The 72089-nt window shown below is 39.2% G+C and overlaps 2 protein-coding genes across 2 annotated transcripts; one reads left to right on the forward strand and one right to left on the reverse strand.

The window, feature by feature from the left end:
* Window positions 1-24306: 24306 nt before the first annotated feature.
* On the reverse strand, window positions 24307-39171 carry LOC134617401 (toll-like receptor 2). The gene is made up of 12 exons (XM_063462635.1): window positions 39128-39171; window positions 34702-34982; window positions 33687-33843; window positions 33427-33576; window positions 32684-32890; window positions 32467-32589; window positions 32191-32341; window positions 26871-27035; window positions 26583-26762; window positions 26353-26493; window positions 25768-26276; window positions 24307-25202 (listed from the first exon to the last, which is right to left on the reverse strand). The coding sequence occupies exons 2-12, from the start codon at window positions 34979-34981 to the stop codon at window positions 24800-24802; spliced, it is 2466 nt and encodes an 821-aa protein (XP_063318705.1). The 5' UTR covers window position 34982; window positions 39128-39171; the 3' UTR covers window positions 24307-24799.
* Window positions 39172-57709: 18538 nt separating this feature from the next.
* Window positions 57710-59681, forward strand: LOC135932664 (ladderlectin-like). Its single transcript, XM_065470209.1, has 5 exons — window positions 57710-57770; window positions 58161-58270; window positions 58390-58524; window positions 58676-58787; window positions 59659-59681. Exons 1-5 carry the CDS (start codon window positions 57710-57712, stop codon window positions 59679-59681), a joined length of 441 nt encoding a protein of 146 aa, XP_065326281.1.
* Window positions 59682-72089: the final 12408 nt, after the last annotated feature.

Here is a 72089-nt window from a genome sequence, read left to right on the forward strand (position 1 = left end):
ACTTCATGTGTATTTGGATCGTTGCAGCTCTTTGCACATTGTTTTAAAAAGGACAGCTCTGGGTTACAATTACACTTATAATTGTAACTTGACAGTATTTGAGTGTGCCAATACAAAGTACTGAAGCATGCTGTGTGCTATGTGTAATCTTGATTCTGTTTGCTATTCTTCTGCTTCTACTACAGTTCGGCATACGTCTCCCACAGCATTGATAAAACTCAGAAGTCTGGTGTAACTCTTGGTAGCGATTTGTTGTACAGTTTTCACCAAGTTCATAAGGTGTTGTACTTTCTCCTGCCATGAGAATGAAAGTGAAACCCAAGTCTACTCTGACATGCTAGCTTTTGGGCATATTAGATCATGTGAATGCCATTGCAAGTTTAAACGGGTCACAACCGGGATTTGACTTATAATAACTGAATCATGATGAGTAAGTGTTTATCATAGTCGGGGTTCAGGGTTGATGAAAAATTGAGTTTTTGCCTTGAATCTGCAGCTACAGCCTGAATTTCTGACATGCTTTTCCTGTTGTTTCATGCCTCGACATTCACATGTACACTTAAATATTGGGATTTCTCTCATTCTTTCACAAAAATCCCAAATTGTTGGTGTTTCTAGTCAAAGAATATTTCTGGTATAATACATGAATTAGCACACTCCCGGCTGTAAGAAGCTGATGGAGTATTGTCACCCTGCCGAGTGGGCGGGTGGTTTGGACACCCAAGTTTGTGGATAAGAGGCAACATAGGATTTTGAAATGGATACCATAGGTGCATCTACTGAAAATCTCAAGAAAAGTTTGAATCAAACTAAGAAAAGTGTTACCCAGTCCAGTCTAAATAGTTGTGTACAACTGTTTACATTTAATGTACTCTTTTTTTTTTCTATTACGTTTTAATTTATATGAAGCTGAAGTTGATGGTTAATGGTCAGCTTAAGGTAGCAGTAGATGTCAATATGTCAGCTTTGTGTTTTGTGACCATTTAAAGGCCCACTTCCAATCCAGTACCTATTCACATTCATTCTATTACTTTGGAGGGACATTCAGAACTTCATGTTTACATTTTCTTTTTTTTTTAAAGAAAATGGAAAGACTCTGCTCTCATTCACTGCAGATATCTATAAATAAATCGTTTTTGCCAGAGATTGTATAGCCTTAGGTGTTTTTGATATGTGCACAAGCAGCAATCTCCAAGGCTTAAATTAAATCCCACAACTAGGGCTACATCAAGATGTACATGGCTATTTTTGAAAATGCAGATTTTTCTATGCATTTGTGCTTTTCGCCATAAACAGCATTTTGAGTCACTGAAAACTGAGATTTTTAAAAACGCCACACTGTGCGCCACATTATTGTTTACATGAGATAAATTTCTACAATAAAAAAATTCTGTTGCTGTTAATTTTACTATCTGGAGTTTTTACATGCTTACATATACACATGCAGTTATTGTCCCTCCATTTAGAAAGACAGAGGCATCAGAGCGAACTTTGGACGTGGCTTTAGTTTTTGTGAGGGTACAAAGCCTGTTTACTCTTTCCCTCCCGGGCTTCTGGACTTCTGATTGGCCAACATTGCTACACAGTTAGGATTTGGCATGTTCTTGACAGCATTTGACTTCATTTTTAGCGTTTACATGTGGACAGAGATATTTTTTTCAAAAATGCATGTATGGAAGGGATTAAAAAAATTAATTTAAAACAAAAACAGAAAATCTCATTTTTCAAAAATACCGTGTACGTGTGGATGTAGCCTAAGTGCCAAAAGCTGTGACTCCTTTAACCCTTTATTGACCGGCCCTTCAAATTTACCTGTAAAATGGGCCCGCCGGTGGGCCCATGGTCAATAAAGGGTTAATGGCTGCTTAAAGCTGGTGTGATAATTCCAGTCTGTGGGAATAGGAATGTGTAAGGAATGGTTTGGGATTGGGCATCAGTTTCATGTTAACAGTTTGAAGATTGGAAGTTATACGTGCATCAGGTAGAAAGCTTTCCTTTGCCAAATCAGACTGCTTTCTTATCACAACTGCTGCTGATTACTTTAATCTTTCATTTATTAAATACAAAGTCATTAAAAAAGGTGCTTAAGGTTATGTGTCTCTCTTCATTTTAATAAAAATGTGGTTTCCATAGTGTTGTTTGTGTTGGAGCAAAGTCAGCAATAAGCTTGATGTAAAGTACATATAATAATATGGAAAAATGGAGAAGGACAGACACAGGATGTGAGTACAAGCTATGTGCAAACATGAACAACAGAATGATGACTGCAGTTGTATTATCAGCAGTGGCAATAAAAGAGGTTATCTAGAAGTTACAAAGAAAAGCTTCAAGAAATATACAACTTAAAAATAGCATAAAATAACCTCCCAAAAGCATACATTTTAAGTCATACTGACAAAGGCTGACTTTTTCACTGGACAAAATACCGTTAGAATTCCTTCTGGGAATCACTTCCGTTCTTTGTTGAAGTCCTTAGTGAGTCACTCTCGCTACCCGCCCAAATTTTAAATTCAAAAATGTAATCAAACCAATCACACACCTCCTGTCCGGAGCAAAGTTAGTGACGTTCTCAGATTAGGACACGTGTAAGCCATTAACGGTTATTACACTAACATACTGATAACTCAAGTTTTCTCAGACTTCACAGATCCACACTTTGTCAGCTTTTGTAAGCTTAAACACCATGAGGAGAAACTGAAGACCTATTTCTTTTTCTTTTTTTTAATTCTACTTGTTTTCTGAAGAATAAGTTCATCACTAACAGGTACATTAATGTTCACTTCAGAAAGACACTTTATTCTGGACTGCATTCTAACAGCTCTTGAGAATTATGTAGAAAAGTTGTAACTTTGGTTAGGATTTTATTTTCTTTCAGCTTAATTATTAAACAAATGCGTTTACATTATCACCTTTTAATCCAAATAATTCACAGAAATTAAAGTGTCGCTGTTTTTAATGGTGTAAGAGCAGGTTCCAACTACTTTTGTTACACTGGAGAAAAAGCGAGGGGAATAAAAGCAAGTAGGAAAATAATGTTTTTTTTATTTTATTGAAATTATTAATTTAATGGCACAAGCTGTTCAGACTACAAAGAACAAAGCACTTCCTTCAGCCTTTGTTTCGCTTGCAGCAGGCATTCTTCAAGGAGATCGGTTTCAAACAGCTATTTAAGCAGGCTGTCTTAATGTGGCAACACATGCTGACCACAGGAAAGAGCAATCAGACAGACAGCTTTACTTTGAAAATCTCAGTTTTGACTAAATTACCCTACACAGACAAGCTACAAGAATTTCTAATTTGTTACAATATAGATTCAAACCAAACACAACCACAAAATAGTAAAGCATGATGGTGCCAACTTTTAGTTTCCTACAGCAGCAACTGCTCATGTAAAAGGTAAAAAAATGTAGTAGGTGTTTCTAAACAGACTTAAAATGCTGATGAGCAGGCTCCATACTGGTTGGTTAAAAGGCATGACTCTAAAGGGCAAGTACAAGCGCCACATTCTTGAATTTTGGCGGGCAAATTTGTTCCTACTTGTGCGGCCAAGTCTGAGCTTTCTGGTTGTGTGCTCAATGTATGTGAAATCACCATTGTATATTATGCTCAGGCAGAGATTATTAAATAAGTGTGCTAAAAAGGATTAGTTTGAAAGGGAGAGTTTAAACTTTTCAGCATTTTAAAAAATATTAGAATATGTGTCATTGTGGTGTTGGATAATGGCAACAAGCAAACAATGTGTATCAATGGGAATTTTTTTGTGTGGACATTTTTAGACATCAATTATCTATATCATGAGGATTTGAGTAGAAAAACTGAGCCTGCTGGTGTGACACATCGGGTGAAGGCTTCCCCACCTTTTCCCCCAACAAAAACAAGCACATTACATACTCTATGTTTAATTTCAGGAGAAAATGCCTCCCAAACCACAAAAGAAAATGGGGGACATCAAGCGCTTTTTAGCAAGGCAAACTGTAAGTAAAAGGCTAATAAATGTGCTGTGTCCATCCTTGAAACCAAGCACACCATTGTTTTTCCTGTGACATTACCAATAAGTTTGATGTGTCACATGGCCCTCTTCCTATTGAAAAAACAAAAGGTGGCCGACTTCTAAATGGCCACCATGGTCACCACCCATCTTGAGGAGTTTGCCCCCTCACATATACTAATGTGCCACAAACAGGACTTAAATATCACCAACCATTCCCATTTTATTACGGTGTATCCATATAAATGGCCCACCCTGTATATTATATACATTAGGTGAAATTGAGGTGAATGAGGGAGAAAACATATTATCTGACTGACTATAGGCATTATCTCTTTCTAGTTCATAGATCATGACTAACTGAAACCATTAGACTTTGTTTATCTGAACCTTTATCTGAGACTTCCACTATGAAGCAGGATTTGGGATTTGGAGAGGTTTAGCCTGTTTTTAAAGGTACTTTGCTTCCTGTTGATGTTCATTACCATAAATCCTCACCCTGGAGACCTAAACCTGTTACCTATGTAACCGGTGTGTTCCTGTGTTGTGTCTGACAATGAAAGGTAAAAGAAACAAAGACCTCCAAGTCATTAACTTGCCCACTCCAGCTCCTACAATGAAACACAAACAGTAGGGAAGAGGATTAGCTCAACCCACCACAACTTCCAAGCTAGTAAGAATTATCTATTCATGCTAGCAATAACTGTGCCTATTAGTGATGGGTAGATGAGGCCTCGTGAAGCGTTTCAGCACATTTCCCAAACTGTATCGATACTGTGTCTACACAGTGTTGCTGTTTTGCTCCATACTGACACCTGCTGGACCTTAAATATCATTGCAGGCAACTTACTTGAGACTCACAACAGACACTGATTCAATGACCTCGTCATACTTGTATACACTGTAAGGTATTGTACTTTCCTTGGAATCATTTTATATCTTTTACATTGCAAATATTGTAGACATCTTTAAAATATATTGTGAATGACATTAAGTGAAAATTAAAATGAAAGTAATGTGAATGTAATATTACCCATTTAAATGTAATTGACTTTATTATAAAATTCTATTCAGAAAAATAAGTTTATCCAATGTTTTTGCATTCAGTCTATTGCGTTTTTTTTTACACCATTTCCCCAGCTTTGGAAAACACACAGGCACAGATGAAGCTGGGGTACACAAAAACTGTAAAGCCAGGTGGAAACGGTTCTGATAAGATGTATTTCTATTCCCCCAGTACGTTAAAGGATCCTCTGATCTTGGAATGTTTCTCTCCGTCACTCTCCACAATGCTAAGGGGTTGGCAGTCCTTTATAATAAAATTCAGGACTGTCTGGTCCAGAACAATCTTCATACATGCTTGATTTCAAAATAATAAAACACATATTAATAATAAAAAAAATGATGATAAAGCTGTTCAGTGTCAATATAGCCCGACCTGTTTTCATTCTCAGTGTGTTTGTCTCCTCATTTTCATGTTTGGCTCTGTAATGCCTAAACACTGAGGAGGTGCTTTTGTTTGTGTAAGAAATGCAGAACAGAGGCGACATTTAACCTGCATAAAATGAAATAAATAATTTACACTGTAGGGTCACATTGCTGTTTTTCCTGTTCTGATAGATTATACTGAAACAAAGACAGACAAACTATTACCTTATTTGCAGTTAAAAGATAAAAATGATCCCACACAGCAGAAACATTTCTTTTTCTTTCGGGCTCCGTTTTGTTATGGAGAGATGTGGGTTTTTTTTTTTTTTTATCTTTGCAAGAGTAATTTCGTGTTTTTTTTTGGTGGCCACCATTGACTGTAGAAAATGTGTTCTACAGTCAATGGTGGCGACTCATTCCGTTGGCAGATACGGATGCGGTACCTTTTAAACACAGTTTGGCGTGTTGGCAATGAGCGATACAGCAGCTGTATCGATCACGTGACTTTTTCTTAAAGCGACGCACGCGCCGATACAGGCTTCGCTAGGTGAGCTTGATACAAGCGTCGGTGCGTCAGTGTTGCAGGACCCATCACTAGTGCATAACACATACAGTGGGATGCAAAAGTTTGGGCAACCTTGTTAATAGTCATTATTTTCCTGTATAAATCGTTGGTTGTTGCAATAAAAAAATGTCAGTTAAATATATCATATAGGAAACACACACAGAGATATTTGAGAAGTGAAATGAAGTTTATTGGATTTACAGAAAGTGTGCAATAATTGTTTAAACAAAATCAGGCAGGTGCATAAATTTGGGCACTGTTGTCAATTTATTGATTCCAAAATCTTTAGAACTAATTATTGGAACTGAAATTGGCTTGGTAAGCTCAGTGACCCCTGACCTACATACACAGGTGAATCCAATAATGAGAAAGAGTATTTAAGGGGGTCAATTGTAAGTAGGGTTGCCAACTCCCTGAAAAATAAATAAGGGACGCCTCATGGCCAGGCCAGGGCTGGGCGACCCGATTGTCTTCCCCCTTCCCAGTGTGGGGAATTTCTTAGCTCTTTTTTTTGTGTGTGAAATTATTTTTTTAACCGTTTGACAAAGTGCGTCCCTTTTCAGCTCAATACTTTTGTTTCTAAATACGGAACGATTCCTTTTTTCAAGGGACGGTTGGCAACCCTAATTGTAAGTTTCCTCTCAACTCTCAAATGTCCATAAGTTGAATCTGTTCATCTGGACGTAGCATTTTGTGGGAGAAACGTTTCGTCACTCATCCAAGTGACTTCTTCAGTCTCAGCTGACTGCAGGTTTCCCCAATCTTATAAACAGTACATTTGCATAATGACTGAAACCAGCCCACTGAAGGAACAATGGGCTGTGAGGTCAGTTCCTTAATCATAATTATGCAAATTCCCATGACCATTGATCAACAATCACTGACCAAAATCCACTGATCAAAGAACACTGATCAATGGCCATGAGTACCATTCACAGAGAGTTGGGGAATGGCTGCAATCACAGCATTGTAAGATGGCGAAAGATGTACCCTTAGGCCCCCTCCTCGATTCAGAGATGGTCTTTCCCTCTTCACGTAAATGGCCTCCTTGACTCCGCGCTCAAACAAGCGTTCCTCCCTGTCCAGGATGTGTACATCCTCATCATTGAAAGAGTGTCCACTGGCCTGTAGGTGTAAATAGACTGCAGAGTCCTGGCCTGATGAGGTTGCTCTTCTGTGTTGTACCATCCGCTTCGCTAGAGGTTGTTTGGTTTCCCCGATGTATAAATCCTGGCAAACTCTCAAATGACCTGAAGACAAAGATTGTTCACCATTATAGTTTAGGGGAAGGATACAGAAAGCTGTCTCAGAGATTTAAGCTGTCTGTTTCCACAGTTAGGAACATATTGAGAAAATGTAAGACCACAGGCTCAGTTCAAGTTAAGGCTCGAAGTGGCTGACCAAGAAAAATCTTGGATAGACAGAAGCGACGAATGGTGAGAACAGTTAGAGTCACACAGACCAGCACCAAAGACCTACAACATCATCTTGCAGCAGATGGAGTCACTGTGCATCGTTTAACCATTCGGTGCACTTTACACAAGGAGATGCTGTATGCGAGAGTGATGCAGAGGAAGCCTTTTCTCTGCCCACAGCACAAACAGAGCCGCTTGAGGTATGCTAAAGCACGTTTGGACAAGCCAGCTTCATTCTGGAATAAGGTGCTGTGGACTGATGAAGCTAAAATTGAGTTATTTGGGCATAACAAGGGGCGTTATGCATGGAGGAAAAGGAACACAGCATCCCAAGAAAAACACCTGCTACCTACAGTAAAATATGGTGGTGGTTCCATCATGCTGTGGGGCTGTGTGGCCAGTGCAGGGACTGGGAATCTTGTCAAAGTTGAGGGACACATGGATTCCACTCAGGATCAGCAGATTCTAGAGACCAATGTCCAGGAATCAGTGACAAAGCTGAAGCTGCGCCGGGGCTGGCTCTTTCAACAAGACAACGACCTGAAACACTGCTCAAAATCCACTAAGGCATTCATGCAGAGGAACAAGTACAACGTTCTGGAACGGCCATCTCAGTCCCCAGACCTGAATATTATTGAAAACCTGTGGTGTGAGTTAAAGAGAGCTGTACATGCTCGGAAGCCATCAAACCTGAATGAACTAGAGATGTTTTGTAAAGAGGAATGGTCCAAAATACCTTCAACCACAATCCAGACTCTCATTGGAACCTACAGGAAGCATTTAGAGGCTGTAATTTCTGCAAAAGGCGGATCTACTAAATATTGATTTCATTTCTTTCTTTGTGGTGCCCAAATTTATGCACCTGCCTGATTTTGTTTAAACAATTATTGCACACTTTCTGTAAATCCAATAATCTTCATTTCACTTCTCAAATATCACTGTGTGTGTCTCCTATATGATATATTTAACTGACATTTTTTATTGTAAAAACCAACGATTTATAGTAAAATAATGACTACTAATAAGGTTGCCCAAACTTTTGCATCCCACTGTATGTGGCACACACGTACTACACATTTACAGCATCTAGCAAAGACAGGCACAATGATAACAAACTAAAAGCACAATCAGAAACATCAGGGTGGCTAAATATACATTATATGTGTGTTGTACAGTGTTGGGAAATAAATGACACCAACCTCTCCCACAGGGGAATTGTAGAAAAGTATTTATAGGGTTGCACCAAAGAAGAAGAAGAAAAATGAGGAGGGGCTCTAACTGATAATGAACACAACTACAGGCTTGAAGGTACTAAAAGTCAGGTATAAAAGGAATGGTTTGGGGTCTAGAACATATTTTGGTAATTATAACAATATGTAATTTATGACCCAGTTACAACTATGGCACAATCAATTCTCTTGAAAACAGCATCACCTTTCCTGTGGATAGTAAGAGGCTGTAAAGGGTCCCCCCCCCCCGTCCTGTCCAACAGTATAGCAATCAGAATTGTTCTCTGAAAACCAAAAAATGCCAAACTGATTTATTTTCACCAAAGACATTTGCTATAATGGTCCAATTTTATTAGAACTTTAAAGGGAGTTTTCATTTTGAGTTATATCAACCACAACAGAGGGTCTGAAGTTTTGACATACTGGTAGTACACAGCATCAACAAAAGAAATAAATTTTCAGAGGAATTTTATTCATAACCTTCTTTTACTCCTGCTTGATGTAAACAGTTCCACTGTCCTCTTTGACCTTTTTCTATAAGAGAGAGCACTAAAAACACCAGATAAAAAAATCTTCAAGAATATAATTTCAACAATTAAAAAGGCCACAGAGAGATCAAGGCTTTCTGATGTCATCCATTACGATACTTCATTTTCCCAACCTGAAATTGTCCATGTTGCGCCTTAATCCGGCTATTAAGGTCTGAACTCTACATTAAATATCTAAGAAACACTTGAAATCAGTGGACTACCCAGCTTTATTTATAATCAGATCTACTCATGTATTAATAACAGAGTAATGATGAGCCAGTTAACTTGAATACACACTAAAACGACCCTGTCTGTATTTCTGATTGGTCGTATCTCTCCAGTGCTGATAGTATCATGTGTACACGCTTATGGCTAGATTGAGAAATCCTGTTTTGATTCATTGAATCTCATGTAATTACTTAGCTAACCCAACCTCACTGTTGATGTTAGGCTAAATGAAGCCAGATAACCTGAGGAAGCTGAACTTGCTTCATAATAAAGTTTCAGGCTTCAGATTTTGAAAGATTTGAACACAATCATGTATGCTTTGCATTTTCTGTAATTATTAATCATTCACTGTTATGTAAAATCACACTACAATGCATCACTCTGCTGCATAAAGCTAGCTGAGCATGCCTGCTTGCCTAGCGCTGCTCAGTCACCTGACAATATAGTACATTAAAACACAAGAAGGGAGGGGGAGGAGCAAACTGCGCCTGCTCCCTGCTGTGACACATCAAAGCAGCGGCACTTACACAGACAGCCAGGTTGCCTCTTTGATGAAACCGCAGCAGTGCATACAGGCGAGAAACAGAAACGAAAGTATCAATCTCATTACAGTGGTACTGATTAAAATCAATACAAACTTCAAATATCAAGTGATATTGTTGATATTTAGATTGATCTGCCCACCACTGCAATCCACAGAAATTAACGTCACAATCACACTCCCGCAATCGGTTGGATATGACAGTCATTGCTCTAAAGTAGGAGTTATTGTGGCGCAATTCAGCCAGGACAGGTTTTTTTATAAACTATAGTTTTAAATGAAACTGTTTAATTATTAAATAGAAACATGTTAACAAGCCACAAAAATGTATGTCACACTCACACTCCCGCCATAGGTTCATGCTGAGCAGACTTGTCTCTGTGATTCAATTGGGTTGAATTTGACAGATATGGGCGGGGCTATTTGCGGATTTGTTCCCGGTGAAGAGGCGCCAGTATTGACTGCTCTGACTCACTCTAACGTCGAATCGGTCAGCGGACTGAGCGTTCCAGGGGTCTAAACTCGCCCAGCTCCTCTCATTCCCCACGAGGAATTCCTTCCTCACACGCAAACTCCATGCCAAACTCCCAACACTCACGCTCAGGTGGTCCAAGGCTCAGGATTCAGAACGGGTCCGGGAAATCTGTTACATGGGGGATTAACTGCAGGTACGTTGGCAAAAGGCGGGAGCCCAACATGAGCTCCGCACAGGCAGAGTGATGAGAGAGAAAGAGAGAGAGAAAAACGCACGCACGCACACACACACAGAGGCAGAGACACAGAGAGAGAGGCAGAGAGAAAGCGCGATCGCAGGGACCATGACAACGTGCTAAAATCTGGTAATTTTCATCCATCCATCTTCATCCGCTTATCCGAGGCCGGGTCACGGGGGCAGCAGCCTAAGCAGAGAAGCCCAGACCTCCCTCTCCCCAGCCACCTCCTCCAGCTTATCCGGGGGAACACCAAGGCGTTCCCAGGCCAACCGGGAGATATAATCTCTCCAGCGTGTCCTGGGTCTGCCCCGGGGCCTCCTCCCGGTGGGACATGCCCGGAACACCTCACCCAGGAGGCGCCCAGGAGGCATCCTTGTCAGATGCCCGAACCACCTCAACTGGCTCCTTTCGATGTGGAGGAGCAGCGGCTCTACTCTGAGCCCCTCTCGGATGGCCGAACTTCTCACCCTATCTCTAAGGGAGAGGCCAGCCACCCTTCGGAGGAAGCTCATTTCTGCCGCTTGTATCCGCGATCTCGTTCTTTCGGTCACTACCCACAGCTCGTGGCCATAGGTGAGGGTAGGGACGTAGATCGACCGGTAAATTGAGAGCTTCGCTTTTACACTCAGCTCCCTCTTCACCACGACGGACCGGTGCAGCGTCCGCGTCACTGCAGCCGCAGCACCAATCCGTCTGTCGATCTCCGGCTCCCTTCTCCCATCACTCGCGAACAAGACCCCGAGATACTTGAACTCCTCCACTTGGGGCAGGAACTCATCCCCGACCCGGAGTGGGCACTCCACCCTTTTCCGGCTGAGAACCATGGCCTCAGATTTGGAGGTGCTGATCCTTATTCCCGCTGCTTCACACTCGGCTGCGAACCGTTCCAGTGCGATCTGGAGGCCTTCACCCGATGAAGCCAACAGAACCACATCATCCGCAAAAAGCAGAGATGAGATTCTGAGGCCACCGAAGTGAAAGCCCTCCGCCACTTGGCTGCGCCTAGAAATCCTGTCCATAAAAATTATGAACAGAACCGGTGACAAAGGGCAGCCCTGGCGGAGCCCATCACCCACCGGAAACGAGTCCGACTTATTGCTGGCAATGCGAACCAAAGTCTTGCAACGGTTGTATAGGGATCAAATGGCCCGTAGCAATGGGCCAGACACCCCATACTCCCGCAACACCTCCCACAGGACACCCCGAGGGACACGGTCGAATGCCTTCTCCAAGTCCACAAAACACATGTAGACTGGTTGGGCAAACTCCCATGCACCCTCAAGTATCCTTGAGAGGATAAAGAGCTGGTCCAGTGTTCCGCGACCAGGACAAAAATCACATTGTTTCTCCTTCAAGTATCTTGGTGTCCACATCTCCTCAGACCTGACATGGTCTGCCCACATTCAAGTCCAGACCAAAAAGGCTAGGCACCGCCTGTACCACCTACGACAACTTCTGCAATCCGGTAGAAGGTTCCGCATAATCCGGGCAAGGACAGAAAGACTCAAGAGGAGCTTCTATCCCCAAGCCATCCGGGCCCTAAACACACACTCACATCATCTATAATTGACTGAGACAGGACTCTCTTCCAGACACTCTAAACCCAGGCACAATGTATATTTCAAATTCCTTTAATTTTAAATATGTTTATATTGTCTATTCTGTAAAATAGTCAGATTGTCTATTCTTATTTAATTCACTTAATGTACAGAATTCACCTGCTTGCTGCTACTACTGCTCATTCACCTAATGTATATACTATATATATATATAATGTTCTTCCTCTACCCCCCCCGAGGAGCGTGTCAGGTTGCATTTCACTGTGTGTTATACTTGTATAACTATGCATGTGACAAATAAAGAACCTTGAACCTTGAACCTGTAATCGGCGGTAGGACTAACAGACGAACTCTCCTTTCCAGCATATTGGCATACTTTCCCCAGGATGCTGAGGAGTGTGATCCCCCTGTAGTTGGAACAACCTCTAGTCCCCCTTCTTAAAAATGGGGACCATCACCCCGGTCTGCCAGTCCAGGGGTACCGCCCTGATCTCCACACAACATTACAAAGGCATGTCAGCCAGGACAGCCCTACAACATCCAGAGCCTTCAGGACCTTAGGGTGGACCTCACCCAAACCAGGGGCTCTGCCACCAAGGAGTTGTTTAACTGCTACAGTAACTTCATCCTTTGAGATTGGTGGGTCATCCCCCTCATCCCCAGGCTCTGCTTTCTCCACGGAAAATTTGCCAGTGGGATTAAGGAGCTCCTCGAAGTATTCCGTCCACTGCATGGCAATTTACTCAGTCCAAGTCAGCAGTGCCCCACCGGAATTATACACAGTAAAGGGAGAGCACCACATTAAAAAGAGCAGAGAGACATAAGAAAAGACAAACTCTACCTGATCTAAATAAAGAATTTATATAGCAGAATATGGAAGATAAGAAAAACTAGATTGTTTTTCATATTCATTTCTCTATAATAAGTAGTTGCTGACATTCTAATCTTCTGCAATTCACCAGGGATGCTGCAGTAACCCTTTCTCTCTACAGCCTTGCAGCACACATATGATATGTGTTTTGTGCGTCATCGTGCATATAATTCGTAATTATCATTTTGAATGTTATATTAATACTGCTGCTGTATATTGTTTACAGCTCTCAAGATCACACAGAGAGCAAAACCAGGACCCCTCACAACCAGAACAGCGTATCCAGTATGACATTGTCATCCTCATTGATTCCAATGGAAACTTCATAAATGAGAAGAGACTCTTCCCCAATCACAAAGTGGTTATTCTTCCTTGCCCAAACACTAATACAGTCTTCAAATATCTGTCAGTGAAGAGTTTGGGAAACCCGAGCCACATCATCATCCACACTGGCTGCAGTCAAGTGAGGAGAGAGCAGGACAGTCTGTCAGAATCTCTTAAAGGAGTCATAAAGAAAGCTTCCAACACTTTCCCCGAGAGCAGAGTGGTCATATCAGCACTACTTCCAATGAAATTTGTGCACTGTGACACCATCAACAAGATCAACAGACAAACAGAAAAAGCATGTGAAAGCTTGTGCAATGTCCACTTTGCCAACCACCCTGACCTAGATGTAAATTGTCTTTATGATAACATCCATCTGTCGAAAGACAAAGTCCGCATTTTTGCCCGGACACTAAAAGACGTGGCTCTCGACAGATACCCATCCACATACCCAAGAATTGCACCAGGAGGAAGCAGCTCAACATATATTCAACAACAATAAACATATAAATTTAATTGTAGTTGTTCCCAAAACCTAGTTTTAGTTTGCTATAACAACCTTGGTACAGAGTTATTCAAACCAACTTTGTCATCACAAGACAAAGTTGGAAGTCACTTGGATGAATGATAAAACATTTCTCCTACAAATATTTTCATTATCATTATTAAAATTGACCCCCGTGATCCTGAAAAGGATGGATGATCCTAAGACCAAGTTTTAGTTTGCTACTGTATACCAGCTTTGGTAGAGAGTCATTCAAACCAACTTTGTAATAATAAGAAATTTACATAGTGAACTTCTCAGTTTGTGAATAAATCAATTTTATTTTTGAGGGACAGCAAACATGATTTAGTTTTGTTCTATAATTACATTTATCTGCTTAAAATCTTGCTTTATTGCCTTACCATTTAATACGCTATAATCTGAAAATGCTATTAACCTGATTGTGATGTATTTAAGCTAGTGATTGGATGTTATAGATTGTGTACTGACCCATGAGCTGACACAGGAGACACTTCAATGACAAAAAACAACAACAAAACACAAATAAGTTTTTCATTATCAAAAGAAAATCCAACAATAACAAACTTCAGGAGAAAAAAAACAGATGCCTGCCGAAATCTTAAAAAGGGGAGCATGACAGACATCACAAAAACAACAACAGAGACCTGCCGAGGCTGTAAACACACAGATAAGACACGAGGGATGAAATCTAGGTGACTAATTATCAGCAGCTGGAATGACAGACATGAAGTAAAAGTACATCACAGAAAACGAAACTATAGACTAAAATAGGAAACAACCTTAGAAGAACAACCCGAGTATGTGAAACATAATAATAAACCAGAATAAAAGACTCAAGGAAGAGATTAAACTTTATACCAAGCACATCCCAGAGCTTAAAAGTAACAGAAGGAAAGACCAACACAAGAAGCCAAATCTTATAAACAAACACTAACTGACCCAAAGAAAGAAGAATCAAGAAACACACCTAAAAGTAAACAAACAACATACCAAAATGTACGCTGATGCTCTTCAAATACAACTTTTCTTTGATGACCTTGAAACAACAAATCCTTTGGGTTCAAAGACAAAACTACATATGCTAGGAGCTGTGTATTTTACCTTGATAAATTTGCCACCACAGTGGCATTCCTTACTTGTAAATATTAACGTGTCTTTTGTGCAACTCAGTCGACATGGATTTGACAAGATTTTGCAACCACTTCTTAAAGACTTTTTTGAAAATTCTGGTCTAACAGTGGATTTAAAAGGTCATAGCCATCAAATATTGGGTATGATTTGTGTGTTAACAGCAGATAATTTTGCAATTCATTCACTTTGTGGCTACCTTAAAAGTTTCTCTGCAAACAAATTCTGTCAGTTTTGCATGATTGACAAAGTGGATCCACAGCTGATATATGATGAAGATAAACTTGAGTTGTGCAGCAAAGACAGTTATCAGGAACATGTCAGCCTAAACGAACCGAGCAAAACTAGTGTGAAAGAGGACTTGTGTCTGAATAACCTTCAGTATTTTCATGTAACAGAAAACATAAGTGTTGATATCACATATGATATACGTGAAGTCTTGATGCATGCTCAATCATCTACCTAAGTAAATCCCCAAAGCTTCATCTGCACGTGGTCTTTTCAGTGGGAGGAACTCATTCAAGTGACTTCTTCAGTCACTCCAATATACTTGAAGGTGTAGCCCATTTAGAGGTTAAATTAATGCTTTGCTATTTCATTTATGAGGAGAATCTGATAACTTTGGAATGGCTAAATAACAGGATTTCCAGTTTTCACTATGGATATGGAAATATTACAAACGAACCAAGTGTTATAATTTTACTGGTCTTGCCTTTTTTATTGGGAGATTGTGTAGACCGAAAATGTGTACATTGGCATTTATTGATTTCACTGAGGGAGATATGCAGTATTTTTTTACTTCATTTCTTCCTTTGTGTCACTGTAATGCACATTCAGTTTCATTTTAAGCATTAATTCACTATAACTATTGTTGGTATGCTGAAAGACCTGCTGAAGGTGTGTGCAACAAAACATTCTTGGGTAAGTACAGGAAAACCTGCAAAACGAGTTGGGATTAGCGTCATAGCTCCACTGTTGCACAACAGGAAAAGTCAGTACAAACATTTAGAAAGGTGGGACGAAAAAAACGTGAAATAATCCACCACCACAACCTGAAAGTCAGTCAAGCTGTGTCAACCGAGGTTGCCTTGTCCTGTCTGATCTCCTCGAGTGAAGCTGAGGTACGATGCTTATGTTCTTTCTTTATTGAGGAATAATTGGAGAACAATTATCTACATGTCTTCAAAAAAGTTTTCTAAAAATAGAACAAAAATGCTTTCTGCAACACAGAATAAACACTCCAGCTATATTTTTCTTTGAGTTTTTCTCTTTAATAATTCTGTCAGCTTCTTTTTTTTTCATTCAACACAAATTATAAATTGTGTTTTGTATTACTGTGGGCCAAGTTGAACCATATTCTCTTCTATTACATATCTGTCTATGTCAGGAAGGCAAGTGTGCTAGCATTGTTATAATATTCAAAATCAACCTAGGAAAGAGCTGATTCAGTTTAAGTCTGAAGAGGAAGATGGGGTTTTTTGGACCATGACCTATAACTCCTCATGTATATTTTATATGTTAAAATGTGTTGTGTTTGTGCTTGAGATTATCTACAGCTTTCCTCTTAACACTTTTTTCCCTTTCAGAATAAATCTCAAAAGAGGAAAGCACCAAGATGGCGGTAAGTGGCTGAAGTGGCTGATGTTAAATCATGTATTAGTAGCTTCTTAGGGTTTTTGCTGAGTGTTTTGAAGTTAAGTAAGCAACTGTATGACACCTTTCAATACAAAGATCACAAAGTGATACCTCAAAAAACGAAACAAAACAAACAAAAACAGCAAAAAGAATACTGTTTAATAAATGTGAGTCTAAAAAGATTTAGTTTTTATTTGTTTCTTAAAAGAGCCAACCACTGAGTCCACAGATCTCAAACGGACACATCTGCAGAGTTTGTGGCAAAAGCCTCGTATGATAGGAAATAAATCCAAACTGTTAGCTCATTTCCTGAATTCCAGCTCTGAAAAAGATAAAAACAGCTTGTGTCTACACAGGAGGAATAATAGCAATTGTTTAAACAAAATAGATACTGAGGATTATCACAGAATTATTCAGCTCCTGCTAACCAAAAGGCTGTGATTAAACAGCATAATGCTGCCAGATAGGTGCTGAAGTTTGCATAGTAGCAACATGTAGTATATCACAGTACTATAAATCAAGTGGTAGGTGGCGTTAAGTAACGTACCTGACCACATTTGCTGTAAAAAGACATTAAATTAAATAAATTAAAATTAAAACATATAAAGAGTAAATTAAATTTATGATCTCATATTTCCACGAAGAAACTATTCAATTCAGTTTCTAACGGAAAAACAAAACTCCAGAAGTAGACCTATGGCAGCCATCACTGGAATCGGTGAAAGATGAGGGAAGGGATGAAAATGGAGAGATAGGACAAAAGGCAAACCACGCCTGACCTAAATAAAGAACTAAATTGCTTTTCCATATTCAATCTTTCATTGGAAATCTTTGTGATCATGCTAATCCTCTGCAATCCAACAGGGGGTGCTGCAGCAACCCTTACTTAATACAGCCTTGTGGCACACACATATACTGTGTGTGTCATCCTGTATATAATTACTAATTATCAGTCTGCATGTTGTATTAATGTTGTATATTGTTTATAAGAGCGGTGAAGACACAGCTGCCCCTCCATTTAATGGCAATGCTGACCAGACCGATGAGGAAGACTCAAGTGAAGAAGAAACAGAGGAACAAACTGTAGAAGCTTTACAAGAACAGCTTCGTGAAAAAGATAGAGAGATCCAGGTGTTGAGAGAGATGCTCTTAAGGTCACATATAGATCAAAACCATGACCCCTCACAGCCAGAAGAGAGGGCCCAGAATGACATCGTCATCCTCATTGACTCCAATGGAAAATTTATACGTGAGAAGAAACTTTTCCCCAGAGACAAAGTGGCTAAATTTGATTGTCCAAACACTCAAAAAGCCACTGAACTTCTGTCAGAGGAGCATCTGGGAACTCCAACTCACATCATCATCCACACTGGCTCCAGTCAGCTGAGGCAAGAGCAGGACAGACTGTCAGAATCTCTCACAGGAGTCATAGAGAAAGCTTCCAACACTTTCCCCGAGAGCAGAGTGGTCATGTCGGCCCTACTTCCAATGAAAAACATGCACTGTGACACCATCAACAAGATCAACAGCAGACTAGAAAAAGAGTGTGAGGAGTTGCCTAATGTCCACTTCGCCAAACACCCTACCATAAACATAAATTGTCTTTATGATAAAGTCCATCTGTTGAAAGACAAAGTCCGCATTTTTGCCCGGACACTAAAAGATGTGGCTCTAGAAAGATACCCATCCACATACCTAAAAACTGCAACAGGAGGAAGCAGCTCAACATATATTCAAAAACAATAAACATGTAATTTTAATTTTAGTTGTTCCCTTGTTGTAGTTTGCTATAACAACCTCGGTACAGAGTTTAAACCAACTTTGTCATCACAAGAAATTTTAAAAGTGAACTTCTCAGTTTGTGAGTCTGTCTGTGAAAAAATAAATTGTATTTTTATTCGATATTTAAATAAATCTGCTTAAAATCTTGTTGGTTTTTTTTGTCTTACCATAGCTGTTTAATACGCTACGCTCAAAAAATTATGTTAATCTGATTGTGATGTAATGTCACATAACTTTGCCGACAAGTGGTCAACAGTAATGTTGTAATGTTCTTCATAATATGGATATGACATAATATTCAGTACATACTTTAAGTTTACTCTTCAGGTATCCACCATTTTTTTTCTGGCAAAATTATCTACACCAATCGCCGCACTATGAATTGTGGGATAGGTTGGTCCACGAAGGATACACCTGACCTATCCTTCAAATTCTGGGAAATGAAGGACGGTTTTTCGGCCGCTTTTGGAGCAGCCTTCGAATTAGGACTGTCACGGTCGCAGTGGCAGCCTGTGTGGAGAGTATGTGGAGGACTCAGGTGCAGACACAGGCGTGGACACGAAATAGCGATGCAGGGTGATTTATTTACAGAAGACAGAACACAATGTGGGAATGGCACAACAGAACTAAGGATAAACTAAACTGGGAAAACTAAGCTATAGAATGGAGAGGAAATCGGAGCAATGCAGAGTACGCAGGGTGACACAGAGGATGAACACAGACGACGCAACACAGACTGCATGAAACACAGAGACTAAATACACATGAGGGATAATCAGGGGAAGTGGCCACACATGGGAACACAGCTGACACACATGAACCTAACGACAGGACAGGACAAGTGAAACTGAATACACTGACATAGAATACAGACTTTCAAAGTAAAACAGGAAACATGGAGATTAGACATGACATGAACTAAACATAACCACGCAGACATGACACATGAACCAGGGAGACTTAACACAAGGGTAATATAATAACAAATGAGCTGGAATAACTTAATGAACTTAAACAAACAATAAACCTCAAAATAAACTACAACTCAAAACACTGGGTCGCACGACCCAGGACCATGACAAGGACAGCCTTTGTCGCGTCACTGTGACATAGTCGGCCTTCAAATGCGGCCTTTTTAAAAATCAATAAAAGAAGCAAAGCATTTAAAGAGCAAAGAGAGGAAGCGTCCACACTCACAAAAGGGGGAGGACGCTTTTGTGAGTATATCCCTAATCCTCTTCCGTAGAAAATAGATTTAGGCCTTTATAGGTTTTTATTTTATTGTAACTTTTTCTTTCTTACAAATACTTTATTGTGATGTTTTGTAAAGCATCTTGGCTAACACACCTAAGTTGAAAGATTTACAGCTCCAAAAGATTTAACTTTAAGTTTTTCTGGATGAAATATTACATGATATTACATTACACATGTAAAATGATGTGTAATGTGATTATTAACTTAAATAGAACAAATGGCAAATGGCCTGTATTTGTATAGCACTTTACTAGTCCCAGAGGACCCCAAAGCGCTTTACACATCCAGTCATCCACCCATTCACACACTGGTGATGGCAAGCTACATTGTAGTCACAGCCACCCTGGGGCGCACTGACAGAGGCGAGGCTGCCGGACACTGGCACCACCGGGCCCTCTGACCACCACCAGTAGGCAACGGGTGAAGTGTCTTGCCCAAGGACACAACGACCGAGACCGTCCAAGCCGGGGCTCGAACCGGCAACCTTCGGATTACAAGGCGACCGCCCAACTCTTGAGCCACGATTGCCCATGGTAAACATATATGTTAAAGATCCAATGTTTTTATCTTCATTGTTGTAATCTCATATAAGAGAAAACAAAACAATACAATACTTGACCTAAAATTAACAGAGTGCAATAGTAAAAATAAAAGAAATGTAATAAATGTTCAAAATTATTAAAGTATTTCACTCATGTTATTTGAGTCACTGAGACATCTCTTCACCATATATTTGTGGCCTTTTGCTGTTATTTTGACCTTAAAACAGAATACTGCTAGCCCTACTTCAGCAGGATGAAATGATTACCATTTAAATATTGTGACAATTAAGGATAGGAATCAAGACCCGGTTCCTAGTAAACCAATTCCTTGGAATCATTAGTCTGCCTGCCTATCCATCCTGCTTATCGGTTCTTGCACTCTCTCTATGATCAGCTAATTTATGTTTGTATGTCAGAGGAGTTTACAGTGTGGACATTGGCATTACTTTTATTTTTATAGCATTCAATGATGAGAGCACGATGGTAAATTGGAGACTTCTCCAGGAGAGAAACAACAGCATTATACCGTTAACACAACTTTGGCTCGTCCCAAGCACCTGCACAGACAGCATGCTACCTCTAAGCTAGCAAGAACCCAGAGTGACGTTAAAGCTGAGTAAATGCTGACCCACTCTCAGGACCATGCTAAAGTGAGGTGTCATTTGCGGTGAAGCCAGCTGCTGCTGAACTTCAACAGGTAAAAAAAAAACAACTCTGTTTCTACCTGTTGATGTTTCTAAAATAGAATGATTGAGGCAATCACTTTAAGACTCTTTGTTCTGGTTTTCCCTTCTTAAGCCGCGTGCTCTTTGCGCTGTGCTTGGTGTGTTTGTGTGTGCAACTTGGGAGGACCGATACTGGTTTGAGACAAATCTCACAATCGGGCTGGTAACTTTACGATGCTGTTTTGTTTTTTGTTATGGAAAAAGAAAGGGGGGTTGGACAGATCTATATTTAATTTAAATGAGGATTTACTTAAGTCATCAAGAGTTCACTGTTTTATGACCAAAATTACATTTAACCAACATGAGTTTATTCAAAATTTATTTGCAAGTCCAGTTTGGGTAATGAAATTAAAGATAACACAAGGGAATAAAATAGTGCACATTTATGAACATCTTCACCTATAGATTTACTTTAAGCTTCATTTCTGACAGATTATGATTAATCATATAAACTATTGTAAGTTGGAGATGTGAACTTACTTCCAATTATTTATGTTGTAAACTATTAATATAAATCAGGTCACTTTAACCTTGGTGAACTGAGGTAACATTTTTTCTTATTGGATGAAGTGGCCTAATCTGAGCTTTGATCATTTGTTGAATGATTTGACAAGCAGTTGGGCACTATTAGTTTTAGTTTGAAAACTAGTTTGGAATAGCCTTGTCATAAATTTTAAGTGAGCAATTTTATAAGACTTAACCATTGAATTAACACAGGCTCTACTTGGTCTGTCTTTTGCACCTTATACAGGTGTCTGATTGCATAGACTTTGGATCCATGGCAGGTGGTGTCTTGACTCAGTTTTTCTTTTTGACCCAAACATATATGTTTTTCTGTCCTCAGGGAAGAGTTCTGACAAAAGCTACACCAGAAAATCATGGAGGGTTTGGATGATTGCAGCCTTTCGGTTCTAAATGGTAGGCCAAGCATATGCATATTTATGCAAATTAATGTCTAAATGAATTTTGTGTTGCACACACTGACAGTGATTGTACATAGAATCAGTTTTATGTTGTCAGATCAATAATATATTTAATTACATTTAAATGTATTTGACAAAATGACAATTTGGAATTGTTTCCTTTTTTGAACAGTGAAATGTATACATTTAAAGAAATGTACAACTTTTACATTTCTGAAAGTTACTGACTTTTATTTACAGCTGCCAACATAGATGAGGTCTTGCTCCACACCCTCAGTAAGGGACCTGCTTCCAGGGCCTGAAAATTTTATGAGGAGGAAACAGTTGTGGGCTCAAGTTCACAAAGAGGCAAGTTTTGCCGCTTTTGATTTAAAAACACCTAGCACAACACATTTTGTTTAGGACTCCTGTAATATAACTGTTTTTGTTTTCTTATTTAGGAAGAAACTAAAGAAAAGGCGTCTCATGGATATCTCACCATGTGACCAGGGAGAAGATTATGATGCAGATTCAAGTGTTGGATCAAACAGGCTTTTGCCACCAGGAGCAGTTCTGGTGACAACAGTTGTAAGTGAAAGATTATAATTATGGCAATAATATTGAATATTGAACTGAAAGTTGATTTAGTTCTTTCTGTCATGTTCTGTTTAAACATAGCCCTGTTCAGGGCACAACCAACTCTCTTCCCATCATGAGCTGCACTACCCAAGAATATGGGACATGCCAGTGAAGCACTGATTCAAGCCCTTCAGATCTGTGTTTCTTCATATTTGTTATCAAATAATGCCCCTAAAGCATTCACTTTAACAGTTTATTTGGCATATGGCCTTTCTATCCATGCCAAGTCCTCCAACAATGTAGTTTATATTTAAAAAAAAAAAACAAAAAACAAGTGTGCAGAAATCTGAAATGGTACAAACACTGATACATCAAAAATTTCAATAAAAATAATAAAGAAAATCATAAAGAAATTAAAAACAAAATGGAAATAATTACATATTTAACTATCATGGGTGCAGTATCTTTGTCATTTCCTAAAGTGTGTAAAGACATAATGCTAACGGTGAGGAGGCAGAATTTATTACATTTTTCAATGGCATGAATATTAGGGATTTTCTACACAGTATTTGTCAATCTAAAGAAAAATAACATTAATATGGTCTGTAGCGCATCTGATCTATGGTTGTCATCATTCATATATCACCCCACGGGTGCACTCCAAAGGGATCATGAAGTCTAAGTCTAATACATACTTTTAAGTATTTGAACTACCCTGATAGCTTTGGAGTTTCTATGTACATTGTACAATTTTGTCTTTGTTTTTCTTTTGCCAACAGAAGATCCAGCGCCAGCCCTCTTCTGCTCTTTGAAGGGTCCCGCTGTCTTATTGCAGTTGGAACCACTCCCATCACCACATTTGCCACAGATGACCTTGGAGAAGGTTTGCTGTATCTTATGGCATACTACTACAACCTGGATCTTACCTATCCTAAATGTGTGGCAACGCTTCTGTCTGTCATTCAGACTGAAGTGTTAAAGGACAAAATCCATGAGCAAGATACCACAGGCTCATACAAAAAAGTCATGGCAGGCTGTAGAAATTTTTATTGAAACGTAGAGCTGTTTGAGCAAGATGTAACTTAGGTCTGTGTTGGAAGGTTTGGACCTGATAGCTTTGAAGTTGCAATTTACACTTGAATTCTTTTTTTTTATTCTTATTAATGTAATACAGTGCTTTTTTCTTTAAACACATCTGTTCTGCAAATTCTGTTTAAAATTGCAAATGCGCTTTTTATTACATTTTATATGTTGAGTAGCTAACTGGTTTAGCACTTCTAAAAGGAACACAAAATAACAATGTTACACTTACAATGTGTCTTTAAATTTTTGTGTACTATGATTGACTGAAATATTTGTTACTGTTTGGAGAGTTTGTTTCCAATAAAGGTCATGTACACAGTATACTTTGCCTGCTTTCATTTGGCTTTATTTTTCTTATTTTGAGAATTCTTATCAAGTGTAATTATCTTACTGCACTGGCAGATTATTTCACTAAATTCAAGAAGATTTAGACTACAATCTCTTATTTTTTAACTTATTGTAAGATGGGTAATTTTTGCAGTGTATCTTTAAAATGATTTAAAGTACTAGGTTTTTGATTATTTGCCTTGATTTGTTCCTTAGAATAAGTGTTTTATGCCTATTTTCAGATTTAATTTCTTCAACATTTTGCTTAGAACAAGTGGTCAAAGCTTATTTTAGGTTTCAATTGCCTTGATTGGTTGCCTGGAATAAGTGTGTAAGGCTTATTTTAAGATTTAACTATTGTATTTGTTGCCTAGAATAAGTGGTTAAAGCTTATTTTAAGTTTCAATGTTCTGATTTGTTGCCTGGAATAAGTGTAAAAAACTTATTTTTAGCTTTGTTTAAATCTAGATATTGTTCTTATTTCAAGAAGTCTTAATAAGAAAAAACACTTACCCCACTGGCAGATAATGTCACTTGTTTTAAGCAAATCTTCACCAAAAATAAGTGTATTTAGGTAAAAAATAAGTGTATAAGTATTAAGGAGGTGGGTTTTTGCAGTGTGGGATTGCTAAATTGTTATCAATCCCCATCCCTAGTGACAATGATGTCCTAGTTGGTGGAGGAGGCGCCCTCCTTGGACTGACAGCAACTGATAACAACTACAACCCCGTCCTTTTTGCTTTTCTCCAAAGCACAGGAATAAATTTGGGGTTTGGGGCTAGGGTTGTGATTTTCAGTAATGATGATTTGGATATCAGTGAATTAAAATGCTACAGCTTTACTTTGACTTTATTATTCCTCTCTTGTATCCCTTATTGTCCAACTCAGTTCTTTTTCTTCTCATTCTTTATCATAATCTGCTCTTTTAGTTATCGTTTCCTCTCAAAGCATTACGCAGACTCCTCCAGAACTCCTCCCTCTTCTCTTCCTCCTGTGGCCACTCTAGGTAGGTGGTGGAACTCATCAGTTTGCGCAGTTTGTAGAAGCGTTTGGGGACGTCATCCTTGGACAACGGCTCTAGTAGGATCAAAATGGCTGCCTCACCAGTGGCATGACCATCAAAAAGCCAGAAGTGAGAGAAGTCAAGCTCATAGCGGCACCAGTCAGACTGCACAAAATTCTCGGAGAGGATGAAGACAGTTCTCCGACTGTGTTCGATAGCATTCATGATGTTGTCCACAATCCATTGTCCAGGAAGGAAATCCCGCTTGTGAAGGCAGAGAGTCAATGGCTGGTTGGATGTCGACCCAGTAGGAGAGCTGCTTTCACTGTTGAAGTGAAGAAAAAAGCAGCTTTCAGTCTTTCTACTTTCTAATTTGGTAAACAGCATCTAAGCCAGAGACTGCACAATCAAAATATTTAATAGCCTTTAAAAGTTTTGCAATCATTTCACGAGTTTAAATCTGTATGATTCAAAAAATGGTTAACGCAAGAATTTTAAAAACTGTATTAAACTCGCTCTAATAACACATTGTTTTGGACTCAGATCTTGATCAAAGATCTTCCATGTCAAGTGTTCTACATCACCCCAAAATTTTAGGTTATTAAAAAATGGAAGCTTTTTAAAGAGGTTTATATACCCAGTTTGGAAGTGTTTCAGTTTATTTAGGTTAAATTATATTTTAACAAAGCTCTAGTTGCCTACATCATTCAGCATTTACACAGAGAGCAGCTTAATTGTCAGATGAACTACCCTTTTAAAAATGCCAGATAGTTGTATTTGTTCAGAAAAACTACACTGAAACCTTTATTACTGATGAACACAGTAATGGCAATGTGGACGCTTTGGCTGAAATTATGTCAAACAATATCACAAAAAATGGTTCAACTTACCTTGGCTCCTCTAGCTCAGGTACCAAAAAATTTTCCACCCAACCAGCATCTCTTTCACTGTAGGAAACAAAGGCATCGAAGGATATCAGGGCTTCTGTGTCTGCCTTATTTCTGTGTTGCTGCCGTTGTCGAGAATTACGCTTGGTCTTGAGCCATGCCCAGATCATCTTGAGGTACCAAAAGGCATGGATACGCCACAGCACCACAGATAGCAGAATGGCTACAAACAAAGCCAAGCCACAGCTCACTGACACAAACAAAACCTGATGGCACATGACAACTGAGAGTCGGACTTGATCCACTGGCTGTCCCTGTAGATAGAAAGGGGAGTCGCAAATGTAGCTGTCCGCTCCATCTGTCAGTTGTATACCGCCACCTCCTCGGAGTTCCAACTGGACAAAGCTGACAAAGTCACAGGAGCAGACAAACTTATTCTGACCAGCCTGGAGGTTCTCGAGTCGCTGGTATGACTGGAGGTCTGTTTTGCCAAACATGTTCAGGGTATTTGACTGTGAAAATAAAATGTGTATCATAATGGAAACACTAAGAGGATCAGAAGCATAAACATATGATCTGACTTAATACCTGCATGGTCAGGGTTTGTAGATTGGGGAAGGATAGCCCAGAAGGCAACCTCAGAAACTTGTTGCCAGACAGATACAGCTCCCTGAGTACAGGCAGAAGGAGAGTGAAATCTTTAAGGTTGTTGTTACTCAAATCCAGCACCTGTAAAGAATAAAGCGTAAGGTGAACTTAGAAAAAAAAAAAAAAAGGTTGCCAGGTCAATCTAGATGATTAATACATGGTCTTTATACCTCCAGGGTTTTGGGTAGACAGGGGGTAATGGCTGTGAACTTAGCCCCGGAGATGTTTAGGAATCGCAGGGTAGAAGGCCAAGGACAGCTTGAGGGCATGGAGCTGTAACCGGTCCTACTAATGTCCAGGTGTGTCAGTTTAGAGAACTTCGTGACCAGTCGGCTCACGGTGGACAAAGACTGGACAGAAATGGGGAATGAAAGTTGGAAAGTACTTGTTGTCATCAATCCTCAGAATTCTTGAATACTTGTAGGTAATGCAGATTTTATTAAAGTTTCATACTTCACCTTCAGAGCGTTTCCACTGAAGTTTAAAACTCGGATGTCCTTCAAAGTTTGTGTTGTACCGCAAAGTGTCTCCACCAGAGTCAGGTCTGTCAGAAGGTTGTCGGACAGGTCCAGGTACTGCAGGTTCTTCAGCAGATGGGACGTAAGACAAGGCATTACAAACACCTGAAGGAAAAAGCCAAAACTCATCAATAAGACTGCAGTGACTACAGTGGGAAGCTGTAAGGTGAAGGGAGACACTAGTTCGATTAGTATTTTCCTCCAGTTTGCATTACAACTCCAGCATCCTTCCACAAGACAAACATGTTAGGTAAACCGTTAATTGTTATTTGGCTGCAGGTCTGATTGTGAAAACGAATAGTTATCTGTCTCTCTTTGTTAGTCTTGCAACAGACTGGAAACCTGTCCGAGATGCACCCTGCTTCTCACCCTATGACAGCTGGTATAGTCTCCGGGCCCCTGCATGACCCTGGATAAGCCAAGTTAAAGAAAATGGGTGGACGGATGTAAATATTGCATTCACAGGAAAGTGGGTCATGTTTGGCAGTCATTTCCATTTCCATGTACAATGCAGAAAACAGTGTATGAACAAAGTATATTGTAGCAAATATCAGTTAAAAAACATTAATGTAGAAACTTGAAAGAACATCCAACTACCCTGTAGGCCATTATAAACATGCTTGCAAATATCCTTTGTTTGATTTTATGTCTCCTGAAGAGGTTATCTCTGTAAGGAAAACGTAAAATGAAAAGGATGTGTTGATACAATCTTCTGTTAATATCACTAAATAATCCAACAAATCTCTGGCTTTGATATCAACTACATTAATGTCAGAGAAAAAAAAAAAAAACAAGAGTTTTCTAGACCAAATGGCCATCTTCATTTATGGTATGTTCAATTCAATTCAATTCAATTCAGTTTTATTTATATAGCACCAAATCACAACAAAAGTCGCCTCAAGGCGCTTCATAGGTACAGAGAAAAACCCAACAATCATATGGCCTGTAAATGGTAAATGGCCTGTATTTATATAGCGCTTTTAATAGTCCCCCAAAGCACTTTACATATCCAGTTATTCACCCATTCACACGAACATTCACACACTGACCCCCACTGACCACACATATGACCCCCTATGAGCAAGCACTTTGGTGACAGTGGGAAGGAAAACTCCCTTTTAACAGTAAGAAACCTCCAGCAGAACCAGGCTCAGGGAGGGGCGGCCATCTGCTGCGACCGGTTGGGGTGAGAGAAGGAAAACAGAATGAAAGACATGCTGTGGAAGATAGACAGACATTAATAACAGATATGATTCAATGCAGAGAGGTCTATTAACACATACTGAGTGAGAAAGGTGACTGGAAAGGAAAAACTCAATGCATCATGGGAATCCCCGGCAGCCTACGTCTATTGCAGCATAACTAAAACTCAAAAATGACTCCAAGGTTCCTCACAGCTAGGGATGGGTACCAGTGTCCGGTGCCATGATGGCACCGGTTCTGACATAAACGGTAGTAACCAGACCGAAAAGCAGCACACATTTCGGTGCTTTATTTCGGTGCTTTTTTTTCCTGAGCCAATTCTAGCCAATCATTTTACGTTTCCGAGGATAGTAGGCGGGCCCAGGTACGTACGTTCTTTTAAAGCAGAGCTACAGATTAAAAATGCCCAAGGCGAAGCGGTCAAAAGTCTGGCTGTATTTCACAGCAAAAGATGCAAACTCAGCTGCCTGCAACAAGTGCTGTGATACTGTGCAAAGGAGGTAACACCTTGAATCCGATGAAACACCTGGCGACGCATAGCGTTTTTTTTAAAGCCGAGAAATGCGCCGTGTTTGATAGCTCGCTGCGAGACCTCACACCGAGCGCATCTACTGCGGGTGTGGTGCCTGTTATCGGACCCAGAGTTAGCAACATCCCCCAAAAACCCGAAGAGTAGAGTCCTGGCCCCTAGCCCTGCCAGTGTAGCAGAAATGATGACGGATGATGATGGCAGCAGCAGCCGTTCTTCTCTGCGTGAGTAGCTTAATGTTGTTCGTGTGTAATTTACGTTGAGTAGGCTAACCACGTTATTAAATTAATGCATGTAAGCTGAACTAGCAAACACCGTCGTAGTTACATGCGGCTGTCTTCTTGTTTGACGGCAGATACTCCCTTCACCCTGGCCAAAAAGGCTAAAATGACCAAAGAAAAAGTGGAAAACAGTTAAACATGAGAGGTTTTTGGACAAACTTGGTGTTTTTTCCATTGTTTAAGCGCTGCTTCCAGCCAAGAGTGATACCATATATGCCCCATAGCTGTAGAAAAGGCTAACATTGTTATCTTTTTACAAAAAAAAAACAGCTGAACATGAGAGGTTTTTGGACCAATTTTGTGTTCTCCATTCTTTAAGCACCGGTTTGAGCACCATTTGAGCACCGTTTAAGCACAGGCACCGTTTCAAAAGTACCGGTTTGGCACCGGTATCGGATAAAACCTAAACGATACCCATCCCTACTCACAGCATTACTGGAGGCCAAAGTAATGCCATCCAGAATAAGAATCTGGTTAGATACCATATTTCTAAGATTTTCAGGGCCAAGTACAATAACCTCAGTTTTATCTGAATTAAGAAGCAGAAAGTTAGCGGCCATCCAGGTCTTTATGTCTTTAAGACATTCCTGCAGTTTAACTAATTGGTGTGTGTTACCTGGCTTCATGGATAGATAGAGCTGGGTGTCATCTGCATAGCAGTGAAAATTAATGCTATGTCTTCTAATGATGCTGCCTAGGGGAAGCATGTATAATGTAAACAGAATTGGTCCTAGCACCAAACCCTGTGGAACACCATAATTGACCTCAGTGTGTGAAGAGGACTCTCCATTTACATGTACAAATTGGAGTCTATTAGATAGATATGATAGAAACCACAGCAGTACAGTACCTGTAATACCTACAGCATGTTCTAATCGCTTTAATAGGATATCATGGTCAACAGTATCGAACGCTGCACTAAGGTCTAGCAGGACAAGCACAGAGATGAGTCCACTGTCAGAGGCCATAAGAAGATCATTTGTAACCTTCACTAAAGCTGTTTCTGTGCTGTGATGAGCTCTGAAACCTGACTGAAACTCTTCAAATAAGCCATTCCTCTGCAGGTGATCTGTTAGCTGTTTGACAACTACTCTTTCAAGGATTTTTGATATGAAAGGAAGGTTGGAGATTGGCCTGTAATTAGCTAAGACTGCTGGGTCTAGAGATGGCTTTTTGAGTAAAGGTTTAACTACAGCCACCTTGAAGACCTGTGGTACATAGCCGATTGTTAGAGATAGGCTGATCATATTTAAGATCGAAGAATTAATTAATGGCAGGACTTCTTTGAGCAGTTTTGTAGGAATGGTAAAATTTTTAACAAGATAATCGACCTCTGTTGGAGTAGCGTTCAGATAGTTGCTCTGCTCTATGTTGGTACAGGGCATTGAAAATGATAACAGTGGTTGGATTATATTTTTAAACTTAGTTACAGCGCTTTCAGAAAGACATCTACTGTGATAAAGTCTACTCTCCACTGCTGTGTAATCAATTATTGTAAATGTAAATGTTATCAGGAAATGATCAGACAGCAGAGGGTTTTCAGGAAACACTGTTAAATGTTCAGTTTCTATGCCATATGTAAAAACAAGATCTAGAGTGTGATTAAAGTGGTGGGTGGGTTCTTTTACATTGAGTCCAACATTATTTTGGCAAAGTTACACACCAATTCATTATTGATTTTAGTGACCTCCGATTGGCGTAACTGGGTGTCATTACTGCCGACGTGAATTATGATTTTACTGAATTTACGTTTACCCTTAGCCAGCAGTTTTAAATTTCCTTCAATATCCCCTTGCTCTGGTCCCTGGAAGACAATTGACTATGGTTGCCGGTGTCTCTAGCTTCACATGTCTGAGAACAGAATCACCAATTACCAGAGTTTGACCCCCGGCGGGTGTGTCGCCGAGTGAGGAAAAACGGTTAGACACATGAACAGGTTGGTGGTGTACCTGGGGCTTCTGTTTAAGACTATGCTTCCTCCTCACCGTCACCCAGCCGCCCTCTTTCCCCAGCTGCTTGGGGTCTGCCGGGGAACATCTAGCGGGGACTACGCTATCTTCGGCTGCACCAGCTACAGGGGCCTGGCTAGCTACGGGTAAATGAAGGGTGTGAAGCCGAGTGTCCAATTCAGTAATCCTGGCCTCCAGAGCTGCAAATATGCTACATTTGTAGGTATCAGGTATCATTACTGCTAAAGGAGGCCGAGGAGTAACTAAACATCTGACACAATGAGCAGGAAAGTGCAGGAGGGACAGGTGAAGTAGCCATGGTGCCAACGGCTCAGCTACGAGCTAAGCTAAGCTAGCGAAACAGTACAGACACAGTGAGTGAATACTTTGGCTATAAATTAGGTAGTGAGTACACAAAAAGTGTGCTTCGGATGAAGCACGTGAAGATTATACTATGAAGAAAGAATGTATTTAAAAGTTTTTAATTAAATTGCTAAGCAGATAAGCTACTCAGAAACACCGCTGTGTTTGAGCAGGAACAGAAAGTGATACTCTACCGCAGAGCGAGCGAACACCAAGTGACAGCGCCACCACTCATCACCAGCCTATGTATAACCAATATGTACAAGTAAAACTTGTAAGCTGAAATCTTTCTCTTGAATACATGCTGATCTGAAAATTATCCACATTTTCATACAAACTCCACACAAGCCAAACTCACAGATGACCTAAAGATACGTAACAAAATAAATAGACCATCTAGTTGTCTGTTTATGTTCCGTTACACAGATTTGTTTTATTTCATCTGACTACAGTTTTGTTTTTTGTCAGCATAAAAATATGCATCTTCAACTGTAAACAGTGAACTCAAGGCTTTCAAAATTATAGTTGATCACTGTATGGATATTCTGAAAAAAATGGCTCTAGAGAGTAAACTAATCAATATTTTCCATAGAGTTGTTCTCCAAAATGTTACACAAGCAGCATACATTACAGGGTTGGTCCCTTTAGAGACTGGCACAGCATACTATTTGCCAAATCTCACACCATCAGAGTTAGACTGATTAGCTAAATTATTAGGCAAACACAATAACTGCCATACCACTGGTAACACAACCTCTAAGGTAAATACTATACACAAAAAGCGAAGTATTGCACTTGTGTCACAATTAAAAAATACTATATTTTATTTGTAATTATACAAATAATACTATACACAGTGTTAGATATTTTATTTAGAATTCTGATATTAGTGATATTCAGTATGTGATGCAGACCATATAGATCATGATTTTTACCTTGGCGTTTATGACAGACACCCTTCTTGGATACTCCAGCAGAAAACCCAATTGTAGAAGTGAGGTAAATTTGTAGACATCCAGAATCACAAGGTTACAAATGTAGAACTCATCTATGCTTTTGTGATCAGTTTTGCTAGCTTTCTCCCACCTAACCCCAACCAAAAAAGACAAGTTCATTTTTTTTTAATTTCCTGTATAATACAACAACATTTCTTTTGAATCAGAGTTGGTAACTGGGACATATGTCAAAAAGATAATGCGCTTTTTTCCTACCAGCCTTCGCCCGTCAGTGTGACATCTTCTATGGTAAGTTTGGTCAGTGGAACTCCATCTAATACCACCAGGAAGTCAACAATAGCCTCGTCAGACACAGAAACATTATGTAGGGTCAAATACCTGAAGAGTTACAACACAGACGAAGAATAGGTTGGTTTGTTTCCCAGTTTGTTAGAATATTAGTTTTATCCAAGTAGAAGTGAAATGTCCATACCTGATCCTCCTTTTGGCTGCCTTACTAAAGGGCTGAACAGACTGAACTCCAATCAAATGGATGTCTTTCAGAATGATGGGTGTCTCAGGATATGACACATCATCAATCATAGCCCCAGCCAAGGTCACATTTGTTAGAAATGGACCATGTAGACTCAAAGTGACATGACCTAGCGGCCAAATGTGTGCTAATGTACCAGCGTCATAGCTGCAGAAGCAAGATACAGAAGCTAAAAGTTGAGGATATGTGAAAAGGAAGACAGTATACACAATAATAAAAGCACCAGATATTGATTTGTATATTTTGTAAAAGCACATAGAGAAGTGTTGCATTGTTAGCCCAAATAAGGATAAAAAAATCCATAAAAATAGACCCTAACCAACACATTTTAAAAAACTGTTTTTAAAAAAGTTATTTTTTTAAATAACTGAAATTATATATAAAAGAGTTATGCCATAAATAGGAGTCTTTAAAGATGTCTCTTAGTTATTCTTCATTAATTTGACACACATTTCTGAAGTTGAGATGGAAACGGTTAAATTTTGCAATAGCAAAGAAAATTCATAAAGCGTGTAACTTACTTCTAGCCATCTATAGCCACCTATAAAAATGTTTTCATAGCCTCACTACAGTTAACCATAAATATAAAAGACTCAAGGCAGTTAGAATGAAGGATACTAATTTGAAGCTACCACCACTAGTAAAGACAGTAACTTAACATCACAACCAAAACCTGTGCGAACCTGGTCAGGTTGTTTGCATGAACAGTTAACTCCTCCAGCTGGGTTACTCCAGACAGATCTCCTCTCCTGAGCTCCTTCAGAGAAGGACCTCCAAGGGCCAGCTTCCTTAGTCTGACGAGGGCCCCAAATACTGGAGGAGAACCGAGGTAACTAGATGAGAGCAGAGGAAAAGAAAATAATCATAATGTAATAATAATAACAACTTACTTTTTTTTTTTTTTTTTTGTCTTGTCACAATTTTGGTACCCTTAGCTTCTTACCTGTATGGGTTGTTGAGTAGGTTGAGCTGCTGCAGAGCTTCTAGCTTGCTGAACCATTTGTAGTTGAGCATAGTCAGCTGGTTGTAAGAGAGATCCAGCTGTTTCAGGCTCCACAGAGAGTCAAAAGCTGATGGATGGATCTCGGCTAAGCCATTACCTGGAGGATAGTAACATCTATCTTAAAACAAATTGTAAACACATTTTATTGATGAAAATTAACCACTGAATTGAAATCCCACAGCTCTGACAAGTCTTTTTTGTAGCAAATGGAAAACAAACAAGTAAAAAATAACTGTAGCAGATAAAGGTTTTGTAATGACTGGAAACCTGGCATTATTGGGGGCACATGTTGTTTTAAAGTAAATATTTAAATAGATGATAAGACTTTGGATTTATCTTTAAGTATGAGGGTTTGATGTCTTTTGCAAGTTTTTCACAATCATAGTTCACATTTTATGCATGACCACCTTTTTGCCCCCAGAGTCCTCAAGTAAAAGTTTGATGATGCCATGCACTTAACCTGAAATCACCTTTTTAATATTTTAAAATCAATTTCACAACAAGGTTTCATGGCCATAGTGTCCCTCAACGTGCACAATTTACAAATCCAAATGCATGTACTTTGGTAAACTTTCACCTAGTCAGACTATCACTACAACATGACTTCTGGCTTCAACTTACATCCCTTAAGAGTAAAATGTGCATCCACAAATCCAACTGACTCCCATAATTTAAAAAGAAATCTCTTGATTTTTCTCAAACTTTAACTTGCAGCAATACCTGCACAATACAGAGTGAGTAGACAAGACCAGTATTTTGTCCACTGGGATATGCTGATGATCCTGCTAGTTTCAGAAAAAGCAGATAAAAAGGCTGAAATAGTCTCACTTTTCAAAATAAAATGCAATCAAACAAAACTTTTCTATAGTTAGCTGTTGGTATTCTTCTCACTTTTTTTTATCACCACAGCTTGCCCCTCCACCAACACCCACTCAATCAATACTTTATGTGTTACCATGGAGATCGAGAACCTTCAGTTGTGTGTGTCCCGTCAGGTCATCATTCGTCACAGCTGTTATTTTATTAAAAGAAAGATCAAGACTCAAGGCACTGCCCGTTACACTGGGAACACTGGTGAATCCATTGTGGGAGCAGTTACAGAAGAGCTGCTGGTTGCAGTGATCGCAGGATGGCTTCTTGTTGTCTGTGTTCAACCTCTGGCCCCAGCTCTCAGAGAGGAAGAGGAGGACAAGGATGAATAGGAGAACGGAGGAACAGCTGGTTGGATGTCTCATACTGCATGAAATCAGTGAAGGACATGAAGCTGTGTTTGAGAGGATTTATAAATCAAGGAGAAAGTGAGTCATACTTCTCAGACTGCAGAGGACCAACACACAGAAGTGAAAGAACAACAGGGAAGAAGCACAATTTCAAAGAGGAAGCCTAAAAAGTTTCATTCACAACACAATTCTGTAAAAGTGAAAGACCTTATCAGAAAACAGAGATGTCTTCAACTTGTCACACACCCTACACCAAATGCTTTCATCTGTTAAAGCATAAGCACATGACGTTTTCAGTCATGTTGCAAATAACAGCCCCCATTCTTATGGCTCCAGGGTATTGATCTTCTTTGAACAAAGCCAGTGCATTGAAATCAGAGCAGAAAGCAACAAATATCATCTCAAAGCATTGACTTGTCAGCATTTGATATTTATACATTTACAGAGCAGTTCATCCCATGGGAAAAAGAAATGAAAGAACCTTTGCACCTTTCACTCCAGATATAGCAAATACTTGTCTAATGTTTGTGCATTTTTCATACATTAATCACAACTTGATTCATACATTCTTACATATAATTTATGAAATGTAAAGCAAAATGAAAAATGTATAAAATACAACACAGATATTTGCAGTTGTTTTTTAAAGTTATTTTTCCACATGGAAATTTTCCAAATGTTAAAATAGAAATATGTAGTATGTAAACTGATGTAAAGTCAGGTCCGAAATGCCAAATACACCATTGCAAATTTTCAACCAGGCTGCATATCCCATTAGGATCAGTTTTTTGTTGTTCAAATTAACACACACACACACACACACACACACACACACACACAAACACACACACAGGCCTAAAAGCTAGCTTAAACATAAAGGTGAGGTTCTAAAGAAAGGCCTGCCAATCTGTTTAAGGAATATGATTTGTATCAAGATTTTGCATCCACAGATGAGCACAGATATGAAGCTGTGGACAGGAAACCGGGGCTAAATGTGATCTGAACAGATGTACATAAATATGGCAAAAATCTGTTTCACATCCTGCAGTGAAGGTCATGTTTGATCACAGCAAAACAAATATCATAGCCGGGGACTTTTACAGGAATTCAAAGTTTTGCAGGAAATCAAGGCCGACATTATTTACTATTTATGTTATGTGATGTTATGCTTGTGACATAATTTTAATGCATTTGTCCATGTTTATGCAGATGATACAATTATTTATTGTGCTTAAACCATCAACATGGTTTTTAAAGAATTACAGCTGGCTTTTGATTCTATACAGTCACAGATGTGTCAGCTCAGACTGAAGGGGAAAAATAACACAGTTTTACGCTGATGTCAGCATTGCTAATATGGAAATCTGCAATAATGACATCAGCATTGTTTTCATAGATCATTTACGGTGATGTCAGGATTGTTAATATGGAAATCTAGTCTAGTTTATTGATCTTTTCTTGTCATTGTGAAGTCATATAATTTTGTATTTAAAGATAATATTTTAAAGAACCCCAAAAAGAGCTCTTTAAAACAGCTTAAAGTCGGAAAATGACTTTTTCTCATTTGCGTGACCCTGAGCTTTCACCTATGACCTTGAAGTATTATATCCTAAATCAGTGTGTTTTATTATGTTTACCTAGAAACAAATTGGCTCAAACCGTTGGCTCCTTTGATACCTAAAAATTTGGGATTTTAGGATATATTTATGAAGTGTATGATTTTGAGAAACTTTATAGCATCATTGTGATGTCATAAGGGATGGTATTGAAAAAATAAAAAGGTGTGTTGTACAGCTCTCCCCATGCCCCTGCACATGATATATTTCTCAATATAATTTCTTGAAAATGTTTTTTCCAAGTTTAACTTTGACTTTGGGTGCTAAAAATGAAAGTTATGGTCAAATGCTTGGCCAACCCAGGGACTCATGTCCCCTAAGACTAAACATATGCTTATGAAGTTTGAAGACGCTTGAAGACGATCCATTATAATACCCACAAAAGTGTTGTGGGTATGACAACGTTTATACTGATTTTCACATTTGGTGTGACCCGTGACCCGATTTTCACCAAAGTTCAGTTAGCTTGAGCTGTTGTTGGTATCTACCATCAGACAAAATTTGTAAGCGATATCCGTGACTCAGAGACTTTTGCATAGGATTAAATATTGACAATGAAGTCCTAAGTAATTTCTAATTTTTTAAGTCCTTATTTTCTTCCATCCCGGCAATAGAAATACACTTTCTGAACCTTACCTTTCACATTAAATGCAGCTACTCTGCAGTATGTCACTATAAAACTATTTCTAATACAAACCGGATTCCAAAAAAGTTGGGACACTAAACAAATTGTGAATAAAAACTGAATGCAATGATGTGGAGATGGCAAATGTCAATATTCCATTCAGAATAGAACGTAGGTGACAGATCAAAAGTTTAATCCGAGAAAATGTATCATTTTAAAGGAAAAATATGTTCAAAATTTCACGGTGTCAACAAATCCCCAAAAAGTTGGGACAAGTAGCAATAAGAGGCTGGAAAAAGTCAATTTGAGCATAACGAAGAGCTGGAAGACCAATTAACACTAATTAGGTTAACTGGCAACATGATTGGGTATAAAAAGAGCTTCTCAGAGTGGCAGTGTCTCTCAGAAGCCAAGATGGGTAGAGGATCATCAATTCCCACAATGTTGCGCAGAAAGATAGTGGAGCAATATCAGAAAGGTGTTACCCAGCGAAAAATTGCAAAGACTTTGCAGTTATCATCATCAACTGTGCATAACATCATCCGAAGATTCCGAGAATCTCAACAATCTCTGTGCGTAAGGGTCAAGGACGTAAACCCATACTGGACGCCCGTGATCTCCGGGCCCTTAAATGACACTGCACCACAAACAGGAATGCTACTGTAAAGGAAATCACAGAATGGGCTCAGGAATACTTCCAGAAACCATTGTCAGTGAACACAATCCACCGTGCCATCCGCCGTTGCCAGCTGAAACTCTACAGTGCAAAGAAGAAGCCATTTCTAAGCAAGATCCACAAGCTCAGGCGTTTTCACTGGGCCAGGGATCATGTAAAATGGAGTGTGGCAAAATGGAAGACTGTTCTGTGGTCAGACGAGTCACGATTCGAAGTTCTTTTTTGGAATGTGGGACGCCATGTCATCCGGACCAAGGAGGACAAGGACAACCCAAGTTGTTATCAACGCTCAGTTCAGAAGCCTGTGTCTCTGATGGTATGGGGTTGCATGAGTGCGTGTGGCATGGGCAGCTTGCATGTCTGGAAAGGCACCATCAATGCAGAAAAATATATTCAGGTTCTAGAACAACATATGCTCCCATCCAGACGTCATCTCTTTCAGGGAAGACCCTGCATTTTTCAACAAGATAATGCCAGACCACATTCTGCATCAATCACAACATCATGGCTGCGTAGGAGAAGGATCCGGGTACTGAAATGGCCAGTCTGCAGTCCAGATCTTTCACCTATAGAGAACATTTGGCGCATCATAAAGAGGAAGGTGCGACAAAGAAGGCCCAAGACGATTGAACAGTTAGAGGCCTGTATTAGACACGAATGGGAGAGCATTCCTATTGCTAAACTTGAGAAACTGGTCTCCTCGGTCCCCAGACGTCTGTTGAGTGTTGTGAGAAGAAGTGGAGATGCCACACAGTGGTGAAAATGGCCTTGTCCCAACTTTTTTGGGATTTGTTGACACCATGACATTTTGAATCACCATATTTTTCCCTTCAAATGATAAATTTTCTCAGTTTCAACTTTTGTTCCGTGATTTATGTTCTATTCTGAATAAAATGTTGACATTTGCCATCTCCACATCATTGCATTCAGTTTTTATTCACAATTTGTTTAGTGTCCCAACTTTATTGGAATCCGGTTTGTATTTATCTTTTGGTGGAAAGTGGTGGATGAGACAATGAGCAATCCTTAGTTTGGAGTGCAAACAGCTTTTACTGAGCCTTTTACAGCACTCATTTCAAGTGCTTCCCCTTTTTTATTAATCTGCAACAGAGTGAATCAGTTTATGGTATCATCACTTGTGCTGCAGAATGAAAAATAAAAACTGAAGCAACCTTGTGGCAATTAGCAAAACTTTACCACATTAAGTTTTTTTCATGGTTTGTCTTAGGATGTAAAAGTCTTACCTTATATTTTTGCAGAGCTGACGGCTGAAACTCGCTAAAGACAACAGGATGAGCTAAAGAGTGTTTTATGACTTCATAAAGAGGAAATATAAATCTCAGGGGTGACAGCTGGAACCAAGTGTGAAAAGAGGTAGTGAGCGTGACGTGAACTTTGGGAGGAAACCTTGTGAGTGCAAAAGTTTAAAAATATATTTCAAATGTACCATTTACCTGTTATCAGACTTTCTAAACTAAAATTTGAAAATCATAGTACACCAAGTTGTATCAAGAGAAAAACAAACTGTTTGTTAAATTTTGTTAAATTTGATAAAATATGCTATTCATTGTCATGAAAAAGAAAATAAAAAAAAAAACTGTCTGGAAAAGTACCAGTATTATTAAATTATTATCATGTACATGGTTTCAGTTCCAGAACATGCAACAACAGCAACCGCTGTGTGCACATTAGCATGACCACAATGATTTCCTGTTTCCTTTTGGCATAGACCTTTGGCAGAATAACACATTAACTACTACCATACCAAGATATATATATATATATATATATATATATATATATATATATATATATATATAGAGAGAGAGAGAGAGAGAGAGAGAGAAAATATATATTTATATATAAATATATAGAAAATACAGAAAATAACTCCCGCATAAAAATACGGTTATTTCCAGTAATGAAAATACAATTAGTTGCTCTAAATTGACATGGGATCTCGCCTTTTTCAAGTGCCGCTAAACATTAAATTAGGAACATGTTAATGTCATTAAACAGTGAAATCATCTATAAATAGGAAAAGAAAACATATAAAAAAAAACAGTAATATTCCGGCAGCTGTGGCGCCAAAATACGACCGTAAAATAACAGAAAACAACTGTCCCATAAAAATACGGTCATTTTCAGTAGTGAAAATAGAGTTTGTTGCGCTAATGTTACATGGGATTCTGCCTTTTCCAAGTGCTTTTAGACATTAAATTAGAAAGATTGTAACGTGATCAAACAATGAAATTACCTATAAACAAGGTCAACGTAAATGTCCAGAAATATACAGTTAACAGTTGGTTTAACTAATAATGGATTGCATGCTCTGGGACAGACTGACAGAGGCGAGGCTGCTGTATCGCACCATCGGCCCCTCTGGCCATCGCCAGTAGGCGGTAGGTGAAGTGTCTTGACCACGGACACAACGACCGAGAGGGTTCGAGCCAGGGCTCGAACCGGCAACCTTCTGATCACAAGGCGAACTGCCAACTCTTGAGCCACGATCGCCCTAACTAGCAAGGATAATAATACTTATGTGATGTAACACAAGCTTATAGGGATCATGTTATATACTTTACCATAGCATTACATTTGAATTCAACAGTTCAATCTTTCAAATAACGGACAGATATTTGTGGAATCATGATACATTTCTGAATGTATGTTAACAATCTAAATATGCACATATGTACAGACAGATACATTTAATAATCATGAAAATTATGTTTCATTACATTACAGTGATTTGACGTTAATTTACATTTGAAATGTGAAGTCAAAGTCCATTTACGTAACTTTAATGATATTCTAGAAGAACAGAACAAGACTGTAAAATGCACGATTCTTTCCTACAGTCGCAGCCATACCCGCGACATGGTTGTTGTTAGTTCACATTCATTGGCCGATGCTTAGCGTCATGTTATTATGTGTCCCAACATCCAATGGCATGTCACATTGTTTTCATGGCCACACCCTCACCCCAGGTGCAGAGGCCTATTTCTGTTCAGGAATGTTGTGAATACTTTGAGATTTATATTAATTGCAATTCCTACCTCTACATTTATTTTTTTAGAAATATAATTAGCACAGCGTGGCCGTGAACTGATTTGCATTGTGGCATGCAAAAGGATCTTAACTAAGAAGCTCAAAGAGAGAGATTGAGCTTTATATTCAACCCCAAGCTGGTAGGGGGAGCTCTTTATTTGAACACTTTTCAGTGCTTCTATGTGCCTCAAGGTTCAACAACAGCAGAACAGAAGTCACTCATGGTGCAGCACTCCCTCTACAAAACAACAACTGTCAGTGACTCTGCACCACGGCGTAAACACAACATTCAAGATAACAGTTAAAAGTAACTAACCATAAACAATAAAACAAGAACATCTAAACAGCAGCACATGTCCCAAGGCATGATGGGAGAGAACTAGCTGTTTCTGGATGTATTTTTACGATCTAAATATGCATATGTACAAAAACATATATTTAAAAAACAAGTAAATTGTGTTTTACTATATGTACAGTGATGTTATGTTATTTTACCTTTGACATGTAAGATCACAGCCTGCTTATGTAAATTGAATGATATCCTAGAAAGACAGTACAAAACTGTAAAAAATTACAGTAAGATACTTTGACATTACTATTTTTTGGAACAGTGTATACATATATCTATATCTATATATATATATATATATATAAATATATATATATATCTATATATATATATATATATATATGTGTGTGTGTGTGTGTGTGTGTGTGTGTGTGTGTGTGTATGTGTGTGTGTGTGTATACTGTGTCATACCTGTAAGGAACTACACATAGCTATCTGTTTTTAAATTTTTATTAACTCTGCAGCAGGTGTTCCCTGTGGTGACAGTGCGATAGAGTTCAGAAGCTTCTCTGTAGTCTGAAGGGGCGAACACTTACTGACCTTTTCAGAGGGCAGCAGAGTGAAAACGTGATGGAGAGGAAGTCTTTAATCCAACAGACAGAGGTCAGAGTCCAGACCCAGTGGACTGCTTGATAACTAGCTTGCCTGAGCTAATGGTAGTGAAGACAGAGCTGAAGTCAGTAGACAGTATTTTCACATAAGTGTTAGGGTTTTCCAGGTGTGTGTGGGCAACGTGGAGCATGAGTGAATTGGAATCCTCAGTGCATCTGTTGGTTTTTATCTTTTTTTTTTCTCTTATGGCTTGGGAGTTGATGCATTTATTACTTCTTAGCTGAACTACTGTAAAAGCCTTCAGTTAACCCAAACTGCTGCAGCAAGAATACTAACAGGGACTAATATATATTTAGTCCCCATTAATCTCCTATATTGGCTTTTCTTCACTGGCTCCCTGCTAAATCCAGAGATGAATTTATAGTCCTTCTCCTCTTGAATAATCAGGCCCCTCTTGAATAATCAGGTACTATAAGGTCATCCTTAATAACCTTAAAGTACCATATCACCCTATCAGAGCACTTCGCTCTCAGACTGCAGGCTTACTTGTTCCTAGAATATTTAAAAGTAGAATGGGAGGCAGAGCCTTCAGCTTTCATGGCAGCTTTCAACCAGCTCCCAGTTTGAGACGGACACCCTCTCTACTTTTAAGATTAGGTTTAAAACTTTCTATTTTGTTGGCATGATTTCCACAGCATTTTTTTGTGAAATGCTCCATGTTGTTTTGCAAAATTATAGCAAACAACCTGTTTTCTTAAAACCAGAGTGATGTACATGTTCGCTTAACACATTTAAATGGAAAATCATAAGATAATAAAAAGGCACAGACATGGTAAAGAATTCCAGTACAGTAACTCCAATTACTGGAGGTGAGGGCTAGCTACAGTTGCGCACGTCAGCACATGTGTCAATCACAATGCTAACTACTGAAACAACTATGTGGCAGGGAGGATTAAGATTAGGACTTAGATTAAGACTCATGATTCAAGAAATGAACTCAAAGCAGGTTTAATGCTTGAGTATTGCATAATACAAAACTAAGAATCCAGGGAAACAGAGCAATAGAGAACAGAAATGAGGGAGACTGCAACAAAGGACAAGTGGAGACTCAAACAATAAATACACACCAGGTAATGAGGGTAGAGGAAACAGGTGGGAAATGCAGTGGGAACACATCAGATATAACAAGACAAGGAAAGTTAAACTCGATACAAAGCACACAAGACAAGACACTATTAGAATAAAACAGGAAACATAACATTGAGACTAAAACTAAAAAAAATAAGAATTTGACACAGAATCAAAATTGGAGGGACCATGACACATGCCCCTAAATTTTCCTAAAAAAATCCAAATTGTGTCTATACCCGCATGGTAGTTTGCAGTACAGGTATCTTACCACATGATGGGACTGTAGTCTGGTTTGCCTCACACAGTTTCTCTAATGCTAAATCTCGTGGTTGTAGTTGCAGTGTTTTCAAGTCAGTGGACATATTTTATACAGACAATAAATAAGTGCAACAAGCTGCTAATGACTAAATCATATGCATGGGCGTTTTCAGTGCGGCACCATGTACCTGCTTGCCTAATTACCAATTTCCAGTTTCACTTAAAGCCTAAAGTCTACAGCTTTATGTCGGCTAGCAGTCGTTAGCAGCTGCCAGGGTGGAAAATTAAGACGGAAGATTTTCATTCTTGAGTTTTGATCTATTTTGGAAAACAAACAAACAAACAAAAAAAAAAAACCAAACCCACTGACAGCTAAGGATTAATAGTTTTTGATATTTACTTAATTTTTATTTAATTTAATAACTGTACAGTACTCTCTGTATATAGTAACCATTGTCCTTATTTAAATATGTAAGAAAAATTGTGTATGTTTCTGTTCTGTGTCCTGTGTACTGTTTGTTTGTATATGTGTCTTTTTGGCTGCTGTTACAACCAAATTTCCCCTTGTGGGACAATTAAAGGATTATTCTATTCTATTGTTCTATTCTATTCTATATCAGTGTTCAAACTTTGCCTCAGATTTCAGTGTGCAAAAACATGGCCTGAAAGGGGGTCAGTTATTTCAAATAAATGTATCTTGAAAAGTGTTTGTATATAATGTGAATATTTCATTATATATGTTGGTTATATACGTATATATGTACGTTATATATGTTCAAACTTTGCACCATAAATATTTGAGCAAAATTGGAGATGGTTGACCAGGAAATATGTTAAAAATTGGCTGATTTGAGGTAGAATGACCCTTAAGTTAATGACAGCCTTTCCTGGGCATCCAGCTCTTCAACATTGACAATTTATATAGTTCATATTATTATCAGGCCATTGGATGCTGTTATGTTTTGGATTTATTTTTCTTTTTTTGCATAGTCAAAATCTTCAACAATAGATTTATACTTTTCAACTGAAATTATCTCACAACTTAGGTGATCCAAGAGATTGTAGCACATGCAAATCTTTTAACAGGGCAGTTTTTGCTAAGAAAACTGGTGCATACAAAAACCAAGAAGACCATGACAGACCCTGCAGCCATCTTTTTAAACTAAAGTTCAGACATAATTTCACAAGTCTTATAGTTTCATGGCTGTTTTTATTTGATCTGTTTTGACATAAGAACATATATGTTTGTGAATCCCTAACCCTAATTAAACTTTGTTTAGTGCTTCATATTAGCATCAAGCTGTTAAAACCATGGTAACACTGCTACAACACATTTATTGGGACCAAACCATGTACAATCCTGTAAATGTGATTTTAGACAAGTTATAAATGTGGGGGCGAGAATTACATTTAATAAATGTACCAATTAACCTCGTCATTAAATATCACTGAGATATCCACTGAGACCTCTTCTTCCATCTGATTTTCAGATCAAAATCCAAAAGTACCTCTTGTAGGAAGAAGTGCAAATTTCTACTTATATTTGTAAACTTCAAACCATCAACTATTTTGAAATTTCTGCTCACAAAATGACAGACAATAGAAAAAACAAACAAACAAAATGTTATAGTATTAACAATACAGAATTTTTGCCAACCAGCAAACATTTGGGCAAAAATGTTTGGATCAGCTGTGGCTTAGGTGGTAGAGCAGGTCATCTGCCCACTGGAATGTTGGTGGACGGATCCGCATTACGTATCCACAGGCAAGATACCGAAGCCAGAGTTGCCCCTGATACATACATCAGAGCATGTGTGAATGCTAGATTGCACTTAGACATAGATAAAAGTGCTGCATGAATGTGTGTGCTTTTGGGACAAGGCCTGTAGTAGAAAACCGGCAACACCACCAACTCAACAACCACAACCAGATCCCACTTCTCAGTATTGTTTTAATCTCAGGAAGCAGACAATTAATTGTTTCTAATGTGTGTAACCACTGTTCCTTACAGTGGGGGAAATTATTAAACTCTCCAATTTTATGATAGTTTCAGTTCTCTCTCGTTTTTTAAGATAGAGTCAGAATATAACCAAGATCCAGTTCCTTAAAATGGAGGAAATAATTACAGCCTATAATTTTATGGTAGATTCATTTCTCTCTCTTATTTTAAGATACAGGCAGAATATCAAAAATGCTGTGGTCAGATGAAGACAAAATTGCAGGTTGAACTCCTGCCAAACAGCTCAAAGGTTTGGAGGGAGCATAATGTGGACTATGACCCAAAGAAGATCATCCCCACAGTCACACGGAGATGGAAGCAGCTTAACAGCACAAAAATGACTCAAAACATGCTGGCAAGGTAAGCAGTGGCTAAAAAATAAACCACATTAAGGTCATAGAGAGGAATAGGTAGTCTTTAGACTTGCTAGAACATCTGTTGAGAGAGCTGAAGCTTGGAGTTTCCAAGCGGCAGCCAGACCTAAAAGATTTAGAAAGTTTCTGTAAAGAGGAGTCGGCCAAAATGTCTCACGACATGTGCGCAAACCTGGTGACTAGCTACAAAAAATGCTTATTATGGTGGAGTTTGGGTCAATTCAGGAAAAGGCATCACATTTTATGGTAAAATACTGTAATAATTATTATGATATTTTTTTTATGCTATCAAAATGTGAAACGGGTCAAATTTCATTCAACCCGTATGTAAAAGTTGACTGTGACAGGTTGTGGTTTGTTGAGGGAACAGTGCTGGGGAAGGCCAGCTGGTAGAGTTGATTTTCATCATGCTAACCACGGCTTCCCTATTTCCAGCAGCAGCTGGTGTGGCAGTGTCTGAGGAGAGCTGAACGTCAGCTGGCCTGAGTCAGAGCTACAGATTCTAAAGAGCCTTCAGCTCCAAACACTGTAACTATAGTTCCCTAAAACGCATCTAGAGGTCTGTGTGTGTTACATGCCGGGGTTAGTGTAACATTGAAAATGCATGAAAATAGCCAAGGAAAGCATGTAAGCCTTTTACTTGCAAATAACCTCACTATCATAGTATTGTCAATTAGCCAACAGCTGTGGTTGTATTCTTAAGAAATATCCTTCAAAAATGAAGTTCAAACAATATGTCACAAGAGTTGTGGCTTCATGTCTAACATATCATCTTTAACAGTTTTAACCACAGGAAATAAATGTTTGTAAAAACACTTCCAGAGTGTGAAAGTTGAAAAGTTTTGTTTTTATTTGTAAGGCTCACACAACGTAAAGTTTATCAAATGTTTGCAGACGTGCCAAGGAAGCTACAATGTCCTTTGTCTTTCCAACCATGTGTTTTTGATAATTGATTAACCAAAAACTCTTCAGAAATTTGTCTTTATAACAAATGCACTACTACTTATATAGCACCTTTCTACTCAGTTGAACCGTGTTTTGTGCATCAAATTCAAAACCATCAAGGAGATAGAAGAGCAGTAACTTGATCCTAGAAGCATAGGGAAAAAAAAATTCCCCTCTCACTGCTGTGGGCAGTCTTTATCCTTCAAGCTCGAGTCCTCTACCAGAGGCCTGGGAGTTTGAGGGTCCTGCGCAGCATCTCTTCCTAGGACTGTGCTCTTCTAGACAGAGACCTCAGATCTTGTTCCTGGGATCTGCTGGAGTCACTCGTCTAGCTTGGGAGTCACTGCACCTAGTGCTCCTATTACCACTGGGACGACTGTTACCTTCACCCTCCACTCATTAAAGTACCGTACTTTAGGTAGGCTCCTGGCTACCCAAAGTACTTAGTTGAGCAATATTTGAAAGTATGGCTGCTTTATGTCATATAAAACTAGAGAAATTGATTTCTTGTTGTTGGTTCTTTTTCAACATAAATGCAAAAGCGTCCTAAAAGTAGCTGCGATGCTTAAATGCATGATAACTGAGGCTAAAGCCACATGTCAGATGTAGAAAGTCATCAAGTCATTCTTAAGGAGGAAGTGGAAGTGAAGGCTTACCACTTCCCTGTGTCCCTGTGTTCTGTCAAGACTTCTGGCTTCAACCAGCACACAGTTCACAAAGCACTGGATCTGGTATGCCAGATTAGGAGTGCATGTGGCACGATTTTGGTCTTACTTTATTGCTGTTTTGTGCATTTCCACAAACATTATTTAAATATGTCAGTCTTGCCTCTAACCAAGTATGTTTTCAATACAGTTTTCTCAATAAGGATGCACCTGTATGTAAAGTCTAGGTTAAGCCTAAAGGCATAAAAGAACTGCCTACTTTATGTAATCACTCTTCTTACTTGTTGTGGGTCCTGTTTGACCTGGTGTGACACTATGGGGGACTTCCTTGTCATCTAGAAGGCACAATACAGATAATATGATGATGTCCACACAATGCACCTATTGTTTTATTGAAATAAAAAGGTTGTGTTTCTGTGTTGATGACAGATGTGAACTGTGCATTATAACAAAATGTACACTTGATCAGCACATTATTAACGAGACAGAAAAAAAATCCTAGTGACTTTATTGTGGTAGGTAAATTTAATTTAAATATAAATATTTAAATGTAATACATCTTTTGCCAGGTTAGTAAACAGAAGTTGTTACTGTTATGTACTCTTTTCCTGTAAAATTAATATCAGGAAACAGAATTATTCAATTTTTGCACAGTTTCTTCCATCTGATCTACATATTGAAAGCTGTTGCCAGGACCTGGGGCTGGTTTCACCAACCATTTCACCAACCAGTCACCCAATTTTTTTTTCTTGTCTGTCCAATGGACATTGTTCCAGAAATCTCATTGTTTGTTTAGATACAACTTTGCAAATCTAAGGCATGACGCTATATTCTTTGTAGAGAGGGCGTGTTCTCCTGCCAACTCTGCCAAACAATCCATTCTTGTTCAGTGTTTTTGCCAACTGAGGCCTGTAGTGTCTAAGATGTAGCTCTCAGGGTATTTGTTTTGTTCTCTTTTACAGTGTCTCTGATCTTTGCAGGGTCTCATATTGGATGAATGTTTTGGGATATTCTTTCTCAGTTTAGAATTCTGTACTTTAGGTTGTTTGAAAATAGCCTTATAACTCTTACGTGATTGATAAGCCGCAACAGCTGCTACATTGCTCATGTCTTTAACCCCTGGGGGCTCAACACCAGGGGTCTCAAACTTAAATGAGCCACGGGCCACTGCTGGCACCGCCATCTCATTGGAGGGCCACTTTAGTCTTCAAGTGGTACAGAAAAAAACAAAAGAAAACAGAAAACACCCACTAATATTTCCTAAAATCTGTTTTGTTTGTTTTTTATTTTATTTCAAATATTGTAACAAAACAAAAGTACAAATGTTAACGCTATTTTTTTCACACTCTTAACTAACTGAAGCCTTTCATTGAACTGCCAAATAAACAAATTTGGTCCTCTCTTTCTGGCCAGACACCTGGCAGCACTTTTGATATAACTTTGTTCGTATTTAACGAAATCAAAATGCATTCATAAGTGTACACATTAGTTTTTGACTGCTAGTGAAAATTGTTTAGTGGCTTTTGCTCATTTGCTAAGGACCAGATGTGCTTTTTGTTTGCTTTTTTTTAAAACTGTGTATAACAACATAAAGCCTTAGAAAATTTTGTCTTTTTAGATGTAAATTTGTAAATATGTCCTTCCTTTTTCCAAACAAACATTTCCTTTGTGAACATATTTTAACACTTTTCACCATTTACTTTCAAAACTTAATGAAGGAAAATCTTTTTAAAAGCATGACCCGCTAATTTCAGCCCAGAGAATAATGGCGCACAATGTTTTTCCTTTTTTTTTAATCTCTTTATTTCCATACCACTCTTACAAATAACCACGACGACCATGTTCAAGTCTGCAACTGAACTAAAGCAGCGATCCCCAACCTTTTATGTCCGACAATATTTTCATGGATCAGCCTTTAAGGTGTCGCAGATAAATACAACAAAATAAAACCACTACGGGTACCAAAATAAAATAAGATTTATTCATAAAACAACGGAAAAGTCCCAGGGAAACCGAGTTAATGATAGAAAATGATGCCCCCACCGAAAACCATAAATTTCACACCCAGGCCTCAACTCTCAACTCTCTCTAAACGACTCATGGACCAGTACCAGTCCGTGGCCCGGGGGTTGGAGACCGCTGATCTAAAGGAAAAAAAAATATGTAATGGTACTGGATTTGGAAGCCAGTTTTTGTGTTTTTCTGGGTTTTGTATATTCTTTGACAACTAGAAATATGTCTGTGTGACAGTGGAACTGGTTACTTATTTCTGTATAGATTTTGTTAGCTAACAAAGGCCCCGTCTAAATTCAGTCGTTGTCTCCACTCACAGACTCAGAGTCTGCTGGCTGTTCCCCGTACACGTCTGAAGACCAAAGGGGACAGAGCCTTTCAGTCTGTGGCACCAAGGCTGTCGAACAGTTTGGCTGACTGTGGAATCCTTTAAAAAGCAGTTAAAAACGTATCTTTTTAAGCACTTTTTAAATTTTACATTTTTATTTACTTTTAATTTTTTATATTGTGTATATTGTCTATTCTGTAACTTAACTTTCTGTTTATTTTAATCTTTGTGTACAGCGCTTTGTGACGGCCTGTCTATGAAAAGCGCTAAATAAATAAGCTTTACTTACTTACTTACTTTTTCCCAACACTTCAAGGTTTTTTGTTTAGTTTCCCCAGTTTAGGCATTCCTCTGTTTGGATTTGAAATCCATGTTTTTTTTCCCTGTTTTGTGTTTCTGCCTAAATAAATGCCCTTCGGTGTAAATTCAGATTCCGTTTCCATCGTCTGCTTTTGGCTCCATATTCTCCTCTCTCCATGCCTACTAGATGAGACAAAATATCCTAATTATGATGTCAAGGGCTAGCAACACATCTGCTTTGTTAAACAGGAAGAATATTTCGTTATATAAAATTGGGACTCCAGAAACACAGACAACAATACTAGCTACTATATATTTTATCTCACTGAACATAGTAAGGCTTAATCAGATGTTCTGTGGTTGTCCTCTGTGGAAACAGTCAATATGTAAAATTTAGTCATGATGAGGATGGTTATTTGGTGTTGGTTGAGAAAGACAGATGTGCCATGGAGGTCTGGGTGGCATGAGTCATGTGAGCTATGCCTTGTTGTTTCAGTGTTAGTTCCTGATTTTGCAAATATGTAAATGGTTGAAACAGTATATAAGCACTGATCTTAGAGCTGTTCATCACCTGCTCACTGGAAGGCTGAAATTAAGGGTCGTGCTGAAATGAAACAAGAGAGGACATTCTACAAAAGGTTGGCCGCAAACTTTGCTGTCATTTTTCTATCCTTTCTTTAACGGACTGCCAATCACTTTAGGGCTATTGTATTTCACAGATGCTGAACATCACCATGAAGCTTTTGACTGCATCTGCCCTTCTTTGTGCAATGATGGCTCTGACCAATGCTGCTGGTCAGTATTGCAGTATATTGTATACACGTGTGCCATCATTCATATAAATAAACTACATAATAAACACAAAAAAGTAATTTTGTAATTTACTGCAAGGTGGTTTTACAGCTAAATGAATGACTTTCACTTTTTATCAATATCCTTTGCTTGCCTGTAGAAGAGCATCTTATTGAGAAGAGAGCCACGTGTCCTCGGGGTTGGAGTAGGTATGGCAACCGATACTTCCAATACTTTCCACATCACCTGACTTGGGCTCAGGCGCAGGTAAAAACAGTGATTTAGAGTTAACATTTATTTGTTCTCTAAAGTCTAGCTTGGTTAAATCCTAAATATTTTGTTTACTTTGGATTTTCTGCTGTCTTTTGATCTCCACTACAGAGATACTGTCAGTCCAAGAATGCAAACCTGGCATCTGTACGCAACCTTGGAGAGTACTGGGCGATTCAGAGGGTGATGTACCGTGCTGCCTGTTAACACGTACCAACATGGATTGGAGGCTCTGATGCTCAACAGGTATACTGCCCATCATCATTATACAAGGTCTGACAGTTAAACTCTAGTCATAGAGAATTGGGCTTTGAGAAATATTGTCTCTATGTAAATATCCATAGATTTAGCATGTAGCTTGTTTTTAATGTGTTATTGTCCATTTTGAACTGTTTCCTAGGAGCGTTATTGGTTTTAGATCGATGGAACTCGTTTTAGATATGCATACTGGTGTTGCAGAGAGCCTAACAATGTTAGGCACAAAGAACACTGCCTACACATGAATTTTACAGGTAAATCCTCAAATAGAGTAATGTTTGGTGTGAAAACTAGTAAGAATGACAGGAAAGTAAAACAGGTATAATATATATACATTTTTTAAATGACAGCCATTGTATTTTTATTTTTTATCATATAAAATAAAAATATTACATTATTTCAAATTAATTTAATATATATTAACTGAGTGTTGTGAAAACACAATCAATGCTATTATACAAAGCAAATTGTTTAACAAAATGTTTAGTATAGATTAGCACGTGTCTACATGATCTTGGTTTCAATCACTTTTCATTTTTGATGCTTACAGGACGCAGGTGTATGAATGACATACCCTGTAGCTACCGATACCCATTTGTCTGCGTCAGGAAAAGAAGATAATTCCTTGTCTGACATGAAGCCATAGTTCACCCAAAGAAGCAAATAATCTCAATTACCCCAGGAGAATCTGTTTTATATCTTTACTTCCTTTCTTTTACTGTAACACTACATAAGGAATGAATCAGCAAGCGACGTAACCTGGAGCTGGATTGTCTCTTTTAATAGGAGCAAACTGAATGTGTAATGGAAAGAATGCTCTTAGGAAAACTTTATTTCCCTGCATGAACTCTTCTTTCTCACCTTCATCATTAAACTCTTAAGCATTGAATCAAATTTGTCTGTGAGTCGTTGTGAGTCACATGTTACATCAGTTTTACATAGTTGCCAGATTTAAATTAGGTTTGTTACTTTAGTTTTTTTTTTAAATGGGAATAAATTTCAAATATATTTATGCGCATATTTCATTAAGTGAAATTACAGCATTCACCTTGTTTTTCGAGATTCAGACGATTTCCTTTGCAGCTTACCCACACAATCAAACTCACATAAGCTATAGTTTTCAAACACTAATCACAAACATTGTGAATTTGTGATCACATATCCCCTAAATCATGCTGAAGGATGAAACGATGTGGTTTGAAAATACCACGTCACTACCGTCCTCCTCATGTTCAGAGGTAGAGGTCACCAGAATTCAAAATCATCTGAGGTTATTAGTAGATGCACCAAAGGTATGAATGTAAAAATCCTACGCCAACTTGTTCTCAAGTTATTGCATTCAAAAACACGGGTATCTACGCTGCTCGCTCACCCAGTGGTGTGATGACAATACGCCATCAGCCATAAAAACATTTGTAAGTGTGCTAAGGAAATAACCTCAACAAAAAGAGAAAAGCAATAAAAAAACAAATGTATTGTATTGTAATTATAAACATAATGCAAGCAAACCCAGACTTCTCAGACGAAAGAGCACAGCTCTACCAGTGAGTGTCCTAGTTGGAAATAAATACATATTTACCTATTATGATAAATACACATGACTGTAGCCACGCAGTTAATACATCCTTGAGCCTGGCTGTAGATTGACTCACGGTAACTGAACAACCATTACCGATATTTTCTCCTTGATGTCTGTTCAGGATTATTCAGGAGGACTACTCGTCTCTCTTATAATATTCCTGCTGGAAGTGAACCAGTCAAGATTACTGTGACTTTTGAAACAATTTCAGAATAGTTTTAAAAGAAGAGTAAATCTAAAAGTAAAATTGTGACTTTGAATATCTCATAGTTTACAGTATTTAATATCATCAAATGTTTCTAAGAATTTGGTAAAGTCTCTGTGGCAAAAAATCAATATTGCCTGTGACAGAATAATGCCTGTTTTTTTAACAGTGTACTGCCTGAAGGTCAGGAGTATTTCCAAAAACCATTGTCTCTGACCGCATTATTGTTCCAGGCGATTTCAGTATTGAACACTGGTGTTCGATCTCACTGCTGCCTTCAACACTGTTGATCATGACATATTAATTCAAAGGCTTCATGATTCAGCCGATTTAACATGTCACATTCTCAAATGTAGAAGTTTCTATAAGCAGCTTTAGATCTGTACAAAATTTCTATCAGGGACTCCTCAACGGTCTGTCCTTGGTCTGTTACTCTACATGTTCCCACTTAGTCATAAAGAATCATAATATATCCTGCCATTCCTATATAGATGATATGCTCCTGTATAATTTTGCTCTGATTATCTAACATCTGTTCACAAAAAGGAATATTAGGGCCACATTAAGAAAAAAAAGATCCATCCATCCATCCATCCATCCATTCCCCTCGCTTATTGTTTTTCAGGGTCGCAGGGGAGCTGGAGCCTATCCTTGCTGTCTTGGGGCAAGAGGCAGGGTACACCCTGGACAGGTCACCGGTCTGTTGCAGGGCTAACACACAGACACAGACAACCATTCACACCCCCATTCACATCTAAGGGCAATTTAGAGTTTCCAGTTAACCTATCCCCACTAAATGCATGACCTAGGACACGGACTATCGAAGCAAAACAGGAAAACACGTGAACACACAGGCAAGGATGACATGGAAGACACAGAACATAGAGACCTGAAACGTGGGACAGGAAGGCACAGAGTAGAGACACAGGACATGTGTTAATAGACCTCACTGCATTGAATCACACTTGTTATTAATCTCTGTCTCTCTTCCACAACATGTCTTTCATCCTGTCTTCGTTCTCTCACCTCAACCAGTCGCAGCAGATGGCCGCCCCTCCCTGAGCCTGGTTCTGCTGGAGGTTTCTTCCTGTTAAAAGGGAGTTTTCCCATATGGAAAAGATATATATAAATCTTATAAAGTTTGTATCTGTCTTGTGTGAAACTTGCATGAAAAGCATACAAGAGTGAAAACAGATATAAGATCCCTTGAAAAATTATATAAATGAAACTTGTATGTTTTGGATACTTACTAAAACAATATATGAAAGTAATGAGAAAGTGGCCACTTTCATCAGTAAATCATATAAGCCTTATATGATTCACTATATGAAGTAAACCACATCTTATGTAAGTCTTTTGTAAGTTTTACTATTTCTTTTACATATGGGTTTCCTTCCCACTGTCACCAAAGTGGTTGCTCATAGGGGGTCATATGACTGTTGGGTTTTTTCTCTGTATGCATTATTGTCGGGTCTACCTTACAATATAAAGTGCCTTGAGATGACTGTTGTTGTGATTTGGTGCTATATAAATAAAGTTGAACTGAATTGAATAGATACATAAACAAATTCTAAAGACTAAAAAGAAATACTACAGAACTTAGGGAGTTAGAAATGCACAACAGAGACCAAAACACTAGCAGTGATAAATCATGATGAAATCAAATATTAATAATAACACAAAACACTGGGTCACTAACCTAGGACCTGACAGAAATATTCATTGTTCCTCTCTCTGTAACACAATTAGCATGTCACAAACCTTGGTATCATCTTGGACAAAGACCTCAGTTTTAATAATCATATTAATAACATCACCAGGACAGTTTTCTGTCACTTAAAAATATATCAATAGTTAGAACATTTTGATCTTAAACTGACTCTGAGAAACTGGTCCATGCTTTCATATTAAGCAGGTTTTGCTAAAGTAAAATGAGATGTGCAGGACTCAAAGCATCAATAGGACAACAGCTTGTTCAGAATGCAGCAGCAAGAGTCCTTAAAGGTTCACAGAAATGCAACATTATCAGTTCATAAAGCAATCCAGGGTTTGGTCCTCTAGTTCTAGTTCAGTGTCTATAATCCAGTTAGAGTTCTCAGGTCATCAGGTGCAGATCATTAGATCTAAATGTCCTGAGTGTGCCTTTCGGTTACTGTGGTCCTGTTCTTCAAATCAAGCTACCTGCTAACCTAAGGTCATTTACAATGGGTCTACATTCAAACCTTATTGTCAAAGGCTGATGCTCAAAAACAGTTTAAGTATAATGAAATATTGCTATTGCCCACATAGTAAAATTGTTATGGCCCGGATCTGGCCCACACAATGTGCTTACACATGGCCCACATATCGCAAAGAATGACGGCCCTTTTGGTACACTCACAAACCTGTCAAACCTGCATTTGAAACATTGGCTACCATAGCAGTACAGTATTGCAACATGGCATTTGGGTCTTCTAACTAAAATAGGAAAATTGGACTATAAATAGTGCATCATTGCCAGACCTGGCCCACATCTGGTTAGCATACACCCTGCCATAACAACCGTCAGTCCGAAGTGCCAGCTTGATGCTGGATCCGGGCCAGACCTGTTTTTCTACGAGCCTGGGCCACATAAACCAAACCACAATCGAGCCAGGTGTAGCATGCCATCACATGAACAGTGCCATCTACACCAGGCCTGGCCCATATCTGGATGACATACCACTTCCCATAGCAGAAGTCAGCCAGCAGTGCTGGCTTGACACCAGATCCGGGCCAGACCTGTCTGCTATGTGGGTGTTAAAGCAAATGTGTTTGGCACAAGCATTCAGACCATGATTGTCAAAGCTGTGGCGTACACAGTGTTCTCTGTGATCATGTTTGTTAAATATTAAGAAAAGAGAACAAACAGAAGATGTCACCATTTCAAACTCAGTGCTCTTCCCAGATTGATGAGGAGAAACAGTTGCTTCTCTATGATCATTGCTGTCTTTGCATTGTGTCTGCCAAAACCTCTGCTTTTTAGAGGTGCTCACTCTTAGTAGTGTTCAATTAACCAAGTGCACATGATTAATAATTTCCATAATTTCGTTGTACAAATACAATGACAATAAAGGGCTATTCTATTCTATTCTATTCTAAGTAGTAAGGGTGCATTTTGTTTTTCACACATTGCTCATGCATTTTAATCAGGAAGCTGTATATGAGACAAGTCTGTGACTGACAGATAAACCTATTATCGTGGTATCATCAGTTAGCCAACAGCGTCGGTTAGACTCTGAAGAAGTAGCAGCTCTCAAAACGTGCTTTAAAACTGAAGTCCAGACATTATTTCACAAGAATCATGGTTTCATCTTAAACTCACATCTTTAACTCACCTTCCACAGTTTCTGCTGTGGGAACATAACTGATTGTGAATGCCTGTTAAATATTTAGCCTTGTTTTGTGGTGCATAATGAATGAAAACAGCAGTAACTGTGCTCTAGAATGGCAATAGCAATTTTACGTATAGCACATTTCACTATATGTAAACTCAATGTGCTTAACAGAAGACAAAAACAAGTCAGAGAAAAATAAAGAAATAGTTATTTTGCATGAGAACCATGCAAGATAACTTGACAAATTATGATAAACAAAGTTGCCATGGCATCTCTGCTCTGTGACCTGTAGGCATACTGTGACAGGCCAAGGAGATGCACAGTTTCCCTTAGATTTAGTGATATTAGCGTTGTCATTGTGACTAATACGACTAAAAGATGTTGTGTATAGAAAGACCTAATCAAAAACTACAAAGTCACCAAATGTCAACTTAGTTACTGTGTGCAAAATTTGACAAGATTAGCACAGATACTGTGAGATTTTATTTTATTTTATTTATTTAGTCCCAGCTCACAAAAACAGTAGCCTCAATGAACTTTATAGTGTAAGGTAAAGACCCTACGATAATACGAGAAAACCTTAACAATTAGACGACCCCATGACAAATCACTTTGGCAGCTTGAAAATGTTTTCTCTGACAGAGCAGAAGGCATTTTCCACATCCCTTTAGTCGATGTCAACATGCTGAGGGCAAGTCTGTCACTGATAAACCTTTATGGGACATCACTGTTTCTTGAAAGTATTTTTTAAAACTATCATAATGGAGTAAATGCACTGACTTTGTTTCTTTTAAGAAAACAAGAGTACCAAAGTAGTCATACTGATTGTTTCTTGGAGGGATATTTCTTTATATAATATCATTACTTCACAAACACTGGTAACAACAATAATTAGAATATGTTTTAATCTCGCTGAACACAGCTTCTTCTTTAACAGTGTCTTTTTCTACAAGACACTGTAAACCTTTATCAGAAGTTCTGTGGTTGTACCCTGTGGGAATTTTTTGTTAACCAGTGCATGTAAAATTAAGTCAGTATGAGGCAGATATTTTGGTTTTGATGAGTAAACAAAGAAGTGCAATGAGTCACGTGATGTACATGTCAAAAATTACAAAATGCATTTGCAGAGCTACCTGTTGTGGCGACACCTTGTGGCAAGGGAGCAGCTAAAAGTAGTTCCTGATTTTAAACTACAAGGGAACAGTATAAAAGCATTGATGTCAAAGCTGTTAAGCATCTTCTCACTGGAAACCTGAAGCTATTGGGTGGTGCTGTCAAGAAATAAGAGACGATATTCAACAAAAGGTTTGCTGAAAAAACAGTTCATCTTCTTTTCTTTTCTTTAATAAACTGTCAATCACTTTGGGTCTTCTGTTTTTTAAAGAGATTCTGAATATCACCATGAAGCTGCTGACTGTGTCTGCACTTCTTTGTTTAATGCTGGCTCTGACCACTGCTGTTGGTGAGTATTGCAGTATTATTTATCAAAGTCAACATCTGCTGTTTTAATCTGCCCTGCTTTACTAGATGGAAGATGCAGCAATAGTGCAGAGGGATCAATTCAGTCACGTCAGTCAAAATATTACTGATTTTCCCCCAAACTCATTACTCTCAATCACTCTCATTTCTGCCATGCTAAACAGGAGAACGATATGTCAATATTATATATTATTTTAGCTACGTTTCTGGAGAAAGAGTGTTTTTTTAGGAGTCAGGAAAAAAATATTTTTAAAATGTCATTCATAAAATTATTTTCATGTATATATAAATACATTTATACAAAAAAAAACCCTTGTAATTACAAGAAAAAACATAAATTGCTTTTACTAAAGTATTCTTTGCTTGTCTTCAGGAGAGCATCTTGTCATTAAGAGATTTCAGCACTGGTATTTGGGTTGGAGTAGGTACGGAAACCGATACTTCCGCTACTTTCCCTTTCACTATACTTGGGCCGAAGCTCAGGTAAACAGTTATTTGGATTTACTATTTACTCTTTCTCTGTTTGCTAAATTTTTTCTGAAGTCTTGCTTTGTTAAATCCTAAATTTTGACATTTCTGGTGCCTGTTGATCTTCGCTATAGAGATACTGTCAGTCCATGCATGCAAACCTGGCATCTGTACGCAGCCTTGGGGAGTACCGCAAGATTCAGAGCGTCATAAATCGTTCCACTCACAGTTACCCAGTTACATGGATTGGAGGCTCTGATGCTCAACAGGTATACTACTCATAATTATGCATGGTCTGACAGTTAGAAAGATTACTCTAGCCATAGAGAATTGGGCTTTGAAAAACAGTCTCTCTAAAAACAAGCTACATGCTATGAATATTCAGTAATGTTTTATTGTCCATTTTATTGCTTTTTCTAGGAGCGTTATTGGTTTTGGATTGATGGAACTCCTTTTACATACGCATACTGGTGTCGTGGAGAGCCTAACAACATTGGGCGCAGAGAGCACTGCCTACACATGAACTGGACAGGTGAATCCTCAAATAAAAGTATAATTCTATGAATGTTGAGGGGAAAAAGCTGTCAAAGTATCCACGATTTCCCAAATAATTCTCATTTATTTGGCATGACAACTAGTAACAAGACAGCTGTTGTATTTAAAAAAAATCAAATTAAACTTGTTTTGTAAACAACAATTACACAGTGTTGTGTTTTTCACAAATTACATTTTTTTATTTAAATTTTTTAGTATAGATTGGTATGTGTGTAAATAATCATGGTTTCAATTAATGTCAATGGTTGCTGCTTACAGGACTGAAGTGTATGAATGACATACCCTGTAACTACCGATACCCATTTGTCTGCGTCAGGAAAAGAAGATAATTCCTTGTCTGACATGAAGCCATAGTTCACCAAACAAAGAACCAAATAATCTCAATTACCCCAGGAGAATCTGTTTTATATCCTTTCTCCTTTTATTTTGCTGTAATGCTACATAAGGAATGAATCTGCAAGCGACGTAACCTGGAGCTGGATTGTCTCTTTTAATAGCATTAAACTGACTGTGTAATGGAAAGAATGCTTTTAGCAAAACTTCATTTGATTGCATGAACTCTTCTTTCTCACCTTCATTATTAAACAAAGAAGCATGGAATCAAATTGGTCTTGAGTCATTGTTGCATGTTATGTTTTCATTGGTCTACTGCCAAACATGAAAGAAATCTGTGTGTAAACTTCCCGCTTTTTCAAATAAATCACATTCACACCTATTGGCAATTTAGAAACACCAATCAAACTGATCTCACTAACTATGGTTGTGCAGTGCTTAGCACTGTTGCCTCACCACTTTCAAATCCACCACCTGGCACAGAACACCTGTGTGGTGTTTGCATGTTCTGTCAGGGTACTCCAGCTTCCTCCCATAGAACACAAACATGCAGTTAGTGGGGGTAACTCATACAACCTGCAATTTTTAAACACTAATCACAAACACTGCTGCCTGTCAAAGCACAGATCAAGAAAAAATAGTCAAGGGAATAAAGGATTTCACTCTAATTCTGAGCATAAAGTAGTGCTGACTAGAAAGCAAGTAAGCTTGTCTAAGGTGACTCCATTCCTTCGATATGATCATGTGAACAGAATGTACTCCTTACTTCAATTCGAAGGTTTTACCCAAGAGGACATAAAGAATCATACCACAGTTTTGAGGTTAGCATTAGCATGGGGGATGATATTGAGTAATTACTCTGCACACAGAGAACAATCGATCTAAAATCCCAATTTCTGTAAACTCCCTAGTCAATAAAAATACTGGCGGCTGCCGGTGCTACCCCTCATCCTCCTAGTACCACAACCAGTGTTGGTCAAGTTACTTGAAAAAAGTAATCAGTTACTAATTACTGATTACTTCCCCCCAAAAGTAATCCCGTTACTTTACTAATTACTTATTTTCAAAAGTAATTAATTACTTAGTTACTTAGTTACTTTTTAAAAACACGATTTACAACCTGAATAGGTGATAAAGCAATAGATCTTTCAGCCCAATTCTATTTTTTTCTGCATAATCCATCATACAAAATGTAATCAAATGGAAAAATCTCTTTTTAAAACTTTAAACTTTAAATCTTTTAACTTTATGCATCAAGCAAAAACTTAATTATATGCAACATTCACTGACTGGAAGAAATTTGTTCAACATTTAAACCTATTTTCTGCACATTCCAGCATATAAAATAAAATATTTTTTTGTGTTTACACTCACTCTTTCAAATAGATGAAAGTAAAACATAGCAGAAAACAAATAAAATCAAAGACTAGCGGTCCTGTTGCTCTATTTTCACCTGTAAAGCAGGACTGGGGTAGGCGGAGGTTTACCCTGGTGCAGGTGTGCCGCAGCGGTCAGTTGAAGAATCCACGAGTTTCTCTGTGAATTTCACATTACGTCGTAGTGCACTCGCTGCTTGCTTGGAAGTTTAGGGGGTTTTTTCGCTGTAAAAAGAAGTTTTCTTCCCATGCACAACGGACACTAATGTTTTTGTCACTTCACTGTCCATTGTTGATCTGCAAACAGCTGTTGTCACGAACGTCGCACTCGCTTACGAGAATGTCATGAGACATTCTCGCAAAAAATCACGGTTTTAGTAACGCAGTAACGCAGCGTTCCTACGTGAAAGTAACAGTAATCTAATTACCATTTTTGCAATAGTAATCCCTTACATTACTCGTTACTTGAAAAAAGTAATCAGATTACAGTAACGCGTTACAAGTAATGCATTACTGCCCATCTCTGACCACAACTGTGGTATTATTTTGAATCCTAGGTGTCATCATTTGACTTTTTTTTGGTTTACAAGATTTTCTGAAAATTGGCCTCTGACCTTGAACTTGATGTTGAGGTAAGTGGGATTTGGTCTTTTCCAAGATTTGTAGATGCACCAAAGGTATGAATGTAAAAATTCATACTGTCTATGCATACTTTAACTCATTCTCCAGTTGTTGCCTTCACAAACCTGGGTCTCCATGCTGCCTGTCCCTGTGACGACAATCAGCCTTTTACAGCTGAGGGTTAAAAACAGATTGAAATTTTCTGGCTCATCTTTATCTAAAAGTGTAATAAAAGTATGTCATCCAGACTTTCTATGGGTAAAGCGATGCTGAATGTTAAAACAGAGTTTATCTATATGTGTTTTTGCTCATAATTAAATTATCTCTAATTTTAATCAAAAGTATAATTAAATATGATGTGTAATAATGATGCTAATCACACTCAGTGCTTTAATGAGTATATCAGTCTAACCGATATGAGGAATAAGAAAATATATTCTGAATAATGAAATGACCTGCATGTAGTTGTCTGTTTGTGTTAAAAATAACTATGGTTGCGGAAAAATTGAGAGAAAAAAAGAAATGATATTGAGTGTATATTTTGACTGGCAAACACAGAGTCATGAAGGAAGAAAGAACTGCTATGTAACTGAGTTTAAAAGAAATCATGTGGGGTCATAATATGGAGGCTGCTAAGTGTCAAAATGTTGACAGCAGGAATGGACAAAAAAGGTTCCTTCTGACCAGATATTTAAAGATTACATCACTATACACCGGACTAAAAAAATTATTTGAAATGCTTTTGGCGACACACAAACAGGGTAACTTTTAAAATGTTAAGTATACTTTGGGTGCACACAAGTCCAAACAGCCTGTGTGTAGGCCTAGTTGATACTGATCGCTACCGCTAAAAGAATAGCCACCAGGCCAAAGCAATGGTTTTGACTCAATCAGTGTTAACTCTGCCCCCTACAGTTTACCTACAGGCCATAACTTCGTTTAAGATAAACAGTTGGTTTTTATACACCACAACGATAAAACAGTTCAACCTCAGATTTGAACACATTTAGATAAATTTGTGATCTTGGAATTTATGTAACTATGATGAACTTTTATTTCTTTAAATATGTCTTAGGTTTTCCATACACACCTTCCTGTCCTCAATGTTTTCAAGGACCTTAGCATCAATTGGACGGCCCTGGCCATGACCAGCCTCTTTCCTAAGGTACAGTTTGGTGTTGCTGTTTGGAACATCACCAAAGACAGTCGTCATTAACCCCTGGAATGTTGCAGGGGCATTTTTTCATCCCAATACCAGTATACTGCAATACAGCTCCTTGTGAGCTCCTGTTTCTAAAATATATATTTTAAATATCCAGGCACATGTAATATCATCTCTTCAGTTCCTGGCTCCTATCTAGACTGGCAACATAATCGCCATCTCTGGCTCCTCCCAAAAGAGCACTGAAGTAAGGCCAATTAGTGTTATTTCAAATTATGAATTTAATTAGCCAAGAACACTAGTCTTTGGCTTAATGCTTAACTGCATATTTACCTATCACAATGAATAGACATGTCTGCAACTACATAGTTCATACTGTCTTGAACCTGGCTGTTTGATTGGCTCATTGGCAACACTGTTTCTACTACATTATTTTCACTTAGATTTCTGTTCCATTAAGTAGAAGGTATACAGTTTGTTACTTTACCTGCATGATAACTTGCAGTATCAGTATGTGGGCACATGATGGGGCCGTTGATGTTAAATTCGTATTGTGACAATACAGTGGGATGCAAAAGTTTGGGCAACCTTGTTAATAGTCATTATTTTCCTGTATAAATCGTTGGTTGTTACAATAAAAAATGTCAGTTAAATATATCATATAGGAGACACACACAGTGATATTTGACTTCATTCAGGTTTGATGGCTTCCGAGCATGGACAGCTCTCTTTAACTTTTAGTTTCATCAGTCCACAGCACCTTATTCCAGAATGAAGCTGGCTTGTCCAAATGTGCTTTAGCATACCTCAAGCGGCTCTGTTTGTGCTGTGGGCGGAGAAAAGGCTTTCTCTGCATCACTCTTGCATACAGCATCTCCTTGTGTAAAGTGTGCCAAATGGTTGAACGATGCACAGTGACTCCATCTGCTGCAAGATGATGTTGTAGGTCTTTGGTGCTGGTCTGTGGGTTGACTCTGACTGTTCTCACCATTTGTCGCTTCTGTCTATCCGAGATTTCTCTTTGTCTGCCAGTTCGAGCCTTAACTTGAACTGAGCCTGTGGTCTTCCATTTTCTCAATATGTTCCTAACTGTGGAAACAGAGGGCTTAAATCGCTGAGACAGCTTTCTGTATCCTTCCCCTAAACCATGATGGTGAACAATCTTTGTCTTCAGGTCTTTTGAGAGTTGTTTTGAGAACCCCATGTTGCTACTCTTCAGAGAAAATTAAAAGAGGAGGGAAACTTACAATTGACCCCCTTCAATACTCTTTCTCATTACTGGATTCACCTGTGTATGTAGGTCAGGGGTCACTGAGCTTACCAAGTCAATTTGAGTTCTAATAATTAGTTCTAAAGGTTTTGGAATCAATACAATGACAACAGTGCCCACATTTATGCAACTGCCTGATTTTGTTTACACAATTATTGCACACTGTCTGTAAATCCAATAAACTTCATTTCACTTCTCAAATATCACTGTGTATGTCTCCTATATGATATATTTAACTGACATTTTTTATTGTAACAACCAACGACTTATACAGGAAAATAATGACTATTAACAAGGTTGCTGAAACTTTTGCATCTCACTGTATGTTAATGATTCATTTGATAACAGGAAGCAAAAACTGTTGAAATGGCATGAGCAGGTTTCTAGGTAATGTACATGAGGATGGTCAAGATAATAATCCTAGTACTACAACTATTAACCACTGCAGCTGTTAGTAATAATAATAACTGGTCTCTAGGCATGTGTGACAGTGCCTTAAAATAAGTGCATCCAGTGCAGTTTCGCATTTTTAAAACACTGAGACAGAGGCAGTAGACAATGAAAATTTCACAGTATAGAGGAACTGCAGACCAACAATCAATAGTATGTCTTTCACAAATTAGTGGAAGTGATGTTGATTTGACAGGGGGTGGAATTCAGGTGGTATGTTATCTTATGTAATTATTTAATTGTGATCTCTTAAAATAAAATAAAATTTAAAAACTGTTCACATATGTCAGTAGATGTTTCGTTAGGACTGCTGAAGGACTGATCACCAACTTTATTTTCTAAAAAGATACCTTTGGATTTTAGCAGTTTTAGATTAATTTAGCCCAATATGATTTTTTTTTCAAATCATCATAAGAGTTTTTATCATTAAGCCACAGGATGTTATTAAGTTCTTTTTTTTTAGGCAGAAACATTTTAGAAATTTTCAAAGAAGCTGTTAGCTGATTCTGAGAGAGTGTCTGAGCAGGAAACGGAAACAAGTTATGGAAGTTCAGCCGTTCACAATTGTTTTGCGTCATCTTAAGGTGACCGGTATTTGTGCTACACACAGCTGAATTGAATAAAATTGGTTTGAATTTAATTGATATAGGAAAGGACATGGAATGACTCCTATTGTGACACTAAAGCATTAAATGTCATCCAAAAGCTGACAGAGTCTGACATTAAATCTGACTAATTTGGCGCAGTCCTGCCTTTGCCAGTGTAACAGAGTTAGAAAATAGCTTAATGAATTTCCTCAAAATTGATGTGCTTTGTGAATAGTTGGAGGCACCTGGTGGACAAATACCGCAACTGCAACTGTTAAGGTTCCAAATCGCTGCACAGCGCATGCCTCAGCAAAGGAAAATACTCCCAAGCTGGTGGTAGGTGCTTGTGAGCGATACTGTTGTCAATTGTATATGCGTATTAATGAAAACATTTTTATAGTGGCAATTGTCAACATGTATTTTGATTGTAAGCAGTACTAGCATGTATCCTGAAAGTTACAGGCATTTTGATGCATGGGTATTAACTTTATTCACGAGTAGCATTTTTAGTTAGCATGCTAAGCTAAGCTAATACTCGTTAGCTAGTCGGGTGCTTTTTGACTTGCACTCAGCTCTAATGTTTCTCTGTGTGATTGTAATTGTTCTAATTCTTTTTAACAGAACTGAATGTTGCAGTTGCTTAGCACACTGTTAATGACGACTGTTTTCTTTGTACCAGGTAGGCGCTGTTAAGTATAAGTTTTAATTGATGCTGTTGTATAGGGAAAAAAAAGATGAACAATGATGATTGTTTTATAATAGAAAAGCTGTTTTTATATGTTATTGTTGGTTAGGAAAAAGGAGATATAATGTCTCTTATCACTCACCACAAGGAGAAAAATAAATAAATAATACTGCTACTATACGATCACAGGTTTGGTTTCAGCTAGAACTTTTAAAAAAAATACTTTGTTGATGTTGTGTTGTATAAATATATCTTAGTCATTTATTAAGTGTTATGTTTGGAAAAAAAAGCAAAAGGAAAATACTCCCAAGCTGGTGAACTGAATGTTGCAGTTGCTTAGCACACTGTTAATGACGACTGTTTTCTTTGTACCAGTTGCCAGAATAAAGAGGGAGCCCAGAGTAAGGGCAAGTCCAGCGTCGCAGTGCCGTCCTTTCTACATGGGCATATCACACCACTTGCACGATAGACTCACAGAACAGCAACAGCTACATTGGTGCCGTGACTCTGTGATTTGAGATCAACTTGATGCAGATCTCAAACCCAGGTTGCAGTGTATTGTGCTTAAAGATTCATCCTTTGCCCGTCTTGGACTGTGAATTACATTGAGGTACTGGACTGTTTGTTCTTTGGTTTGATGGGACTCTCTCCAGACTGCTTGTGCTGACACCTGCAACTCTGAATATTTGTTATTGTCTACGTTTTGTTTTTTTTCTTGCTTTTCCTTTTCTCTGTTTATATGCTAATATGGCAAGCAAATTCCAGCTGAGTGATATATGTGACAATGTTCGCTCCTCTGTTGGGCGGGGTAGAGGTGCAGCACGTACTCATTTACTGTCACATGGGTCAGTTGGGAGGGATGAGGGAGCTTCACCTGTGTTGCCTGGGAGGGTTGGAGCCTTTGGGTCGGGTGTAGATCCAGATGAGTCTCCCGTGGGGCAATTTTTGCGGGGCGAAGCACGTCACTCCACTCCCAGTGATGGGAATGACACATTAAACCAGTTTAGTGACATGATCTTTCAACTTGGTTCACAGATAGGTGAATCTATTGCGGCCAGACTTATGTGTAGTGGAGCTGTTGGTGATGTTGACCGAAATGATGCTCACTCACATAACCAGACTTCCCATTCGGGTGGCAATACGAATACGCCAAGTGAGAACACTCAATTCAGCGTTATTGTAAAATCTGACAGGGAGTCTGTCATTTTCAGGGGTGATGGTACAGACAAGTACACAGTGACTGAATGGGTTGAGCTGATGAAATCATACATCAGAAAGCAGAGTCTTGATGTGTCATTGCAGACAGAGGAGGTGATGGGGAGGCTAATGGGGAAGGCCAGGGATGTAGTTAAGATAGGCTTGAGAAGTGATCCTGCGCTTATTACTTCCTGCGCCCCTGATGTCATATTCAACATGCTGATAAGGTACTTCAGCAACACTTCCTCTTGCCTACCCCTGCAGGACTTCTACTCGACTCTGCCTTCTCACAGGGAGAATCCTGTTGATTACTGGATACGCCTCAACAAGGCTGCTGATATGGCTGAGGAAGGTTTGAAGCATCAGGGCAGGCGAATGGAGGACATTGGTGGTGAGATCACTAAAATGTTTGTGAAACACTGCCCAGATCCTGAGCTTGCATCTGTGTTTAAGTACAAGCAGATACATGAGTGGACGTGCAAGTAGATTCAGGAGAGGATAGATGAGTATCGGCGCGAGAGGGTGTCTTCTGTGAGAGTGCGCGTGGTTGAGGCCCATGCAGCAGCGCTAATTCGTGATGACACGCGTGTTGAGCTCTTGGATAACGATGACAGGAAGTCTTCTGGTGTTCACTCGCTTCCTACCTCACCCCCATCTCCTGGGGTAGGACCCTCTGTCTCGCCCTCTCCTCTCTTGTCCCAGACGCAGCAGACATTTCTCGCTCCAAGCTGTCCCACAGTTCCTCCTCTATTGTCACAGGATGGGGAACGGAATCCGACAACCTCATCTCAGAATAGATGTCAGACTATTCCCCTGCGTTACCAGAAGCAGTCTGCTCTCCCTGCTCCTGAGCAGCAGTTCCCCCACAGTCAGCAGCCCAGCGATAATGCTGTGCTTGGCGAGATGATATCAATGCTCAGGGAGCTGTTGAATAAAGTGAAGGCTGGGGATGGACATTCCCCCTCACAGCAGGGTGGCAGACGAGTACAGAACCGGGCCCCTTCGTTCAATGGCAGGAGCTGTCAGGTCTGTAATAAGGAGGACCACACTACACAGTCCCATTGCCGCTTTGCCCGACTCTGTTTCACATGCTTTCAGCCCGGTCACACACGTCGCTCGTGTGACAATGGGGCCTCTACGGGTGACAATGCCCAGGGAAACTAGAAGACCTGTGCTTTGAGAGAGGCTGTACAGGTCATGAAGAACACTCCCACACACATGATGCAGCAGAGCTGTATGACAATGTAAAGGACTTGGACAAGTCTGAGAGAGTTATTTTTCAGGACACACAGAGAATCAGCAGCAGTGACAGCCTGTTCTACACTCCTGTTATAATCGGAGGCAAGGCATCCCTTGGTGCTATGTTGGATAGTGGTTCAATGGCCTGTTCCTTGAGTGAAGTAGCACTGCAGAGGCTTGCTGCTGCTGGTGAGGCTTGCTGCTGCCCCCTGATTTGAGCAATCAGGGGGCACCCACTGTTGTTTTTGTTGGCTGTGGTGGTGTACGAATGAAGCCTAAATCAGTGGTGGAGCTCGACATGGAAGTGTATGGGTGTCATATCTTGGTTCCAACCTTTGTTGTTGAGAATCAACGAGATGACTTAATTGTTGGCTCGAATGTCATCAGACATTTAATCCGTCAGTTCAAGAAAGATGCAAGCTACTGGGAGGCAGTTTCGACGTCGGGTTCAGGTCATCAGGAACTTGAACAGTTCCTCTCTCTGCTTGCTGGCCTGGAACGCTGGTCTGGTACTGAGGTACCAGACAAAGTGGGCACAGTCAGGTGCAACAGGGCTGTCACCCTGCCAGGTAACAGTGAGTTTCTTGTATGGGGGAAACTTCCTAAAGATGTTAAGATATCTCCCGGCTCTACTGTGGTTACTGAGCCAACCACCTCTCGCTCTGCACCCAGGGGCATCATGGTCACTAGAGTGGTGACTCCTCTCTGGGGAGACAGGTGGGTCCCACTCAAGCTCCTCAACATCACAGTCTTACGAGTTTGATATCAAATATGTCCCTGGTTCTAAGAACATTGTCGCAGATGCACTAAGCCGTCGACCGTTTGTAAAGTTGGCTGTTGGAGAGAGGTTGCTTTGCTGCCCTTATAGCGACCTAGTTGGAGAAGCTCTTTCCATCTCTGTTGGCTTTCGAGGAATTTCGACAGTCGAACTCCAGTCGACATCTCTTCGACGGCCAGGTCGAGGAGGAGCCTAATGTGTCGGTGCATGCTAAGAACCAGTCCTTGACTAAAGAAGAGGTCTCTGCCATCTTTGAGACAAACACCCTTTGGGAGTCGGGTGCCAGGACGCGTGCTGTTGACATCCTCCAACAGCTTCCACAGCTACTTCTCCCTGCAACGGATGCTCAACCTGTGTTCTCTGAGGGTGAGCTTCGTGAGGGGCAGATGAGTGATCCTGTTCTCTCGAGAGTGTTGTACTTTGTGGAACGGGGCCGTCGACCTTCCAGGAGGGAGAAATCCAGTGAGTGTGCCATGGTCATTAGGTACCTTAAACACTGGGACCAACTGACGATGTGTAATGGTGTCCTTTACAGAGTATCTAGGGATCAGGTCTCCAAGAAGAACAGATACCAATTTGTTGTCCCTGATGCCCTTAAACCCGAGGTCCTCCAGGGCACACATGACAATGCTGGTCACCAGGGGCAGTTTAGGAGCTTGTGTCTGGCCCGCCAGAGGTTCTTTTGGCTGCGCATTGATAGAGATGTGAAGGATTATGTGCGACAATGCCAGCGGTGTGTCGTTGGTAAGGCAGCTGATCCTGAGGGGAGGGCACCCCTGGAGAGTATCAAGACATCTGCACCTTTGGAAATTGTGTGCATTGATTTTTGGACTGCGGAGGATTCTAACAAGAAACCTGTTGATGTGCTGGTAGTGACGGACCATTTTACTAGGATGGCCCAGGCCTTCCCTTGCCGAGATCAGTCTGCTAAACAGGTTGCGAAGCAACTCTGGGACAAGTATTTCTGCATTTGAAAGTCAGCTGGTTGCTGAATTGCTCAGGGTTGCTGGTGTGAAGAAGTCTTGGACGACACCGTACCATCCAATGGGCAACGGTAGTGTGGAACGTTTCAACAGGACACTGGGCAACATGATTCGTGCCCTCCCTCCTGATGCAAAACACGACTGGCCCCGGCGCCTCCAGACCCTGACATTCATGTATAACTGTACTGTGCATGAGACAACAGGTTACGCTCCTTTCTATCTCATGTTTGGTAGGGTCCCCCGTCTTCCAGTTGATGTGCTGTTCAAAAACATACTGAAAGATCCTGAAATCAGTTGTTATGATAGCTACGTGGTGTCCCTGACAAAGGATCTTCAAGAGGCAATGGCTATTGCTCAAGGACATGTTGACAAAGAACAGAGACGTCAGGCTGAGCTCTATAACCGACGTGTGAAAGGGAACTTGATCGCTACGGGTGATAGAGTCCTGGTTTCCAACAGACGTGAGAGAGGGAAGCGAAAAACAGCAGACAGGTGGGAGTCCACCATATACACTGTCATTGGTGTGAACCCTGCTACTCACACATATGTGATCAAGATTCCTATGACTGGACAGGAGAGGGCTGTGCACCGTAACCTGTTGATGCTTGTTAACTTCTTACCTGTGGACGTGGACAGTCACGCAGATCGCACCTTTCAGTCTTCTTCTGAAGCTGGATCTGGCGACGTCATGGATGCGACGGGATTGCTGTCTTTCTCAGAAAGTGGGGATTCTGTGAACAGAACTCGGCAATGGGTTGACAATTTGTCGGCTGCATGTTCGGACAGCTGTGAGGGCGCTGAGCCCTCTAGTCGTGTTTTGAGCATGGCTGATGAGCCTGCGAGTGTGAGTGATTTGCACCATCAAGGCGGTTCAGTGACCTCTGAACGAGACTGCTTATCGGCCCCCTCGACCATCACTCAGGGAGGGAACAGACAACTCACGCCTTCCAACCAATCTGGTCCTGGCGATGTACAACCAGTCAGATCTCGTTTTGTCTTGTTTCGTTTTGTCAAACTAGTCAATCGGTTGCTCCATGTAATGTCCACTCAAGAGGTCGTCAATGATGCAACTCAGATAATTGGCAAAGTCTCTAAGTCAATACGTCAGGCTTTTCAGTAAGGTTTTTCTTCTACATTGTGGTTTTCAGTTTGGTGCATTTGTTCCATTCTGGTTTGCCATTGCACCACCGTGTTTGAACTTCGGTCCCGATGGGGGGACTTTTCTTTTTCTGTGGGGCATGGTTTGTGTGGGGTGTAGACGGCATCCTGCATCCAGGAGCTGGTAGTGAGTTGGCGCCGCTCACTCTGCTTCATCCTTTTGGGGATACTTCTTGAGTTGGTGTGTCTATATAACCATGTCGGGTCTGTTTTCTTTTGGGTCTCTCTTTTGTTTTGTTGATTTTGGTGGATACTGTGGGTTGTGCATCTATAATTTTGAGTGAAAATCTGCGGGGGTGGATGTAACAGAGTTAGAAAATAGCTTAATGAATTTCCTCAAAATTGATGTGCTTTGTGAATAGCTGGAGCCACCTGGTGGACAAATACCGCAACTGCAACTGTTAAGGTTCCAAATCGCTGCACAGCGCATGCCTCAGCAAAGGAAAATACTCCCAAGGTGGTGGTAGGTGCTTGTGAGCGATACTGTTGTCAATTGTGTATGTGTATTAGTGCTGGGCGATATGACGATATATATCGTGTGGACGATAGAAAAGTGTCTATCGTGCCATTTGTCTTCTATCGTTTCTATCGTTTCTAACCCGAATTTTACAAATTATTACATAAAATATATCATTAACCCTTTACAACCGGTCAGAGCAGGCACACTCCGTTTTCCCTAACTATTTTTAAATCCCTGTAGAACTGTAACCACGTAAGGTAGCGCAATAATGTTTTTTTTTTTTTGCATATGAAACCGTAGGGGTTGTACTTACATCTTATTCCATTAGCTTGCCCTAGGTCACGGTTTCCTTCCACATATAGCTTTGCAAAAATTGCATAAAAAGCACTTCCAGCAACAAAAACATAATATTCCAGACTTGCAGCAACAAAAACATAATATTCCAGAAACAGGCTTTGCCGATCCGATCAGCTGTTCATAACACTTCCTAGTTGGAATATAAGTCAGCGCAACTATCGCATGTCCGCCATTACCTGTCCGAAACCGGAAGTGACGTCACTTTCGCGGAAAATGTAGTTTTTTAAGCTTCAAAGTCTATGTTGGTGTTTTTAAAAGTCATGTTTGACTTTATGCTCTTCTGTATCGTTTCTGGGATGCTTAGAAGTCAAATTACACTGTTGGAAATAGTTTATTTTGATGCACATGCTGTTTTTTTGCAAATTTGCATTTATTTATTTTCATTTATATATAAAAATTTGTGTATCTCAAAAATAAAACTATGAAGACACTCAAAATAAATAAATGTAAAGATAAGCTCTGGCGGACTTGGTTCTATGGTAGGTCTTAAAGGGTTAAATAGCCTGTGGCAAATATATTAGTGTTGTCTTCTCACTATACATACTCTGAACTTTATGCAAGAGAAAATAAAGTATAAAAAAATGATATTTTTCGCAAAGAAACTGTCTTGTGGTTTTGCAACA

Source organism: Pelmatolapia mariae, linkage group LG3_W (assembly GCF_036321145.2).
Source record: "Pelmatolapia mariae isolate MD_Pm_ZW linkage group LG3_W, Pm_UMD_F_2, whole genome shotgun sequence".
NCBI classification, from domain to species: Eukaryota; Metazoa; Chordata; class Actinopteri; order Cichliformes; family Cichlidae; genus Pelmatolapia; species Pelmatolapia mariae.

Coding starts and splice junctions, on each gene's coding strand:
- LOC134617401 (XM_063462635.1), bottom strand. CDS start 34,981: ATGAGACATCCAACCAGCTGTTCCTCCGTTCTCCTATTCATCCTTGTC. Junction 32,342..32,466: donor ACACTGACGGGCGAAGGCTG/GTAGGAAAAAAG, acceptor GGTTGGGGTTAG/GTGGGAGAAAGCTAGCAAAA. Junction 26,494..26,582: donor GTCTACCCAAAACCCTGGAG/GTATAAAGACCA, acceptor TATTCTTTACAG/GTGCTGGATTTGAGTAACAA.
- LOC135932664 (XM_065470209.1), top strand. CDS start 57,710: ATGAAGCTGCTGACTGTGTCTGCACTTCTTTGTTTAATGCTGGCTCTG. Junction 57,771..58,160: donor GGCTCTGACCACTGCTGTTG/GTGAGTATTGCA, acceptor GCTTGTCTTCAG/GAGAGCATCTTGTCATTAAG. Junction 58,788..59,658: donor CCTACACATGAACTGGACAG/GTGAATCCTCAA, acceptor ATGTTCTGTCAG/GGTACTCCAGCTTCCTCCCA.